At 41.1% G+C, this 60812-nt stretch overlaps 1 protein-coding gene and 1 pseudogene across 2 annotated transcripts; one reads left to right on the forward strand and one right to left on the reverse strand.

Moving 5' to 3' along the window:
• Positions 1-250: 250 nt before the first annotated feature.
• On the reverse strand, positions 251-36751 carry FZD6 (frizzled class receptor 6). 2 transcript variants are annotated; one of them, XM_027561395.1, is made up of 7 exons: positions 36596-36751; positions 35160-35466; positions 11348-11544; positions 7532-8549; positions 4639-4787; positions 2789-3223; positions 251-1779 (listed from the first exon to the last, which is right to left on the reverse strand). In XM_027561395.1, exons 2-7 carry the CDS (start codon positions 35334-35336, stop codon positions 1611-1613), a joined length of 2145 nt encoding a protein of 714 aa, XP_027417196.1. In that variant the 5' UTR covers positions 35337-35466; positions 36596-36751; the 3' UTR covers positions 251-1610. The 2 variants fall into 2 exon arrangements, with proteins under 2 accessions (XP_027417196.1, XP_027417195.1); XM_027561394.1 differs by having other exon boundaries at positions 35160-35491.
• Positions 36752-54193: 17442 nt separating this feature from the next.
• LOC113903967 lies at positions 54194-54685 on the forward strand (annotated as a pseudogene).
• Positions 54686-60812: the final 6127 nt, after the last annotated feature.

Below are 60812 nucleotides of genomic sequence, written 5' to 3' on the forward strand. Positions count from 1 at the left end.
AGGGAGGCCTGGCATGCTGTAGTCCATGGGGTTGCAAAGAGTGGGATGTGACTCAGTGACTGAACAGGAAATATACTTTGAGAAGAAACTGTGGCAAAGAAGAAATAACACAAGCCTTGACTGCCTTTTGATTCTCCAGGTAAAAAAGAGTCTATTCTGGCTTATTAGTCATGGAGCCACCAATCTGAAAAACTATACCACTTCTTGGGCCAGAACACTGTGCATAACCATAGATTACTCTATAATCTCAAATACAGAGAACATTTTATTACTGAAAAGATCACAAAATTTTTGTATACAAAGTTAAAAAACGTGGAAAAGTTAATATTTACATTTTTCATACAGTACATGATGATTTTCTTTTTATGCTTTAACAGAATGTTAAATAAGAGAAAAAACCCAAAAGTATAAGAAAGTTTCGTTCAGGGAAAGATATTCATTGAAAACAAAATTAAGAAAATTCTTTAATATTTCAAAGTATGTTACATGAAATACATTTTATTCTGTTTATCAGGACTATATATATACTTTTTCCATTTGGCACTAATACTGCTAGCACATGTTTGAATATTCAGCAAAATCTTATTTAGCTGCACAGATGAATTCTACATTATGTCTGAGAAAGACACTGCAAAAATGCAAAGTCTGTAGTATTCGAAATGTTTAAAAAACAAAAGTTAAATGTATAAGCAATTGTAAATGGTCATACAAACACAATCTTGGGTAGTCATGATATATTAAAAAAGGAAATCAATTGCACTTGGCTTAATTTATAAAACAGTAACAATTCATCTTGCACTTGGCTTAATTTATAAAACAGTAACAATTCATCCACTAATCCTTCAGAACATTTCATTTTAAAAAATCAGAAGGATCAGTCAGCAGCATAATATTATCAACATTGGACACTCAGTAAGCACCTTATTTCAGTTGCATAATAGATCTGTGAAATTCCTAAAACAACTAGACTTCATAAAATTCACACATTGAAGATGATAAGGTAAATAGATTTTTAAAGTTGAATTTCCATTATAAATGAATTTCAGTGTATCAACTACTTTTCATACTACAAAAGATACTTATTTTCTTAGAAATTCAATGTAAAAGCTACCAAAATAGTGCTAAAATCAGCTATTGGAATAACATAATAAAAATATCTGAATAGACTTCAGGATTTCTAAAAAAAGTTCAAAACATAAAAATTCATTTTCAAATATATAAAAATGATATAAAGATAAGTTTTAAATACTTCAGCAAAGAAAAATCTTGACTTTATACTAGAAAAGTGAAACAGCATAGTACAATTTAAAACACTTTTGACACAGAAGAATCTTCATAAATAGAAAAGGAAGATTCCTCTAACAGTCTCTCCCCCCACACAACTTGAAAAATATTATTAACCTGCACATTCCCATTTGGGGGGGTATATTGCTGCCACTAACCTCTGTGTGAAATGAATCATATCCTCAGAATCTACTGGTTTCAGTGTAACAAGAGGCGATGTAGCTTTAAGTGCAAAAGAAGACTGTAACAGTGATTCTTGTCAGACAGTGTGCTGTCACCTCCAGTGTAGCAGGAATCCACTTCTCAGTAACACGATGACCTGGTTTTCAAGTATCTGAACGACCGCCAGCGCCCTGCTCTTTTCCAACTCCTGAAGCCGAGTGAACAAGCAGTGATGTTGAGCCTTTGAGGCTGCTTGGCTCTGGAGAACTGGACGCCTGCATGCTGTTGCTCTGCACTGGGCCACTTTCGGGGACATCACTCTTCGGGGTTACCCTAGGTAAAACAACAAAAGCTGATGTACATACACACCAAAGCACAGACGTGATGCTGGATGTCCTTACAAATGCTATTTCTCTTTCCATGAGTTTTAACTGCTAATCGGTAACCACTTTTATCAGAAAATAATTAACTCTTAACACCTCAAAGTACAAATAATTTATTTTCAAAAACAATTTTTGCTAACTTCAGAAACGTCATCAAGCATCACCCCTGTACGGGCTAGGCATGGTATCTTATGGGGAATAAGACAGGATTCCTGCCCTTAGTTTAGCAAACCTTTTGTTGATTCTCCCCCATGGATTAGACCCCGTGTAAGAGGCTGGGAGCACAAAGATGAGAATGACCTCAGCTTCACCTCTGAGGAGTTTACAAATCTAGGGGACAATAAAGGCATTTATCTAATAATACATAATCTAGTATGCAAAAGCTGTTGGAGGTACATTTGGTCTAGTTTGGGAGGATGAGGTAAGACAGCCTTGAGACCTTAAAGTAGTCAGCTGTCAATATTTTGGCTAATTCAGTACTTACCTGTGTTTGGATCACTTATGATCATTTGGAAAAATTCATTAAAGGTAATGTCAATATCCTTTCACGTTCAGAAAATAAAAACATTTTATAATCAAACTCATATAAAATGACAAATACCTTTTAGACAGTATTATAATGTGGGGCTAACTGAAACTTAATAGCCTGTATTTTACATGAATCAAACATTTCCCTAAATTTGTAAGCAACTCTTAACAATTACCATAGAACTGAACATTACTTTTCTATTTGAACAATATACGTAAAAGGCTCTTCCCAATACTAAGAATTAAACTATAAAAGAGCATTTATAGGCAGAATCCAGACTTCTTAATCCCAAACTGACTTGGACTAAAAATGTATAGACCTGTCATCTCAAAGAATGCATGTTTTGCTTTAATGTTATGCTTTAATGAAAAATGTGTAAGGCAGTATTTGAAACAGTCCTATGATTTAAGAGAATCAAGTCCAAGCTCACCTTCCTTCACTCCGCGCACTTTCAGACACACTGCTCTTGTCATTCACCTTGCCTGCCCGGCCGTGGCCTTTCTTGTCCATCTGCTCCCCGCAGAGTTTGGAGCTGGGTGCTGCTGAGGAGGCAGGCTCCTCACAGTCCCGTTCTCTTAATCTGGGGGTACTCGCTCCATCCCCTCTCACCTCTCTCACTGATGTTTCTGGTGCAGTTTGTATTTCTGTCAGAGCTTCTTGTCCTAAGTAATCGTGGTTAGTGATTGCTACTGCAGAAGTTCCATGATTTGCCGTCGCTCCTGTGCTGGTTCCCATGGATTTGGAAATGACCTTCAGTTTATGTGAACTTGGCTTGTAGTGCTTCTTTTTGTGTTTAACTTTAGAGTTGTGCTTTAAGAAAAACTCACATGACTCCTGTAACACTCTTCGACTTTCACTGATTGGACTGGAAGAAAATTCAAGAAGAGAGTTTATTGGATAAAGGTTAAGTGTTATAATAGAAACCGTAAAGCATATCACACATCTTGTGCCAAAAACCCTTATTCATTCAAGTTAGATTCTATATGATTTACACTATTTATAAAAATCTAGGATTATAAACACTATGAGATATCAGTAGATTGCCATGAAGGGAAATCTTTTGTGCATACACTGTCAGTGGCTTTTGTCAGCATAAATAGTAGAAGGAAATTAAATATGCAAAATCAAAAGATAAGGGCAAAAAAACTCAAACTGGCATAAAGTAGGGGATTATCTGTATGTGTATCATAAACAAAGATATAAAATATGAAAGTAAACCAGAGAGAGAGAGAATATAGAATAGAATTAATGGTCTTTGTTTAAATATAATTGCTTTCTTTCTAATATTCAAGTTATAGCAAGTTATTCTGAAGTTAGTGTGGGCATATAAATATGGGATGTGCTTAGTCACTCAGTTGTGTCTGACTCCATGTACTGTAGCCTGCCAGGCTCCTCTGTTCATGGAATTTTCCAGGCAAGAATACTGGAGTGGCTTGCCATGCCCTCCTCCAGGGGATCTTCCTGACCCAGGGATCCAATCCAGGTCTCCCGCATTGCAGGTGGAGTTTTTATCCACCTGCAATGCGTCTGAGCCACCAGGGATAGAGATATAATAATAGTTCAAAGAAATTAAAGTCCCGTTAAATGAATTCTTCAGACTTCAAAAATTAATTTGTAAAAAGGTTCTAAAATTTTTACCACAAAAATGTTCACTAATCAAACCAATTTGAAACAGTTAAAAAACTTTGTATTACATTGATAGCACACAATTTATAACATATATAAATAATAAAGTTAACTATTTACTCATAAATGTAACTCTACTATGTTGTTAAAGAATATTCCATAAGTTGAAATTTTTACCATCTTAAGGCAAATAAGTGACATGTTAAGTCAGTACTATGTGTAATAAAATTTAAAGGTAATGATCATATACCACATTTGAATCATATTCTATGTTGCTTAATATATATTGATATTTGACCCATTTCATCTTTTATCACTGATTAAAAAGGATAAAATTATTTACAATGCTGAACCCAAAACAATGAATTCAATGATAGCAGTAATAATACTGGATATATTATAAGCCATGAAAAGAAAATGTACATTTTACAAACTTTGTATTTATATTTCAATAGAATAGTATATGTCAAAGACTACTGTAACAAATACTAAAATAAAGCATCTCTCTCCATGAAAAAAAACTTCAAGACTTTCAAAAGACTTTGAAAAAACAGGTAATATAATGAAACTCTGGTACAGTGATGATTTGAATAGTTCCTTGGTATTTGATCTATTTATTTTAAAACAATGTCAGATAATTCAATAGATGCTTACTCTTTCTTGCGATTTCGTTTAAAAAATCCAGCCCATTCTGTGCATGTCTTTTTGCTTCCAACCCAGAAGACAGCAGAGATGCCAACAATTAATGTCATCAGATATTTTATCATAAATAAAGCCAATTCTGGTCGAGTTTCTGTATTTGCCTACAAAAAAATAAGAAGAATTTCAGTGATAAATTTAAAGTAAAGAGAAATCTATACAGTTAATGCAAAACTTGAACAAAAGTATAAATCAGTTGGTCTTATGAAATGTTTGATACGGCATAATCAATAGTGATATAAGTGTAATACATTCCTCACGGAAGTTCTGAACAAAGAACTTTTATCAAAATATATAAATAGAAAGGGAATAACACATCAAATGTATTTAGGAAGGATGTCTTTACATCTGGGCTTGATATCTGGTATTTTTTTTTCCTGTAAGTATAGCAGCCTCTTATAATTCCCAAAATATGTGCCTCTCAATATTTACCTATTTTCCTTAACTATGATCTATTAAAAAATACATTTAAACTCATTTTTAAGAGCATACATTTCAGAGTCTTTATGCACTATTGATGTTTATGTTATAAAAACTAGGTTGGTGAGAACAAAGTAAGCATCAGTAAAATGAAAAAAATGTGGAAATTTTGTAAAAATTAAATTATACTTTTCTTTCAAGCATAAACTTTCAAATATTTTTAGAATGTTATACAATATCAAAATACTATACATTATGCATTATATCTTTCTTTTTACACTTACTAATATTTCTTGGAGACCATTCTATATCAATGTAAATAGAACACTTCATTCTTTTTAAACGCTGCTTCATTGTGTGAATAAACTATAATTTATCATGAGAAACACTGGACTGGAAGAAGCACAAACTGGAATCAAGATTGCCGGGAGAAACATCAATAACCTCAGATATGCAGATGACACCACCCTTATGGCAGAAAGTGAAGAGGAACTCAAAAGCCTCTTGATGAAAGTGAAAGTGGAGAGTGAAAAAGTTGGCTTAAAGCTCAGCATTCGGAAAACAAAGATCATGGCATCTGGTCCCATCACTTCATGGGAAATAGATGGGGAAACAGTGGAAACAGTGTCAGACTTTTATTTTTTTGGGTTCCAAAATCACTGCAGATGCTGACTGCAGCCATGAAATTAAAAGACACTTACTCCTTGGAAGGAAAGTTATGACCAACCTAGACAGCATATTCAAAAGCAGAGACATTACTTTGCCAACAAAGGTTCATCTAGTCAAGGCTATGGTTTTTCCAGTGGTCATGTATGGATATGAGAGTTGCACTGTGAAGAAGGCTGAGCACCGAAGAATTGATGCTTTTGAACTGTGGTGTTGGAGAAGACTCTTGAGAGTCCCTTGGACTGCAAGGAGATTCAACAAGTCCATTCTGAAGGAGATTAGCCCTGGGATTTCTTTGGAAGGAATGATGCTAAAGCTGAAACTCCAGTACTTTGGCCACCTCATGCGAAGAGTTGACTCATTGGAAAAGACTCTGATGCTGGGAGGGATTGGGGGCAGGAGGAGAAGGGGACGACAGAGGATGAGATGGCTGGATGGCATCACCGACTCGATGGACATGAGTCTGAGTGAACTCCGGGAGTTGGTGATAGACAGGGAGGCCTGGCGTGCTGTCATTCATGGGGTCACAAAGAGCTGGACACGACTGAGCGACTGAACTGAACTGAACTGAACAGTTGCCTTCCCCCCTAGTTTGCCAAAAATATGAGCAATCTAGGACAAAATATGGCAGGATCACTTTAAGAGTACTTCCTTATTGATTATATAGTAAGTACAGATGATGGATAACAGACTATGAACAGGCTGTAAGGCAGGTGAAACCATTATCCCCATGTATCAGTATGTAAAATAGGTCTCACTGTTACAGTGCAGTAACTTTCTAGAATATAAATTACTACGTAAAATAATTCAGTCCATACATTGCTTGATCTGATACACTGTGATGATATAGCACTCACAAGTAACAGGAGTCAGTACCATATATAGATATTCAAGAAAAATTTATAAAATCTATTAAAAACAAAGCACAAAACTTCTATTTTAAAAACTCAACTAAAATGCTCTAAGAGATTTTCTATTTTCAGATACTTTTAAATCTTAAAATCACAATTTTAATCAGAAGTATCAGAAACACATAAATCATGTTTTAATTGTGCTTTTTTCATAAGAAATGACAGGATAGTTTAGGCAAAAATTCTGTTTTTAAAAGTATATACGAGTAAAATATAAAATGATACATTACATATCATGTTATTATAAACACAAAGATTTTCTCAACTAACTAAAGAATTAAAATGAAAGTGAAGTAAAGTAGCTCAGTTGTGTCCGACTCTTTTCGACCCCCGTGGACTGTAGCCTACCAGGTTCCTCCGTCCATGGGATTCTCCAGGCAAGTATACTGGAGTGGGTTGCCATTTCCTTCTTCAGGAATCTTCCCGACCCAGGGATCGAACCCGGGTCTCCCGCATTGCAGGCAGATGCTTTACCATCTGAGCCACCAGGGAAGTTGCAAGAATTAAAAGCTACTCCCAATTCAGCAAAAGTTACTCTTCTTCTCCATATGAGAAGAACCTGTTCTTCTGACTCTATTCTTCAGTATCATTCATCTGCCTTTGCAATCTAACTTAATTTTTAAAAGATCAGCTAAAGGAGGCACTTTACTATCAGTGTAACTGAAGCTAAAACTTGAGGAAACAACTCTTAGGACACTCATCCCAGTTTCAGCTGATGCCTAGGGAACATTTCCCTCTATTGGATTTTCTCACCTGAAATCTAATTTTAGCTTCATGATGAATTCAAAGATATTTCCAGGGAATGCCATGTTAAAATTAAATAGTGAAATAATACAAATGATAGCTTTTACCTGATAAGGACATGGGATGTGGTACTGACGACAGTGGTCAGAGACCCAAGTTATCTCCCAGGTAATCCTGTTTACTTGCTCGTAGACGTAGCATCCCAGAAGAGTTACTAATGGCACGAGATACAGGCCACTGAAGACTCCAATTCGAATCATAAACTTCTTCAGCTTCTCTTGGTTCCGGCCATCGTGTTGTATAACTTGTCGAACGTGATTTAAGGAAATAATGCCAGCTAAGAGAAGAGACAGCCCGACAAACACACAGAGGCAGAGTGGCAAGAGGACGAAGTAGCGCGAAGCATCCAGGTCATAGAGGCCGACAAAGCAGACGCCGCTAATGTTGTCTCCTTCAACTTTGCTCATGGCAAGAAGCATAATGGTGAGAAAACCTGGTATTCCCCACGCAACAGCATGAAACCACACTGCATTTTGTTCAATGGCCTCACAACTCCATTTTCTGCCAGCAGCTAAGAACCAAGTAATGGTGAGCATCACCCACCACACAGTGCCAGCCATGGTGAAAAAATACAAAAACATGAACAGAATGGTGCAAGCCTTATTTTGAGAGCCTAGAACAACTGTGTCACCAAGTTCCAGTTTCTCATCTGCCTTATTGCACGCTGTGCTGTTGCCTAGCAAGAATCCAATAAAGTACATAAGAGATACAATGCTGTAACAGACAGAGTAATATATAATAGGTCGCTCTGGGTATCTGAATCTTCTAACATCAATTAAAAAAGTAAGGAATGTGAAAAGCGTTGCACAGAGGCAAAATATTGAAACTATTCCAATAAAACTTTTTGCAAACTCTAGCTCATCGCTTTTAAAATACATGTTGGGGCATGGAGGTGCACATTGGTCAATTCCCAGAAACTTATAGCCTTGTCCCCCAGAAGTCTTAAGATGCCTTGGACACCAAAATCCAATGTCTCTTCGGATTTGTTCTGATTTCTTGTGAGGACCAAGAAGCTCTGTGTGTGGGTTAAAAGTTGCAGGAACAGACTCATCACAGTACTGTAATCTGTAAAGATTTAACAAAAAATAAAAGAAGCCAACATTTTTGAGTTACTAGTTTAATGCTATACTTCACAACTATAAAATATTCCTTATGCATTCATTTTAAAATTATTTTACTATTATTATCATTTTAAAATCTTTTGGCCCAGCCACATGGCATGTGGAATCTTAGTTCTCTGACCAGGGATTGAACCCACACCCCCTTTACTGGCAGCATGGACTCTTAACCACTGGGCTGCCAGGGAAGTCCCTTCTTATGCATTCATAACTGATGGGGAGACATACAACCTTAAGCAGATACAGGTTTACAGTTGGGGAGGAAGTTTTGAAATTGACTAAAAACTTGTAGTTGTTAATGGGGCCCCAATACACTAACATATATATTAAGTATCAAGCACGTGAACATGAAAATGCCCTTAATTGGAAAACGATCAATTAATAACTGTTAAATAAATTCTGATTTCAAGGCTAAGTGTTTAAGAAAGAATTTATCTTGATTGGTAGTCTCTAGACAAAAAGATGCTGGCTTATCTGTTTGAAATATTTTGAAATATAAGTCTTGGGGAAATGAATTTTTATTTTCTAATATCCATAAGCAAAGTAGATCAGCCACATAGTAAGGTGATGATAATTAAAATGAATGAAATGAGAACATTCCCTAGATGGAGAAGACCAAGTTCAAGCGATCTCTAAGTTTATGAAGAAGGGCAAGGAGATCACCAAGAGGAAGGCTGGGCCCAGCTGAACTCACGTCACCATTTCGTTGCGGTATGGTTGTTTGCCTCCCTGTTCAGGGCAGTCAAAAATGATACAAATGATGTTTCTGTTTTGTGCAGAACTTTATCACTGAGTTTCTACACACCAGAATTATTTTGGGGGAGCTACAAGGTTTAGAAATTAGTGGAGGACCTCCCTGGTGGGTCCAGTGGTTAAGATTCATGCTTCCAACACAGGAGGCATGGGTTTGATCCCTGGTTGGGGAACTAAGATTCCACATACCACATGGCCAAAAAGTTTAAAAATTAAAAAAAAAAAGAAATTAGTGGAGATTTTAAAGGAGAATGCATTTTAAATATGCCTTAGAAAGATTAGAAAATAATAAAATATATGCCCATATAAAAACATGGATGTATCTACTAGTTTTTTCAAAAGGTAGTATATCAGTTTCACTTTATTACAGATACCGTTGGGACCCCTTCTCCTATTCTCTTTTCTCTCTCTCTTCCAAAGTATTCATTACTATGAGTTCAGTTTTTATTTCTCCTCCCTTACTATGCTTTTTCCAACTATAATGTTACACAGTATTGTTTTACAGGTTTTGAACTTTTTTGACACGGTGCTATATACATCATACTTTTTTTTACTTATAACTTTTAGATTTATCTATATTGACAGATGTAGGTCAACCACACTCATAACTGTATGGCAGTATTCTAGTATGTAAGTACATCACGACTTATTTATTCTTACAATGGACTTTCAGACTTTTTCTCATTTAAAAAAACCTTTTATTTTTTTGGCTGTGATGGTTCTTCATTGCTCGAGAGGGCTTTTCCTAGTTTCAGAGAGTGAGGGTTACTCTTTGTTGGTGTGGGGGCTTCTCATTGCGTGGCTTCTCTTGCTGCGGAGCACAGGCTCTGGGCACATGGGCTTCAGTAGTTGCAGCTCATGGGCTCTAGGGTGTGGGGTCAGTAATTGTGGTGCATGGACTTAGCTGCTCTGTGCCATGTAGTATCTTCCCAGACCAGTGTTCCTTGCAGTGCAAGGCAAATTCTTAACTAGTGGACCACCAGGGAAGCCCCCAGACTTTTTCTCATTTAAAAAAATCATGAGTAATGCTACAATAAGTATTCTTGCATATGATTCCTTGTTTGGGGAAAAGTTTCCATATAAGGGGATTTCCTAAAATGTACAGTAAGAACACCTTCACTTTACTATGTATTATCAGTTGTTCTAGAAAATGATTATACATCTAGCAGAAGTGGATGAGTTCCACAAAGGCTCTAGAGATTCTTTAGTCTATGGATAAAGAAACAAAAAGAGATCTGTCACCATCGTTCCCAGATTATATGAGGTCTCATTATGTGAGTAGAATATTTCAAATTACAAGCGTCCAATGTCTAAAGATTAGCAGATGAAAGTAATTAATCAAGACATAAGCAGAAAGGTCCATGAGTTGATAATAATGCCAGTTCCCCCCAGTTTAGAGCAAAGGCATCTTCATTCATTCTCAAAGAACTTTGCACCCTCACTCACTGTATTAGCACAGGCGTAATTGTGCATTTAATTTTATGCTTATTTGATTACTCTCTATTCCTCCCACCCCACTGTAAGTTCTCTAAAAACAAGAACCAAGTCTGGTTTTGCTCACCATGGTGTACAGTGCTGATATACAAGTGCCTAACACATATTACAATGGCAACTCATTCCAGTACTCTTGCCTGGAAAATCCCATGGGTGGAGGAGCCTGGTGGGCTGCAGTCCATGAGGTCCCTGGGAGTCAGACAGTCCCTGAGCGACTTCACTTTCACTTTTCACTTTCATGCATTGGAGAAGGAAATGGCAACCCACTCCAGTGTTCTTGCCTGGAGAATCCCAGGGACAGGGGAGCCTGGTGGGCTGCCGTCCATGGGGTCGCACAGAGTCGGACACGACTGGAGCGACTTAGCAGCAGCAGCAACATATATTAAGTGTGCAATAAACAGTTGTTGACAAATAATGAAAGCTTGTCACTAACATTCTTGAAAATTAATACCAATATGAAAATACCATTAGTAGCTTTCAGCTGAAAACATAATTTACCTATCACATTCAAGTTCCTCAGGCCATCGGATCCCAAAAGTGTCCATTAATTTCTTGCAATCAGAATACACTTTCTCACAAAATTTCCGACAGGGTGGAACCACATGAATTTGCTCAGTGCAGGTTGGTACAAAAGCTTTGCAAAGGAAAGTTTCAACATTTGGTGAACATTCCAGATTTGCAAGAGGAAGAAAAATCTATTAAAAAAATAATAAGAGGTTAGAAAACATTTTAATACAACAAATGAATTTTTTAGCATATACTTTTTCACTTAGACTCCAAAAGAATTTTAAATCTCACTCTCAATACAATCAAATCTGAGGAGATAAGTGTTTAATTGGACATAAGAACCCTTTATACACAGTGCAATATTAATTTATACAATTATGCATTTTTGAAGCAGACATTAGGGTTAAATCAAAAGTATGAGTTGATTGGTAGATGAAATAAATTATACAAATATTCAATTTATAAGTATATGCTCCCTGGAGGAGGAAATGGCAACCCACTCCAGTAGTCGTGAATGGAAAATTGCATGCACAGAGAAGCCTGGTGGGTGATAGTCCATGGGGCTGCAGAGAGTCAGACATGACTGGGCATGCATGCAAGTATATCTTAAAATATCCTATCACTATACTGAGCATACTGGAGAATAAAGGAATGTTTGGGGTGGAGGGAACAGCATGAAAAATGGCATGAGGATCATAAGAATATGGTGGATTCAGGGAAAGAAGTTCAGTATTACTAGAATACAAGGTCAAATACTTGAAGTCAAGGATGTAGTAGACAGAGATGAGACTGAAGAAGAGGTTCCTTGACCTGATCACAGAGAGCACAGATGACATGCTAAATTGCTTGGATTATAAAAGAAGGAGTGGGATACTAGGAGAATTTTAGGCAAGAGATGTCTACAGTCTGACAGCTGTGTTTGAATGCTAGTTCCACATTTACTAGTTTTATAACTCTGGCAGGTAACTTAAATTCACTGTGCCTTAGTTTCTTAATCTGTAAAATGGCAATAATAATAGTACTTGTCTCACAAGATTGTTATGAATACAAGGTTAATAAATGTAAAGCGCTTAGAACAGTGTCAAGCATATAGTTACGTACTCAATATTCAACCTAGTGGCTCAGATGGTAAAGCATCTGCCTGCAATGCAGAAGACCTGGGTTTAATTCCTGGGTTGGGAAGATCCCCTGGAAAAGGGAATGGCAACCTACTCCAGTATTCTTGCCTGGAGAATTCCACAGACAGAGGAACCTGGTGGGCTACAGTCTGTGGGATGGCAGAGGTGGGCACGACTGAGTGACTCACACACACACAAGATTGTTATGAATACAAAGTTAATAAATGTAAGGTGCTTAGAACAGAGTCTGGCATAAGGTACTCAAGAAATGTTAGTTGTTGTGACTATTACCCTTTAGGGAGTGTGGATAGGTTCTGGAAAAACACGGTAGACTGAGCACACATGTTTATCTCCTTTCCCCCCTCCCTGCTTCCTTATTAACAGGACAGATCCATTAGTAAGCGAACAAGAGAAACTACTTTAGCATATCAGAGTTCTCCAAAGAACAAACATGAAACAAAACAACAAAAAAGAAAGCCCCAAACGTTGAGCGACAGAAAGCTACTAGAGGAGTGGTAAGTGACTTAATGGGACAAAGCTGGAGTGGAGGGATTCACATGAGAATGAGCTGATTCGTTTGCCCTAAAAAATCTGAGAGTCTCAGTTCTTTGAAGCACAGAGTAGCATAAAAGGCTACAACTGGAGGAACGTTTACATATTAGTTCCTCATTATGTCACCCCCCGCCCCTACCCAGGCAGCCAGATGACCACTGCATTCTACCAAGGTTGTTTCCAGAAGAGATGGAACTTGGATGGAACGTTTGGCACTTGGGTATCAGGCACAGAGCAGGGCAAAAGCACGATCCACAGTGAAGGGAGGGACTGAGGAACAGGCTGCCTGTGGAAACGGGAAGCCCTCGCCTTCTTCTGCTCTGTTTCCCAAAGGCCGGCAAACGGGCAGATACCTACCATCCCCAAAGTTTGGGAAAAACCCAAACGCTTTGGAGAAAAGACTTCTACACACTGACAATGAAAAAGCTAGTTGCCCACCAGTAACAAGGCCCATTCACTCACACAGAGCTTTTCAGTGCCCCACACAAACATACCGGGCAGCCAAGCATCATCAGGCATCTGAAGAAAACACCACAAAAGACAGAAACTAAAATAAGCGAGCGGATAAAATGAAATGTGGAGGAAACAGAGATTATCCAGGGAATAGAAGAAAACAAATCACAAAACAAACAAAAGCCTTAATAAGTTAAATGAGAAGCTATTGCTTCCATTAAAAAGAATAAGATGGTAAGAAAAATTAAAAAACAAGATAGCTGAAATTAAAAACTCTATAGAAGCACTAGAAGATAAAGCTGAAAGAAGAGACAGGCCATAGGAGTACCAGTCCACGCGTTCAACTCCTGACTAAAGGACTTACAGAAATAAACAAGGAAGATGGGAGTGGGAGTGACAATCAAATAAAGAAATTAAGAATATTTTTCAGAACGGAAGGATGCCAGTTTCCACATTGGAAATGTTGGCAGCACATTGCAATCCTGCCACTAAAACATGTCTGGGCTAAAATGTCAGTCAACAAACTCGTTTACATTCTCTTCTCAGGTGATGACTTTATTCCTAGTTCACTGAAAAGTCAGAAATAATCAGAAGATAATTTCTACTAACCTACTTTATCTATATTCCCTTTCTTCTACTATTTCAATGGTTGAATGGCTTGAACTCATAACCAAGTCTTGCACTTGTACACTGGATCCCTTCCCACTTTTCTAATCAAGGACTTTCCTCTGGTAATGGTCTCCTATTCTTGCAATAATTTCCCCCCTCTGTTACAGTGATTCCATCATACAAACTTACTCTATTATCTCTAACCATAAAAAAAAAAAAATTTTTCCTTGACTCCATATACCCACTCCAACTCAGGTATCATTTCTTTTTTTCTTCCTCTTTATTAAAAAAAAAACACACCTGAAAATAGTTACCTTTACCCACTTTCTTCAATTCTGCTTTTCCATTTCCTTTTGAGCCCACTCTCCAATCTGGTTTTGTCTGCATACTTCAGTGAAACTGCTTGTCAGAGTTACCAATAAGCTTCAAATTGTCAAATCCAATGGTCAATTCTGAGTCCTCATTCTACTCAACTCTTAACATTTGACACAGTAGATCCTGCCCTCCTCCTGAGATACTTTTTTCAACTGACTTCTAGAATACGAATTTTCCTGAATTTCTATGGATCTCATTCTTCTGATTTCTTCCATTCCTCTTCTGATTTCTTCCATTTCCCAACTGGAAATATTGAAGTACTCCAGGGCTCACTCCTCAGACCTCTGTCTACTCTCTGTATACTCAACTCCTCAGGAGAAACAAATCCAGAATCACGGTATTAAACACCATCTCTCCATGAAGGATTCACAATTTCTGGCCTCTATCTTGCCTGTGAATCCTAGACTTGAATGACCATTTGCCTTGTGGACAGCTCCACTTGGATGTCAACATGCATCTCAAACCTAACACATTGAAAACACAACTCAAACCCACTGAGCCCTATCCGCCAAACACTGCCTTAGTCTCCCCATCTCAGTGAGCTGGTGCCACCATTCGCCAAGTTACTCAGGCCAAGAATCTAAAGATTCATCCTCCAATTAAAATAAATAAATTTATATTTAAAAAAAATAATAAAGATTCATCCTCTAGTCCTCTCCTTTTCTCACTCCATAGCCAATCCATCAGCAAATCCATTGGCTCTCCCTTCAAAATATATCTCACATGTGACCATTTGTTGTTGCTGTTGTTTAATCGCTCAGTCGTGTCTGACTATTTGCAACCCCCATGGACTGCAGCATGCTAGGCCTCCCTGTCCTTCACCATCTCCCGGAGCTTGCTCAAACTCATGTCCATTGAATCAGTGATGCCATCCAACCATCTCATCCTCTTCTGTCCCCTTCTCCTTCTGCCTTCAATCTTTCCCAGCATCAGGGTCTCTTCCAATGAGTCGGCTCTTTGCATCAGGTGGCCAAAGTATTGGAGTTTCGGTTTCAGCATTCAGTTCAGTTCAGTTCAGTTGAGTCGCTCAGTCGTGTCCAACTCTTTGCGACCCCAAGAATCGCAGCACACCAGGCCTCCCTGTCCATCACCAACTCCCGGAGTTCACTCACACTCACGTCCATCGAGTCGGTGATGCCATCCAACCATCTCATCCTCTGTCGTCCCCTTCTCCTCCTGCCCCCAATCCCTCCCAGCATCAGAGTCTTTTCCAATGAGTCAACTCTTCGCATGAGGTGGCCAAAGTATTGGAGTTTCAGCTTCAGCATCATTCCCTCCAAAGAAATCCCAGGGCTGATCTCCTTCAGAATGGACTGGTTGGATCTCCTTGCAGTCCAAGGGACTCTCAAGAGTCTTCTCCAACACCACAGTTCAAAAGCATCAATTCTTTCAGCATTAGTCCTTCCAAAGAATAGTTAGGACTGATTTCCTTTAGGATTGACTGGTTTCATCTCCTTGCAGTCCAAGGGACTCTCAGGAGTCTTCTCCAGCATCACAGTTTGAAGGCATCAATTCTTCGGCGCTCAGCCTTCTTTATGGTCCAACTCTTACATTACTACTGTAAAAACCATAGCTTTGACTATATGGACTCCCTGTTATTAAGTTACTACATCTAAGCCAGTATATATTTCACCTAGACTACTGAAATAGTCCTAACAGATCTCATTGGACTTCCCTGGTGGCTCAGTAGTAAAGAACCAGCTTCTAAAGAAGGAGTCTCGGAGAGAAGGGTTCGATCACTGCATCATGAAGATCCCCGGAGAAGGAAGGGAATGGCTACCCACTCCAGTATTCTTGCCTGGTAAATATGAGGGACAGAGGAGCCTGGCGTGCTAATCCATGGGGTTGCAAAAGAGTTGAGCAACCAAACAACAGGTCTCACTACTTACCACTCTTGCTAATCTTACAGTCGATTTCTCTGATTCTTTAAAATGCAAATTTATCCTTGTCCAAAAGACCCCAAAGGAAAAAAATTTCAAAGTCCTTATTAAGTCCTATAAGGCCTTAAGTTCCCTGACCTTTGGCTATGTCTCCAGTCTCATTTTCTAACTCTTTCTCTTACTCCACTGCCACCAGACTGGCTCTCTGCCTCTCGGCATCCCATGTATATGTCAGGATCCTGCATTTGCTTTTCCCTTCATCTGGAACACTTCTCCTCCAGGTAGTCACACAGCTTGTGTCTTGGCTCAACTGTTACCTCAGAGAGGCATACCCTGCCAGCCCTACATAAAAATTATACTGTCTTTCTCCGGTTCGTTACTATGTTTTATATTTCTTTATAGTCCTTATCATTATTAGACATCTCATTATATTACCAGTTTTATATATTCTCTAGTTTATTTTTGGGCTCCAAAATCACTGCAGATGGTGACTGCAGCCATGAAATTAAAAGACACTTGCTCCCTGGAAGAAAAGCTATGACCAACTTAGACAGCGTATTAAAAAGCAGAGACATTATTTTGCTGACAAAGGTCTGTCTAGTCAAAGCTATGGCTTTTCCAGTAGTCATGTATGGACGTGAGGGTTGGACTATAAAGAAGGCTGAGAGCCAAAGAATTGATGCTTTTGAACTGTGGTGCTGGAGAAGACTCTTGAGAGTCCCTTGGACTGCAAGGAGATGAAACCAGTCAATCCTAAAGGAAATCAGTCCTGAATATTCATTGGAAGGACTGATGCTAAAGCTGAAACGCCAATACTTTGGCCACCTGATGCGAAGAGCCAACTCATTGGAAAAGATTCCGATGCTGGGAAAGATTGAAGGCAGGAGGAGAAGGGGACGACAGAAGATGAGATGGTTGGATGGCATTACCAACTCGATGGACATGAGTCTGAGCAAGCTCCAAGAGCTGGTGATGGACAGGGAGGCCTAGCATACTGCAGTCCATGGCACTGGAAAGAGTTGGACATGACTGAGCAACTGAACTGATATATTCTCTAGTTTATTTCTTCCTTCACTGTCAGAAGATAAATTTCACAAAGGGAAGGGATTTCGTCTGTTTTTTTACTGCTGTATCCACAGTGCCTAGAACCATTTGGTGAGTGTAGAACAATGACAACCCACTCCAGTACTCTTGCCTGGAAAATCCCATGTATGGAGGAGCCTGGTGGGCTGCAATCCATAGGGCTGCAAAGTGTCAGACACGACTGAGCGACTTCACTTTCACTTTTCACTTGCATGCACTGGAGAAGGAAATGGCAACCCACTCCAGTGTTCTTGCCTGGAGAATCCCAGGGACGTGGGAGCCTGGTGGGCTGCCGTCTATGGGGGTCACACAGAGTCGGACACGACTGAAGTGACTTAGCAGCAGCAGCAGAGTGATTTATCTATAAATATTTACTGAATAAATGATAACTATCCAGAGCAATGAATGAACAATGACAAGGCATGTCAAAAAATTTCAAACCACCAAAATGAAGAAAAGATCATAAATATTTCCAAAATACCAAATATTCTGAATATTTGATAATATCAGATGTCAGAAGACAATGCCAAAATAATTCATAAAATTCTGAAGGAGCATTACTTTCAATCTAGAATTCTACACCCAACCAAACATTTAGGTGACAGTAAAATAATGACCTTTTGGGCCCTGTGAGGAAGCAAATTTTTAACTTTCAAATATGCCTTTTAAGGAAGCAACTAGAGGATATAGTATTCCTAAAACCAACTGAAGGAGTATATGAGTAAATCAGGAAGGAAAATGACATGGGACTCGGGAATTAGTTGACCCAACACTAAGAATGGCAAGAGGAAGCCACAGAACAACAGCTGAGAATCTAAATCAAGCAGCCAGAGTGTACTGATAAGAGGACAGGCAGACAGCAAAGGAGGAAGATCTCCAAGGGGCTGGAAGTGGGGGACTGGAACTGACAGATTATATGATATTCTGAGCATCTGGGATAATTACTGCTATATGTCTAACAGGCCTGCTGGAACATCTGAAAAAAATCAGCCATAGGTACACAGGAAACAAAGCAAATGGGGAAAGATGCAAATGCTGCATTAACTGCGGGGCGGGGGTGGTGGCAGAGGAATTACAGAAGTAAATGTAATCAAAGTATACTGCTTGATTCAGCAGTGCAACATACTGTATTAGGTTGAGAGACATAAAAGTGGAAGAATAAGATAAATAAATTATCAACTACCATAATGGAGGAAAGACTGAACAGATACTGCCTGAAGTTGTAAACTCATTAATCAATAAATAACAAACTAAGCATATTAGGTAGAATATGGCCTACGTAGCAGGGGAATACCCAAAAGAGCTCAAAGTACCTGCCATGAGGGAGGAGGTTTGGGTGGTGATAGAGAATAGTGGGCAAGGGTTGTTGTTTTCCTGTTAAAAGTCCTTAATTCTGAGAGTTTTTTCCCAGCTTTATTCAGGTATAACTGATGTATGATAAACTGAACATGCATAAAGTGCATTCCTTGATAGGTTTTAAAATCATTGCCATAATCAAGGTACCAATTATCCATCACTACCACAAGTTTCCTCTTGCCTATTGGTAATCCCTCCCTCCTATCCCCTCTCTCATCAACACCCTCTCTCCCACCCATAACCTTCCCTGGCAATCACTAATCTATATTCTATTGCTATATAGTGGTATTTTTCTAGAATTTTACATAGAGGGAATCATACAGTATGTATTCTTTTTTGTCTGGCTTCTCTCACTTAGCATCATTTTGAGGTTCATCCATGTTGTTCTGTACATCAACACTTCATTCTTTACAACTGCCGAGTAGTTCTCTACTGTACTGGGCTTCCTGATGGTAAAGAATCCCTGCAATGCAGGAGAACTGAGTTTGATCCCTGAGTCTGAAAGTTCTCCTGGAAAAGGGAATGGCAACTCATTCCACTATTCTTGTCTGGAAAGTTCCATGGACAGAGGAGCCTGGCAGGCTACAGTTCAAAGGATTGCAAAGAATTGGACACGACTGAGAGACTAACACAAACACTCTATTGTATGGCTATATCAAAATTTGCTTACCCATACTCCTGTTGATGGACAGTAAGAACTGCCCATGGGACATGTGAATGTCTATATCTACTAACAGGAAGTTAAATAAAAGGAGCTCTTCAGGTAAGAGATTAGGTTAAGGTTACAGATTTGCAAGTCATCATTATAAAAATGGTAACTAAAACTATTGAATGAAATTATCCAAAGAGAACATGTAGAGTAAGATGAAAAATCTGAATCAAGGGGGAATGCACTGATCTTATAGAATATATTCTTTCTTTCCAAATGCCACTGAAATGTGAGAAAATGTTTGAAGATAAAAAAGAAAATCTATAGAAAATCTATAGCTACACAAAAAATAGGGAAAGGGTCTCATCAGTGAACTATGAACATTGAACTATGAACACTGAGACATCTCTGAAAAATAAAAAGGAGAATGAAGACTTCTACTTTCAGCACTGTGACCAATTAGACATCTCTGGCTACAAAACATTCAGATTCCAGACAAACTGCAACAGATAAACTTTAAAATACACTGCTGAGCACTGCATTAACCTAATAAAATGGCACAAAATATATAAGATGCAAAGCAACAAATCTACAAGGAGAAGTGGATAATTCCATGATCACAATGGGAAATTTCAATGCATAATTCTTAGTAAATGAAAGACCAAGTAGACAAAAAAATTAGTAAGTAAATATGAGATGTGATTCAGTTCAGTTCAGTTCATTTGCTCAGTCATGTCCGACTCTTTGCAACCTCATGAACTGCAGCACGCCAGGCCTCTCTGTCCATCACCAACTCCCGGAGTCCACCCAAACCCATGTGCATTGAGTCAGTGATAACTCCAGCCATCTCATCCTCTGTCGTCCCCTTCTCCTCCTGCCCCCAATCCCTCCCAGCATCAGGGTATTTTCCAATGAGTCAGCTCTTCGCATTAGGTGGCCAAAGTATTGGAGTTTCAGCTTCAGCATCAGTCCCTCCAATGAACACCCAGGATTGATCTCCTTTAGGATGGACTGGTTAGTCCTTTAGGATGGACTGGTTAGACCTCCTTGCAGTCCAAGGGACTCTCAAGAGTCTTCTCCCACACCACAGTTCAAAAGCATCAATTCTTCAGTGCTCAGCTTTCTTCACAGTCCAACTCGCACATCCATACGTGACCACTGGAAAAACCATAGCCTTGACTAGACGGACCTTTGTTGGCAAAGTAATGTCTCTGCTTTTGAATATGCTATCTAGGTTGGTCATAACTTTCCTTCCAAGGAGTACACTGCAGTGAACAAGTCTGGTTTAAAGGCATGCCCAACTATTAGAGGACAAGAGCTGTGGAGGACTTTGGACCAGTACAGAGTTCATCTTGCCCTGATGGGGCAAGTGACTGAGCAAAGAGAGGGCTGCCATGATTATACACTGAAAGTCAAAGTTGCTCAGTTGTGTACGACCCTTTGCGACCCCATGGACAGTATAGTTCATGGAATTCTCCAGGCCAGAATACTGGAGTGGGTAGCCTTTCTCTTCTCCAGGGGATTTTCCCAACCCAGGGATCGAACCGAGGTCTCCCGCATTGCAGGCGGATTCTTTACCAGCTGAGCCAAAAGGGAAGCCCAAGAATACTGGAGTGGGTAGCCTATCCCTTCTCCAGCAGATCTTCCCAACCCAGGAATCAAACTGGGGTCTTCTGCATTGCAGGCAGATTATTTACCAACTGAGCTATGAGGGAAATAAGGGAGATACACTGCATCTCCCTTATTTGAATGATCCTGAAGCCTAAACCACTAACAGGAGCTAGCTGGAGAGCAAACAGTAGAGTACTTTTTCCATTTTCTCTGTCCCGAGGGGGAGAATGCCCAGCCTGTGTGGGTATCCTCCTCTGGGACTGAGGTGGAACAGGGGAGGCGTGAGCAACTTGTAGCGTTTACCTCTTTGTTTGCTGTCCCAAGAGAGCCTGCTGCTGCTGCTGCTGCTAAGTCGCTTCAGTCGTGTCCGACTCTGTGCGACCCCATAGATGGCAGCCCACCAGGCTTCCCAACCCCTGGGATTCTCAAGGCAAGAACACTGGAGTGGGTTGCCATTGCTTTCTCTGCAAGACAGCCTAGTTCCTACAAATTCTGAGTCTCTGGAAATTGAATCTTATGATGGAAAGAATTAAAACACACTGTGTTTAAGTCTTCTAACCCAACAGCTATAAATAAATTGAGGGTCAGCACTTTAGAACTATTATTGTCCTGGGTGGACAAAATGAAACTAACACATGTACCTTTTGCTGCTGCTGCTGCTAAGTTGCTTCAGTCATGTCTGACTCTGTGCGACCCCATAGATGGCAGCCCACCAGGCTCCCCCGTCCCTGGGATTCTCCAGGCAAGAACACTGGAGTGGGTTGCCATTTCCTTCTCCAATGCATGCAAGTGAAAAGTGAAAGTGAAGTTGCTCAGTCATGTCCGACTCTTCACGACCCCATGGACTGCAGCCTACCAGGCTCCTCCATCCATGGGATTTTCCAGGCAAGAATACTGGAGTGGGGTGCCATTGCCTTCTCTGGTACCTTTTGCTACATTAAAACAATTTTCTTATGGGGCAAATACAGCAAGTCACATCCTCTGTCTAATCCTTCTATAGTGTCAACACTGGTTAATCCAATAACGTTGTTTATGCAGTCCACAGGGATAAATCAGATGTTGACAACTCAAGACACCTTTAGTGGCCAGGCAGATAAATTCAAAAGGGTAGGAGTAGTTGGGTAGCAGCTGCTACTCACTTCTAGTAGACTGTTATCAGGGAGTGGGAACACAGAACTCTCCAGTATTTCAAGTTTTCATAAGAAAACAGAATCTGGATTTGTATGAGAAGTCTCCAAATAAAAAGAAAACTTAATGTGAACATGTAAAATAATGTACAGGACAAACAAAGCATGTCTTCAGGTCTGATCCAGTGTGGAGTACTAATGTTCACGCTCCGTTACAAGCTAATAGCTGTTTAGAATTTTAGACTTGGGAGGGACTTTGTTTTTAAAACGTGTGTGTGTATGTGTGCATTCTGCCAAGGAATAGTTTCTTTAAGTAAGAGGTACAAAGAGGCGTAAAACATTCAGTAAATAAAAGCACAGCTGCACTGGCTGAACAGGAAGCCCTCCCTCTGAGACACCTCTCACTGTTCCCCTTTCCCTCCAGTAACCTCAGAGCACCTCCAGAGACCACGTCTGAAAAGTACCAACCTAATCCAAACCCTCAGACTACAAGTGAAAACATGGAATCCAATTCTTATGGAAATTGTTATTGCAATCCCCACAACCAGTCTGAATTAGACTTTAAGGGCCTTATCCCCGAGCTAATGTTACTGATAGTAAATGAGAGCTTTGATTTATTCAGCACCTACCATAAACCAGCACCTACCGTAAACTGTGCTTTTTCATATACCAGGTCTTTTCACAGCAAGTCTGTGAAGGGACATTCTTATTTCCACCTCATAGACGGGGACACAGACACTCCAAGAGCACCTTTTATAGAGTCAGTAAGTAGTAAGCGGCAACCAGGACAGGAACCTGGGTCCATACGACTCCAGATTTGTCCTCTGCAACCCTGATGCTAAGCTGCCACCCAGCTCTCCCTGAAAACTACTCTTCCCCAAAGCACAACACAGGCAGGAATGCCAACGTGAGTGGAGGCGAAGAAGGATATCAAAAGAGGGCCGAGTCGTCTAACATAAAACAAAACCAAGGTTCACAGGACACATTACTCAAAGACAATAAAACCTTAAACTATGTTTATCATATTCTGGATGATACATGCACCTCCTGAAGCTGGTAATTCTGGAACAGGTAATTTTATAACACATAATAGCACTTTAAATAATGGGTAGTCAGCCCGTTAATGAACTCATCCCAAATGGTTGTTAAAACAGAAGCATATTTCCCTCTTCTTTTAAATAAAATTCTTGATAGAAATCATCTATGTTCTTCCATAAAATGTCCTGGGTTTCATTATCAGAAACCAAACCTTGACTGAGGCAGAAAGACTACTAACATGACTCACTGTGACATTTCCTGTGTCCTTAACCTTGTACTCAGGATATCATCATGTTATTTAACTAGTATTTAGCACGGCAGGATTTTATCTAATTCTTTGCTGGAAATAACGCCAGCGCTGTAGTTATGGTCCCAGCTCTGCCGTTAACTATTGGTGTCACCTCTGGCAGGAAACTTTCTGTCTTTGAGTCTCAGAACATTCATCAGGAAAATAAATGTGACGAACTCCAGGATGGCCTCTGAGGACACTTTGTGTCTCAAAAAGTTTATGAAGAAGCTGACAAAGACGTGAATAGCAGAGGTAGACATACATTTCAAAGCAACTGTTGGTACTACGATGAACATTTCTCCTTGTCAGTTAACTAACTCTGTCTACTGAGCTCTAGGGTGAACATTTTCATTTCCATCTGCCCAGAAGTACAATTCTGGGGAATCCCAAAGTAGGTGGAACGCTGCACAAACTCAAGGATGGATGCAACCTGACAACAAAAATACAGACACAAAATCTAAGCTAGGCCATTCTTCCAGGTGTTGAGATTCTTGTACAAAAGAACAGTCAGATTCCTTGATGCATCTGCAGTGGGATCAGTAATATGCACGGGGCCAAAATAAGTGTCCAGAGACAATGGTTCAGGAAGTGCCCACTGGCGCTGGTGATGGGCTGATCTTGTGGCATGATCTTAACTGTGTGTTGTTCCTCTTTGCTTCTCTCTGGTTCTCCAGCCTCTCCAATGATCCGACAAGCCACCCAACATCCATCCATTTTCTGCTTCAGTTAGTCAAAGTGGGGTTCTATTGTTTGCAACCAAGAAGACCAGCCAGCATGGCAATAATATAAAGAATGAGTTGTAAACGACCTCAGTGAAATGAGAAGAATTCTAGAACTAGTTTTCCGGCCTAACTGGGGCCAAAAGCGAGTGAACGTTCTATTAGTGTTTAAAGATGGAAATCTGGAAGCCCGTGGTATGTAGCAGAAAAGCAATTAACTGCGTTATCTTATAATCACTCAGATTCAAAGAACTTCTTAGAATGATGTGCCCAGTGGAGACAAGGCTGAGTGGTTGCTACCACAGAAGCCGAGAAAGGTATAAAGAGTGTCATGTACTCAAGGCCCGTGGGCTGAAGTGAGTGCTTCTAAGGGCACTGTTCGGCTTAGGAAGACAGTGACAAACTGGCACCCCTGAATTCTCGGTTCAAGGTGTGGGGTGCAACACAAGGATTAAAGGCCACTCCAGACTGGTAGGTGCCACCTTTAGTAAGCAAGAAAACACACACGTGAGGCCTGTCTCGGGCAGTTACAAGATGACCTCCGCACCTGCCCGCCAGAATCTTAACTGGGCTCAGTCACACAGACCATCCACTGGCCTCAGTACCGCTTTACTGTCTCAAGGCTGAAGGTGAAAACCAAAGGTACGGACTGATCCTGCAGGTTGCCAAATTACATCAGTTAAATTTGCTTCCCTTTCGTAGAAGAGATCTAATGATATAGTGATAAGGAGGGATACTGTGATGAGTGGGACCTCAAGATGTGACATGGGGATACACGACAAGGTTCAGAGTACCCAGGCAGGATTCTAAACCCACAGCCCTCAAGGCAGACCCTCATCCCTTGTCTGCTGGGGCACTCCTCTGAAAGATATACTTTGTAACAAGAAAATAAATAGCCTCATACCCCATTCCCACCATTCTTCAATGTCTTCATCTGTAGGTAGAGTTCTACCCACTGTGCTCTGGAAAGGTCAAGTCAAACTTAAATCTGGAAAAAGGATTATATATTGTTTATAAGACACTATACATTTACATTGGTTTGAGGGTGCTAGATTATGGAGGAAAGGACGAAATTTTAGATGGGGCTAAGATATACTGACACAAATGTATTGATTCTGGATTCAATGTTGTAGCTTCAGAGCTGGTCTTTTGGGGGTTAGATGATCAGTGGGTTTTTGACAGGGGCTTGGTGGGATCTTGTTGGAGGAGATAATGGGGAGGACGTGACCCATGAGCTAGACCCTGGCAACTGGAGGTCTCTCATCCCCTCTCCTGTCCTTGGAAGTTATGTTCACTGGCTTTCCCAGCCCTAGAAGCTGCCTAAGACTCATAGTCTGCCCAAGTACCATACTGGCTTCCCGGATAAACATTTTTATGGTTGAAGTAGCCAAATTAAAAATATTAGAGATCTCCCTCTACCATGGCAGGAAATCAAAAGCAATACTGCAGATGGGGCTTTCAGAGATAAGTAATGCCCATCTTCATGGGTAGCAATTCTTGGCATTTGTCCATTTTAACTGGATATGTTATTAATATATTGTCTTGAGCAACCTTAATCAAATGTATAAGGTAGTTTTACAGATGTGGTCTTTTTAATGCAAGAAATCAGTACACCCTTGGCAACACATATGCAGCTTGAATTTGGCCAATGCTTTTTCCTCCAAAAGGAATTTCCTTTCACCCTAGAAAGGAGAGCAACACGTCCTCACCAACTTGCCTCAGAGTGTTCTCCGAGTGCTCCCTGAAGCAGCAGCAGCAGCAGCAGCCCCTGGAAACTTGTTAGAAAGGCAAATTCTCCATCCCGCATCAGACCTACTGATTCGGGAGGTGGGGTCAGTGATCTGTGTTTTAACAAGCCCTACAGATGATTCTGATGCACACTAGAGGGTGAGGAACACCGCCCTGGAGTAACATCAGCTCTTCAGCTCTGTGCCTTAATTTCATTTGACCAGAGACTAGAGACTCTAAGCATATTACTGTTTCATAGGCCATCACACTAGCCCATCTTATTTAGGACAGAAAGCTGGTGAGGTCATAGATACATCCCAATGAGGATATGAACCCTACATAAATAAAAGGGGTCTTCCACCTTGATTCTACTAACAGTTCCTGGCAGACACGGGGCACATCTATGGAACACCTGTAGATAATCAGCCCAAGACCGCTCATGAACTGGGTGTTATCTGGTGACCTACTTATGACATCAGGTGTAGCCAATAGCATTCCTTCTTCAAGTGGCCGGAGTAGAACTTAAAAGACAAGGGAAAGCTACTGCTCATACCCTCAGAATGCCTACTTCTGCCATACGACACCGACACCTTTTCCTTAAAACACACTGGCTAGCTCCCCATGCTATAATGACATGATAATGGAAAGAACCATAGCATGGACCTGGGCTTGCTGTTGCTGTAAGATTCTGAAGAGAAACTCTGGGTTAGAAGGCTAAGAGAGAGGAATCTAAAGAGGAAAAATATTTTTATTTTAAAAAATATATAAAATATATAGAGCTAAGCCTCTGCAGAGTGCTCTTGTGGTAGCGTCTTGTCTATACCTTGCCTCCCTTTGTACTAAAGCTGCAGATTATATAAACATTTGTCACTTTTCTGAAGCCCCTGGTATGTGGAAGAAGCCACTTTACTAGTGACCAAGGCCAAGTGACTGTCAAGCATCTGATTCTGAGCTTAGGATTTGTGCTTTCTACTTCTGGTGACACACACAGTAACTCAAGAAGTGGTAAGAGCTTTATTTCCTACCTTAATATGTCACCAAAAAGAAATCCAATTTCCAGTGACAGTAATGAAAACAGAGAAAGTGAAGAAGTTTAAAAAATGGTTGAAACAAAAGTGGTGCGCCGTAGCTAGGAAACAGACTCACTAAAGAGCTAAAGGGGTCCTCAGCCGTTTACACTTCACAGAGCAAATACTTTCAAAGTGGCTACAAGAGTCTAGAGTAAATTCTTTGAGATTGTTAATTGACTAGTATATAATCAAGTGGTGCAAACTTTGCCACTTATTATCATGAATGTGACCAATCTCAGGCAAGTCAACTTCTTTTTTAAAAATGCAAAGCAGGGCATGGGACATAAGAAAAGAATAATAAGCAGAAATGTGCATTATTTCCACAACAGAAAACTTATTACTTTTAAAGTACTTAGGTAGCTCAGTGGTAAAGAATCCAGGGGAGACATGGGTTTGATCCCTGGGTCAGGAAAATCCCCTGGAGTAGGAAATGGCTGCCTCCTCCATTATTCTTGCCTGGAGAATCCCATGGACAGAGGAGCCTGGCAGGCTACAGTCCATTGGGTCGTAAAGAGTTGGACATGACTGAGTACAGCATAACCACAACAACAAAGCAGTGAGCACTATAAATTTTAAACTATTTCTCCAAATGAGCTTTCCTTTGGAAATTAGACAAAATAATCTTGGCACTGCAAAATAATCCATCCACTAAAGAGTCAATTTTTAAATTTAAAAATTGTTACTTAAGGGGATTTAAGTAACAAATTTAAGCAAAATTAAGTAACAAATTTAAGTAAAATGTGTTACTTAAGTCCCCCCTACTTAGAGGAACTTCCCTGGTGGTCCAGCGGCTAACACTTGGTGCTCCCAGCGCAGGGGGTCCAAGTTTGATCCCTGGTCAGGAAACTAGATTCCACATGCCAAAACTAAGATCTGACACAGCCAAACAAACAAATAAAAAGAAATATTAAAAAGAAATAAACTTATAACTTAGAGAGTGTGGCCAAGATGATGGAGCAGGAAGACTTTGAGCTCACCTCCTCCCACAGGCACACCAAAATTACAGCTATGTACACAGAATCTACTGATGAACATGACCTGAAGACTAGCAGAAAAGATTTTCCACAACTAAAGACATAAAGAAGGAACCACAATGAGACAGGTAGGGGAGGTAGTGATACAGTACAGTCAAGATCGACTCCCCAGGCTAGGCAACCCACAAACGGAAGGATAATCACAACTGCAGAGGTTTTCCCCAAGGAGTGAGAGTCCTAGCCCTACATCAGCTCCCTAACCTGGGGGGTCTCACACTGGAGAGATGAGTGCCCAGTATGCCTAGCCTTAAAGGCTAGCCGCACTGCACACAGGAGAGCTAGAGAGATGCAAGAAAGAGACATTCCACGCTCAAAGGGCACATACAAAACTTCACAAGTGCCAGTGCAGAGGCAGTAATGTGACCGGGTAAGACCACCTTGCTGATCTTAGAGAGCCTCGCAGAGAGGCAGAAGGCAAGGGACGCCTCCTGGGGAAACAGACACTGGCGGCTCCCATTTGGGAAGCTCATTCTACCATGAGGACAATGGTGCTGGCAAGTGCCATTTTTGAGTCTTCCCTCTAGCCTCTTAGTGGTGGGAGGGTCCACTACCACTGGTGGCCACCAAACAAGGCAGGGATGTGGCAGCCAGTAGGGCCAGGGACCAGACCCGCCTACCAGGGTGCCCACAGCAGTCAGCCCTGTCCCATCAGGAGGACCCACACAGTGGACACCCTCAGAGCATATGGCCCTGGTGACCAGAGAGGAGTGTTCTGCCAGGCCCCATGCGATGTCTCTTACATAAGACCAGTTCTCCAAGACTGGGAAACATAACTGACCTACTTAATACATAGAAATAAACACAAGGAATTTGGCAAAATGAAGAGACAGAGGAATATGATCCAAATGAAGAAATAAGACAAAACCTCATAAGAACTAAGTACAGTGGAAATACGCGATCTACCAGATAAAGAGTTCAAGATAATGACCACAAGATGCTCAAATGAATTCAGAAGAATGGATAAATACAGTGAGGAATTTAATAGAGCTTAAACAAACTACCACACAATTGCACTCATTTCACATGCTAGTAAAGTAATGCTCAAAATTCTCCAAGCCAGGCTTCAGTAATATGTGAACCGTGAACTTCCAGATGTTCAAGATGGATTTAGAAAAGGCAGAGGAACCAGAGATCAAATTGCCAACATCCACTGGATCATCGAAAAAGCAAAAGAGTTCCAGAAAAACATCTATTTCTGCTTTATTGACTATGCCAAAGCCTTTGACTGTGTGGATCACAATAAACTGTGGAAAATTCTGAAAGAGATGGGAATACCAGACCACCTGACCTGCCTTCTGAGAAATCTGTATGCAGGTCAGGAAGCAACAGTTAGAACTGGACATGGAAGAACAGACTGGTTCCAAATAGGAAAAGGAATCCGTCAAGGCTGTATATTATCACCCTGCTTATTTAACTTCTATGCAGAGTATATCATGAGAAACACTGGGCTGGAAGAAGCACAAGCTGGAATCAAGATTGCCAGGAGAAATATCAATAACCTCAGATATGCAGATGACACCACCCTTATGGCAGAAAGTGAAGAGGAACTCAAAAGCCTCTTGATGAAAGTGAGAGAGTGAAAAAGTTGGCTTAAAGCTCAACATTCAGAAAACGAAGATCATGGCATCTAGTCCCATCACTTCATGGGAAATAGATGGGGAAACAGTGGAAACAGTGTCAGACTTTATTTTTCTGGGCTCCAAAATCACTGCAGATGGTGACTGCAGCCATGAAATTAAAAGACGCTTACTCCTTGGAAGGAAAGTTATGACCAACCTAGACAGCATATTCAAAAGCAGAGATATTACTTTGCCAACAAAGGTCCATCTAGTCAAGGCTATGGTTTTTCCAGTAGTCATGTATGGATGGGAGAGTTGGACTGTGAAGAAAGCTGAGCACTGAAGAATTGATGCTTTTGAACTGTGGTGTTGGACAAGACCCTTGAGAGTCCCTTGGACTTGCAAGGAGATCCAACCAGTCCATTCTAGAGGAGATCAGCCCTGGGTGTTCTTTGGAAGAAATGATGCTGAAGCTGAAACTCCAATACTTTTGCCACCTCATGCGAAGAGTTGACTTATTGGAAAAAACTCTGATGCTGGGAGGGATTGGGGGCAGAAGGAGAAGGGGACGACAGGATGAGATGGCTGGATGGCATCACCAACTCGATGGATGCGAGTTTGAGTGAACTCTGGGAGTTGGTGATGGACAGGGAGGCCTGGCGTGCTGCGATTCATGGGGTCCCAAAGACTTGGACAGGACTGAGCGACTGAACTGAACTGAAAATTATAAAGAAGAATTAAACAGAACTGAAGAATATAAGAACTGAGAGAAAAAAATATACTCCAAGGAATAAACAGTAGATCAGATAATACAGAGGGCCAGATCAGTGAACTGGAATACAGAGTAGTAAAAATCTCCCAAGCTGAATTGAAAAAAAGGAAAAAGAATTTTTAAAAATGAGGATAGTTTAAGAGACCTCTGGGATAGCATCAAGTGTACTAACATTTGCGTTATAAGGGTACCAGAAGAAGGAAAGACATAAAGGGGCAGAGACTTTACTGGAAGAAAACTTATAACTTGAAAGACTATAATTCACATTCAGGTACACCTTGAACAAACATCAATGAATGAATACATAACAAATATACAAACTAGAGTAATAAAAATATAATATCTACAAGCTGCATTCTCAAGGAAAGGTGATAATCACAACTCAACAGTCTTCCCATGGTCTAAAAGAACCACATCCCTTTGTGGAAGGCTCTCCTGAAATCATAACTAATATCCTAGACTGTGGAATGTCAAGGAATGGCCCTAGGAACCTTGTGCCTATCAGCAGAGACTCCTAGGAGAAATATTGTCCCTTGTTTCCATACAGGTCTAACTTGATTCTGCAGACTCAGAAGTGGTCAAGGCGCTCTTTCTTTTAATGCAGAACAATGTCAGGAAGGAAGGTAAGTTTATATCTTTGTTTAAAATGCAACAGTGGCCATTATACACACAACTGATCTGGAATACTTTTCCATATCTATTTCACTTTAAATGACTCAATACATGACTTTCAGAATAGTTACACTTATTTTCAGAAAGTCTTCCCTAAAAAAATACAGAGGTTAGTCATATTAAACATTTTCTTTTGCATGGGATAGAAGCGGGGTCCATTAGACTCATTAAAAAGCAGATGAGTATGTTTAAAAACCAGTGCCCAATAGAAGCTGACTCTTTTCTTAAAAGTTTGTTTATACAGTTTTTCTCCATCCCCTTATTTCTAATTGAATAGAGACATTTGAATAGTGCGTATTAACAGGTGAAAGGAAAGGGTTTTTTGGGCTCACTTCCCTTTAGACCTTTCAAACGTGGAACCACCACGTGCTGTTCCAAACACAATACTTGACTTAGCTTTTGCCTAGGCCTTAACGTAGGCAATTCAAAAGAAAAACACAATATTCCGGTTTCCATTTTCCCTACATCAGTCTCAGCTCTTTTTGGATGAAATTAGTCTCTCAAGGGACATCAACCTCACAATTTGAGAAACAATGCTCTAGATATGAAACAAAAAGCAACACAATGGAAAACCAGCAACCATTTGTTTTTACACTTGGAGAGTTACACTGTACAACATCCTTTTCATGATAAAGCCAAGTAACTACTCAGAATTGTAAATTAACTCTTTGTAATACAAATCACTTCAGCCTCAGACAATAAAATAAGGGGAAAAAAATCAAAGTCCTTTATTTCAGGTAATCTCTGAAACAGAACTAAAGGACCAGGATATTTTGGTCAGATCCTTTGGTTTGTGATAAATTTGACTTAAAAAATTTTATCTGGAAAGTAAATAACATATAGCACATATGCTGCTGCTGCTAAGTCGCTTCAGTCGTGTCCGACTCTGTGCGACCCCATAGATGGCAGCCCACCAGGCTCCCCCGTCCCTGGGATTCTCCAGGCAAGAACATAGAGTACTTTAACTGAGACCTGAAAAGACTGAGCAGATGAAGAAGGGTAGGTATTGAGGCAGTGGATACAATATATGCAAAGGTATAGAAGTGAGAGGGGATAATATGAATCTGAGTTCTACAAACAGGTCAGTTTGACTGAAGCAGAGTGTATAATGTGGCAAGGGGCAAGACGGGAAGCTGGACAGGAAGGCAGGGTCACATACAAAGAACGTTGGGTGCCATGCTGGTCAGGTCTGTATTTTTCTGGCTTTAGGGAAATAAAGAATTTTAACCCCAGAGAGGACTGCACATATTTGCATATCAGTAAAATCGCTCTGGCACCACCACAGGGGACAGACTGAAGCCATAAGATTTTATTTTCGATCTAAAAATTCTGACAAGACTTTGTACCCAAGACATGGATGAGAAAGAGAAAGGTAACACTGATTAGAGGTTAAAAAAAAATCTCCCAGCTTAATTTTTATTGAAGTTTATAAAGAAGCAGCAAAGACTGAAATTAACACATGACATTCTAATCTTAGGAAGTATTTTGTTGTTGTTGTTATCTAATAAGGTCAAGGGTAAAAAAAAAATACATAAAATAGTTTAAAAATGACACTATGGTCCATGGTGACAGAGAAGACTGCATCAGACCATAGTGCTCAAATCACAAGCAAGTCACAACTTCTTGGGGCTTCAGTTTTTCACCTATATAATGACAGGTTCAAAGTTTCCTAACCTGGGCTATAAACAAAAGTATATTTCAATATAATTGGTTTCCTTTGTAATCCTACTCATTTTATTTAGAATTCTGAGAATGCATCAATGGCACAAAAGAGGATAAGAAACTCTGCGTGATATTTAAGTCACTTGCGTGCATGCTAAGTTGCTTCAGTTGTGTCCAACTCTGTGACCCTACGGTGGCTACGTAGCCCGCCAGGCTCCTCTGTCTATGCGGATTCTCCAGGCAAGAATACTGGAGTGGGTAGCCATTCCCTCCTCCAGCGAAGCTAGAGCTGAAGCTCCAACACTTTGGCCGCCTGATGTGAAGAGCCGACTCATTGGAAAAGACCGTGATGCTGGGAAAGACTGAAGGTGGGAGGAGAAGGGGATGACAGAGGATGAGGTGATCGGATGAATTCACGGACTCAATGGACATGAGTTTGAGCAAGCTCCAGGAGATAGCAGACTACAGGGAAGTCTGGCATGCTGCAGTCTATGGGGTTGCAAAGAGTCGGACAGAACTTAGCGACTGAACAAGAACAACAAAGACTGACTTAGGTTGATATTATTTTGCCTTTCCATTTCCCTTTCTTCTTTTGTAGACTTAGGTTAATGCTGATATTAAATGACTGCTTGGTATCTTTCTTTTACATCCTTAAACCAACTGAAAAGTGACTTATGGAATAAAACTCAATAGTAAGGGGTAGGAGAAAGTTTAGTGCATGAGGAAGATTATATAATGAAGAAATTAGTAGTGTCAGCAATCAAGTAAAGGAGGACATTTCTTGGGTATGTCCACACACAAAACTACCTGGGAAAGAAGCTAGGTAAATAAAAAAATAACTCTTTCAGGGGGTCAAAAACAATTGGTTTTAAAAAGACATGCATGAAACAAAACCTCATTCTTATCATCTTAAAACTACAGTATCTAATAGCAGGGAGGCATCTCTCTCTCTATTCATAATGGTACTTCTCTATGATAAGGAACTCTAAAGAATCTGAATTTTAAGGTCAATGTCAGCATTCTAACTCCAAATGTATTAGCTATTACACAAAAAAGGAAACCAGATTAAAAAAAATTTTTAAGAACGCTATAAGAAATGAGTTATAAAACACATATTAGAGAAAATGTGAATGAATGTTATAATTATTCCTTGAAGTTACTCACACTACTTGATTTGATCAGATTAAACAATCAAAATGGTTCTGATTAGCCAATGGAAATCTCACCACATCATCTGTTCAGTGCTCAAAATGACAACTTTGCACTGGCTTGGAAATCTACTGAAAGATTACAGTAATACACTGATAATTTGCCATATCTTTTAAAAGTACTTCTACTCAGTAATCAAAAGCCCTCCTATTTCAGACACGAGTCTACAATGAGGTAGCTGGACAACTATTCCACTAAACAACAAGGGAAGACTGCAAAATCAAGCCTAGTCCGTTTTTAAAGCTGTGTCTATATTAAAATTGCCGGGGTTTCAACTCTTAGAAACAATCTGAGGAAATAAGTCTTTACCTTTCTCAGCCTTTCTGGAGAAAATCTACAAAAAAATTTGTCATCTTACCTTCACAAAATTTATCATCCTAATAGATCTGTAGGAGAGGACAGGCTCCTGTCTCTACAGGTAACTCTTTCTTCCCACACCTCCCTAGCCATCTGCATATCTCTAAAGCAGACGCAGGCAACTGAGGCACCTGGGGCAATCTTTACTGTCACTCTGCTCCTCCCCTGCTGTGAGGTTTCTTTTAAGGTCGGGCAGATCTCAGGGAGAAGGAAAAGGCAACCCACCCAGTACTCTTGCCTAGGAAATTCCATGGATGGAGGAGCCTGGTGGGCTACAGTCCATGGGGTTGCAAAGAATCGGACACGACTGAGAGACTTCACTTTCTTTCTTTCTTTTTACAAAGACTACTTAAGCACTATACTTAAAAAAGACACTTCTTAGCAAAACACTATCTACAGCCCCCAAATCCCCAAAATCTTCTAGTCACTGATTTGCTTCAGACAAACAGGCCCAAGTGAACATAACAACTACTCATGAAAATATATGTAGTCCAAGCACTTTAGTCCAGGCAATAGAAGATTATATGTTCACGGAATTAGTAAAAATTCAGAATTCACATTTTTTACCATGAGGAATTACCAAATTGACTCAGGAGAGCAAAATATCTGCCAGGTGCACGATATTTCAAAATCATTCACAACTATAATTCATAGAGAATGAACCCTATCTTAGGCAAATCCACTAAACAAAGCCACAAATGTACACAAAATATAAGCCAGTAGGGAGATTTAATTTTCAAAGGCATTTATTCAAAGTAGGACTTATTTACAACTTGAAGAAATCCCTTACTGTTATCTTTTTCAAAAAAAGGTTGCATTTATAGCTTATTCCAGAACAGAGCATAAACTATTCTTCCATAAAGATATGAAGAACTACTCACCTCCATTTCTACAGCAGCAATACTCTGGTCATAATGACCCATCAGATTAGGGAAAAATGTCATGTTGTAGGCCATTTTCATACATCTGGGAACAGTAATTGGTTCACAGGTGAAAAGACTGTGCCCTCTTACCAGGGGTAGAAAAATACATGTCCACAAAAATGTAAATGTTTCCATTCTCTTCAAATTCCTAATTTCACAACATGGCTTGGATTAATCACTCTTCATTCTCAGATTTCCATCCAAAGATAAAAATGTTCAAATTCCTCATTTGATTATTTTACCATTTTGAAGGAAGCTCTTTTTCCTGAAAATGAGTTCTGGGTCAATTACTGTAAAAACAATCAAAAGGGTGTATCAGCAACATTTGTTATCGACTCAAATGCAAACGTCAAAGTGCAGAGTTTCATGCTAGGTAATTAACACTGGGAAAACGACGGAAAATTTCGTCCCATCAATTACTGTTCCACCTGCCTTGGCACAGAATCTGTGACTTGCGGAGGAAATCTCATCTCTAGGGACCGGATGACCGGAGGTTCGTGCTGTATGGAACACAGGGTAAAAGCGGGGCACTGGATGAGTGAGATGGAGAAAATGGTGGGGCTGGGAACAAGTTAATGAGGATTAACAGAACTGTAAAATCTAAAAGGCCCTGTCGGGTGTTTTATTACGCACAAGAAAACTGAGTTGCAGGGAAGATCTCACGAGTTCTTAAATTCTTTAAAGACTCTAAAAGGGCCAGCTTTTGTGGCACTCTTCTGGAGACTAACTTTTGTCTTTAAAAAGGCCAACCAGAGGGAGACTTCTAGGATTCCTACTGCGGAGGAGCGAAACGAGTGTTCAAAAGGCTGGGGAGGGGGAGGGGAGTAGCGATCTCACAGAAAAGAAAAATGAGCAAAGCTGTCCCGGGAGGCCGACGGAGTTTCGGTGGGAGGGAAGCTGTGGGCACTGAGCCACGAATCGTCGCACCCGTCACCCCATCCCCCCAACACACACACACACACACAAAAACATGTACGTCCCGGCTTCCAGCGCCGGGCAGGGCAACTCACCCCCTCACCCCATCCCCCCAAAACACACACACAGAGCCACGAATCGTCGCACCCCCTCACCCCATCCCCCAACACACACACACACACACATACAGCACCGGGCAGGGCAATGCGCCCCACCCCCGGGCACCTGCCCCAGGCCCAGCGCCGTGCTCCGCGTCCCTGGCCCCGCGGGGACCAGCATCGCAGAGCCCCAGCTTCCTGGGAACCTCGGGCCGGCGCGGACCGTCCGGCCGCAGCCTTTCGCGCACCTGCGGCTCGGAGCACGCGCCCCCTACCCACCCCGCACCCCTCCAGGCCCGCCCCGCTCACCCCGCTCGCCCTGGCGCCCGCAAGCCCGCCCGCCCGCGGCCACTCGCCCAGTTGGCGTCCGAGGAACCTCACCTCGGGCGGCGGTCGAAGGCACCCGTTCCTCCCCGTCCCGGTCCAGCCCACCGTCCCCCTGCGGCCAGCGACGGCTCCAGGGAGCGTCCGGGACTCCGGCCACCACGGGAGCCGGGAGTCGCACGGCCGGGCGAGAGCTGAGCAATCCCGCGAGACAGCGCCGCCAGGTCGGACGGGCAGGTCCCGGCTCGCGGCGGCGGCGGACCTGGCTCTCCGCCCGGGCCCCACCCGCGCCGCGCCGTCCGGGTCTGGCTCTGGGCTCGCCCCACCCGGCAGGGGCGAACAGTGTTGCGGGGGCGAGGTCCAGCTGCGGGGCCTGGGGGCCCCCTCCACCTCGCCGTCTCTTCTGTGCCGTCCGCAGGGGTTCAGCCTAGAGGGTTTTTGTTTTTTCTTTTGAAGTTCTTATTGAGTCCCAGATAAAACTTCTTTTAGAAAAACCCAATTTATTTCGAATTTCAGGAGCCAAGAATTTTTAAACGGGGCCAGTTTGCTCTGTAAAGTCCATTGCCCAAGTGACCTTAGAGGGTGGGTAATTTCCTGGGTATCTGTCCTAAAAACAAAAACAAAAACAAAAACACCTGTATAATTTATTAATTCAGGGTGTCTGGTCACTAACTGGAGACACAGGTGGCAATGATTTCAGGCCTGGCAGGTCCTGTGGTTTACTGATGCAGAACCGTATTAGAAAGTTGAACTGCTCTAGAAGTCAACCCAGTTTTTAGTACCAAAAAATGGCAACCCACTCCAGTGTTCTTGCCTGGAGAATCCCAGGGGCAGGAGAGCCTGGTGGGCTGACGTCTATGGGGTCACACAGAGTCGGACACGATTGAAGTGACTTAGCAGCGGTGCCACACATCATCTCACGGTGCTTCCCTGTTCATCCCTCCTTCCCTCTTAAAGTTGGAAAATCACCAGATCTTACTGTAACCAAGTTTGGTCTTTTGCAGAATGTCATACCCTTCTTTTTGTCCAGTGGAGTCAAACAGTATGTAGCCTTTTCAGACTGGCTTCTCAGGCTCTTTCACGGAGTAATATTCCTTCATGTCTTCTTGCGTCTTGATAGCTCATTTCTTTTTGGTGATAAATAATATTGTATTGTATGGATGGACCACAGGTTATTTATCCATTCACCTACTGAAAGACATCTTGGTTGATTCCAAGTATGAGCTCTTATGAATAAAGCTGTTATAAACATTTGTGCACAGGTTTTTGTGTGGAAGTAAGTTTTCAGTTCCTTTGAGTAAATACCAAGGAACCAGCTTGTGTGGTAAGAGTATATTTAGTTTTATGTGTTTTTAAAAAGTGCCAAACTGTCTTCCAAAGTGGCTCTACCACTTTACATTCACACCAGCAGTGCTTGAGAGTTCCTGCTTTTTCACGACTTGCCAACATTTGCTATTGTTAGTGTTCTGGATTTTGGCTGTTCTGATAGGTATTTAGTGATAGCTCTGTTTTAATCCCAGGGACGGCAGAGCCTGGTGGGCTGCCGTCTCTGGGGTCGCACAGAGTCGGACACGATTGAAGCGACTTAGCAGCAGCAGCAGCTGTTTTAATTTGCATTTCCCTGATGAAATTTGATGTGAGCATTTTTTCATGTGCTTTTTTGTCATTTGAATATCTTCTTTGATGAGGTGTTTATTAAGGTCTTTGGCCTATTTTTTAATTGGGTTGTTTGTTTTCTTATGGTTGAATTTAAAGAGTCCTGTGTATATTTTGGATATCAGTTCTTTATCAGTTATATCTTTTGCAAATATTTTCTCCATGTCTGTGATTTAACGTCTAATTCTCTAGACCTCATCTTTCATAGAGCAGAAGTTAATTGATTTTAATGAAGTACAGTTTATTAATTATTTCTTTCATGGATTGTGCCTTTGGTGTTGTATCTAAAAAGTTGTCACCAAACCCAAGGACGTCTAGATTTTCTCATATGTTATCTTCTAGGAGTTTTATAGTTTTGTGTTTAAATTTAGGTCTGTGATTCATTTTTAGTTAATTTTTGTGAGAGCTGTAAGATTTGTGACGTTGATTTCTTTTTTCTGCATGTGCACATCTAGTTGTTCCAGCACTGTTTGTTGAAAAGATGGTCTTTTCAACTTTGTCAGGGATGAGTTGATTTTCTTTATATGGGTCTGTTTCTGGGCCCTCTGTCCTGTTCCACTGATGCATTTGTCTATTCTTTCACCAATGCCGCACTACGTTGGTTACTGTAGCTTCGTAGTGAGTCCAAGTTGGTAGTACCTGCTTCCAACTTTGTTCTTCCTCAATATTGTGTTGGCTATTCCGGGTCTTTTTCTTCTCTGTATAAACTTTAGAATCATTTTGTCAATATCCACAAAATAATTTGTTGGGATTTTGATTGGGATTTCATTGAATCTCAATAGATTTGGGAACGAAGATCATGGCATCTGGTCCCATCACTTCATGGCAAATAGATGGGCAAACAGTGGAAACAATGGCTGACTTTATTTTGGGGGGCTCCAAAATCACTTCAGATGGTGACTGCAGCCATGAAATGACCAACCTAGACAGCATATTAAAAAACAGAGACATTACTTTGCCAACAAAGGTCCATCTAGTCAAGGCTATGGTTTTTCCAGTAGTCATGTATGGATGTGAGAGTTGGACTATAAAGAAAGCTGAGTGCCGAAGATTTGATGCTTTTGAACTGTGGTGTTGGAGAGAGCTCTTGAGAGTCCCTTGGACTGCAAGGACATCCAACCAGTCCATCCTAAAGGAGACAGTTCTGAATATTCATTGGAAGGACTGATACTGAAGCTGAAACTCCAATATTTTGGCCACCTGATGCAAAGAGCTGACTCATTGGAAAAGACCCTGATGCTGGGAAAAATTGAAGGCGGGCGGAGAAGGGGACGACAGAAGATGAGATGGTTGGATGGCATCACTGACTCAATGGGCATGAGTTTGAGTAAACTCTGGGAGTTGGTGATGGACAGGGAGGCCTGGCGTGCTGCAGTCCATGGGGTTGTAAAGAGTCAGACACGACTGAGCAACTGAACTGAACAGAACTGAGATTTGGGAAGCACTAGTTGGAGAGTGCTAACATCTTTGCAATATTGAGTCTTCCTATCCTTGATCATCAGGTATCTTTATTTCTTTTTTGATTTCTTTCATCACAGCGTTGTGGTTTTCCTCGTTACAATCTTATTTACACTTTGTTAGGTTTATGCTCAAACATTTCATTTTTAGATATGCTATTGTAAATGGTATTGGAATTGTTTGCTTTTAATTGGTATTGTACTTTTTATTTCAAATTCACTTGTTCATTGCTGGTACATAGGAAGGGAATGGGATCTATGTTAACCTTGTATCCTGCAACCTTACCTGTAACCTTAGTTACAGGTGTTTTTAATAGATCTTTCCAGATTTTCTACATAGACAATCATGGCATGTGTAAACAGAAACAGTTTCATTTCTTCCCATCCAATCTGTATACCTTTTACTTTTTTTTTTTTTTGTCTCATTGCCTTAGCTGGGACTTCCACTACAATGTTGATAAGGAATAGTGAGAAGGAACATTCTTCCCTGGTCCCTGATGGTAGCAGGAAAGCTTCTAGCATTTAATATTATGTTAGCTATAGGTTCTTTAGTAGAACTTTTATCTTAAATGGGTGGTAGATTTCATCAAGTGCTTTTTCTGCATATATTGATAGGATTACATGATTTTTCTTCTTTACCATGTTGATGTGATGGATTGCATGAATTTTCAAATGTTGAATTAGTCTTGCATACCTGAGATAAATCTGAAGTCTGCTCTGCTGAAATGAATATAGCTACTGTAGCTTTCCTTTTTGGAGAAGGCAATGGCACCCACTCCAGTACTCTTGCCTGGAAAATCCCATGGATGGAGGAGCCTGGTAGGCTGCAGTCCATGGGGTCGTGAAGAGTCGCACACGACTGAGCGACTTCACTTTCAGTTTTCACTTTCATGCATTGGAGAAGGAAATGGCAACCCACTCCAGTGTTCTTGCCTGGAGAATCCCAGGGACGGGGTAGCCTGGTGGGCTGCCGTCTATGGGGTCGCACAGAGTCGGACACGACTGAAGCAACTTAGCAGCAGCAGCAGCTTTCTTTTTATTTATTTACTTCTTTTTGGCTGTGCTGGGTCTTTGTAGCTGCAAGGGCTTTTCTCGTTGCGGCGAGCGGGGGCTACTCTCTACTTGTGGTGCGTGGGCTTCTCATTGTGGGGGCTTCTCTCGTTGCAGAGCATGGGCTCTAGAGCAGGTGGGCTTCAGTAGGCTCAGTAGTTGCGGCTCCCGGGTTCTAGAGCACAGGCTCAACAGCTGTGGTGCACCAGCTTAGTTGCTCCTCGGCCTGTGGGATCTTCCCAGACCAGGGATCAAAACTATGTCTCCTGCATTGGCAGGTGGATTCTTTACCACTGAGACACAGGGGAGCCCTAGCTTTCTTTTGATTGGTATTAGTATGGCATATCTTTCTCCATTCCTTTACTTTTAACCTATATGTGTCTTTATTTTTCAACTGGATTTCTTATGGACAACACATTGCTGAGGCTTGTGTTTTGATCCATTCTCATAACCTCTGCCTTTTAATTAGTATATTTCTACCATTGATGTTTAAAGTGATTATTGGTATGGTTGGATTAATATCTGACATTTGATGCTGTCTTCTATTCATTGACCTTGGTCTTGTTGTTATTTCTGCCTTTCACTTTTTTCCTGCCTTCTGTAGTTTTAATTGAGCATTTTGTATAATTCCATTTTCTCTTCTTAGCATATAAATTATTACTTCTTTTCCTACTATTTTTTTAATGGTTGCCCTGGAGTTTGCAATATATATTTACAACTCATTCAAGTCCACTTTCAAATAACACTGTACTGCTTCAGGAGTTGTACAAGTGCCTTATAATAACAAAGTATTCTTAATTCCTTTCTCCCACCCTTTATATCATTGCTATCACTCATTTCACTTACACATAAGCTATAATCATTGAATGAGTAGTTGCTATTACTGTTTTGAACAAACTATTATCTCTTAGATCAACTAAGAATAAGAAAAATAAAGGTTTTAGTTTGCCTTCACTTATTCTTTCTCTGGAGAAGGCAATGGCACCCCACTCCAGTACTCTTGCCTGGAAAATCCCATGGACGGAGGAGCCTGGTAGGCTGCAGTCCATGGGGTCGCCAAGAGTCAGACATGACTGAGCAACTTCACTTTCACTTTTCACTTTCATGCATTGGAGAAGGAAATGGCAACCCACTCCAGTGTTCTTGCCTGGAGAATCCCAGGGATTGGGGAGCCTGGTGGGCTGCCGTCTATGGGGTCGCACAGAGTCGGGCACGACTGAAGGGACTTAGCAGCATTCTTTCTCTAATGCTTTTCCTTCCTTTGTTAGATCTGGTTTCTGACCGATATAATTTTCCTTTTATCTGAAGAACTTATTTTAACATTTCTTACAAGGCAACAAATTCCCTCAGTGTTTGGCTGAAAAAGTCTTTATTTTTCCTTAGCTTTTGAAGGATGATTTTGCAGGATACAGAATTCTAGGTTGGTGGGTTTTCTTTTTTCTCTTAACACTAAATATTTCATTTCAGTCTTTTTTTGCTGGCATGAATTCTGAGAAGTAAAATTTAATTCTTATTTTTGCTCCTCCATAAGTATGATTTTCCCCCCACTCTGGCTTCAAGATTTTTTCTTTATTTTTAATTTTCTGCAATTTGCATTTTCCATGCCTAGGTGTAATGTTTTGTTTTCTGCATTTATCCTGCTTGGTATTCTCTGAGCTTCCTGTCTCTGTGGTTTGGTGTCTGACATTAAAATGGGAGGAGTTTCTCAGTCATTATTTCTTCAAATATTTCTTCTGTTCCTTTTTCTCTTTCTTCTCCTCTGGTATTTCAAAATATACTTTTGTAGCTGTTCCAGAGTCCCTAGACATTCTATTCAATTTTTTTCTCAATCTTTTGTCTGTCTTTGCTTTTCAGTTTTAGAAGTTTGTATTGATATATCCTCAAGCTCAGAGGTTCTTTCCTCAACTGTGTCCAGCCTACTAAAGAGCCCATTTCTGTTACACTGTTATGTCTATTTTTTTAATCTCTAGCATGTTTTTGTGATTCTTTCTTAGGGTTTCCATTTATCTGCTTACATCATCCATCTGTTCTTGCATGTTGTCTATTTTTTTCATTTAGAGCCCTTAGCATATTAATCATAGTTATTTTAAATTTCTAGTCTGATAATTCCAACATTCCTGCCATATCTAAGTCTGATTCTGTTGCTTGCTCTGTTTCTTCGTATTGTGGGTTTTGTTTTGTTTTTTTTGTTTTTTTTTTTGCTTTATGGTATGCCATAAAACTTTTTGTTAAAAGCCAGACATTATGTACTGGGTGAAAGGAACTTAGGTAAGCAAAGCTTTAGTGCTGTGATGTTAAGGTGGTGGTGGTAGGGGAAGCATCCTATAGATGTATGATTAGGTCTCAGCCTTTAGTGTGCCTGTGATCTTGATCTATGAATTTCTCAGTTAATACTCCCATTAGGTGGGATAGTATGGCTAGAGTGGGCTGCCATGGAGTGTTTCTCTCTTCCCAGATCAGTTACAACCTTCACGGAGATCCAGTGTTTGCAGCATACCACACTTCTGGGAGTTTTATATTCTGAAGCTCTGCCAGATTCTCACAGTGAATATTAGAGAAAAAAAAAAAACGCTCACATTTCTGGCAGGGTGGAAAGAAAAGGTAAGATTTTGAAACATGCTAGAGAATTCTGTTCTTAACAGTTGAAAACTTAAGTTAGGCTCTGATGAAGCCATGAAATTAAAAGATGCTTGCTCCTTGGAAGAAAAGCTATGACCAACCTAGACAGCATATTAAAAACCAGAGATATGACTTTACCAACAAAGGTCCTTCTAGTCAAAGCTATGGTTTTTCCAGTAGTTATGTATGGATGTGAGAGTTGGACTCTAAAGAAAGCTGAGGACCAAAGAATTGATGCTTTTGAACTGTGGTGTTGGAGAAGACTCTTTAGAGGCCCTTGGACTGCAAGGTAATCCAACCAGTTCCTCCTAAAGGAAATCCATCCTGAATATTCATTGGAAGGACTGATGCTGAAGCTGAAACTCCAATACTTTGGTCACCTAATGCAAAGAACCGATTCATTGGAAAAGACCCTGATGCTGGGCAGGATGGAAGGCGGGAGGAGAAGGGGATGACAGAAGATGAGATGGTTGGGTGGCATCACTGATGCAGTGGACATGAGTTTGAGTAGGCTCCTGGAGTTGGTGATGGACAGGGAAACCTGGCTTGCTGCAGTCCATGGAGTCGCAAAGAGTTGGACACGACTGAGTGACTGAACTGAACTGAAAACCCCAAAGGTTAGTTTCTGGTAAGATAATTTCTCTAGAGGGCAGGACTTGTTAAGAACAGAATTCTGTAGCATGTTTCAAAATTCTACCTTTTCTTTCCACCCTGCCAGAAATGTGAGGGTTTTTTTTTTTTTCCTAATATTCATTGTGAGAATCTGGTAGAGCTTCAGAAGATAAAACTCCCGAAAGTGTGGGTATCCTGCGAACACTGGATCTCCATGAAGTTTTTAACTCTCAGAGTCATTGGCACTGAGTCTCCAGAAATTCATCTATGACAGTTCAGGTTTTTCATACCCCTTACTGGTTCCCCTGGAGGTTTCTGCCCATGGGTTTCTGCTCCAGTAAGTTGTGATTCTCTGTTTCTACCCATTTGTCTCTCCAATTTTAGGAGCAGCAGTTTGCTTTGTGATTTCAGTTCCCTGAAAGATCTAAGAAGAGTTGTTGATTTTCAGTTTGTTCAGCTTTCTACTTGTTAGGATGAAGTGATGGCTTCTATACTCTTTATGTCCCAGAACAGGAACCCCAATTCTTCATTTTCTAAAATAAGTATTTTTTTTAAGAATCTTTTTGGCAATTTCAACTGCTACTGAGCAGAAAAAAGTTTCTCCGAAAGTTGAACTTAAATTTAAAAATTCCAAAGCTACCATATTATGTTGTTTGGCATTATTGTTAATAGAACACTAGTTATATGAAAAGTATAGTTAAAACAACTTCCTTAAGTTATTTTGCTGAAATGAAGGGGAGAAAATAAATTCATAGAGTAAGTTGTATGCATTTTTATTTTGTTAATATTACTTATCCAAACATCTACAGCCCATCATCAGGCTATGCAGGAACTCACAATAATTAAATCTTGTCATCACTGCCCATACTCATTAAAATGCCCATGAATCTGCCCATATTCATTAAAATATAGCTTTATACATAATAAAAAATTTTATCTTAGGATAAAGGTAGAAGGACTGAACATATTTTATTTAACAGTTTGTTAGCTTGATTTATAACTTTTAACTGTGTAAACATAGAGGTGCAACCACTACAGAAAACAGTACTCAGGTTTCCAAAAAACTAGTTACCATATGCTCCAGCAATCACACTCCTGGATGTATAGTGAGACAAAACTATAATTTGGAAAGATACATGCACTTCAGTTTTCATAGCATCACTGCTTACAATTGCCAAGACATGGAAACCATCTAAATGTCCGTCCATGGATGAGCGGATAAAGAAGATGAAGTACATATATACATGAGGGAATACTACTCAGCCATAAAAAAGAAGGAAATAATGCCATTTGCAGCACCATGGGTGAGCCTAGAGATTGTTATGCTAAGTCAGTCAGTCAGAGGACATATACTGTATGATGTCACATATATGTGGGATCTGAAATATGCTACAAATGAACTTAATGAAATAGAAACATCCTCACAGACATAGAAAGCAAACTTCCACGGTCACCAGCAGGGAAAAGGGGTCGGGGATCGACAAACTAGGAGTTTGAAATTGGTAGATACAAACCACTGTATATAAAAGATAAACAACAAAGTCTGTATAGCACAGGCAACTATATTAGTAACCTGTAATAAACAGTAGTGGAGAAGGATATGAAAAAGAGTATGTATAGATATCAGTATGACTGAGTCACTTTGCTGTACACCAGAAACTAACACAACAGTGTACACCAACTGTATTTCAATAAAAAGTAAATAGAGTACGTGCCCTCCTTTGTACTCTTGCCTGGGGCCTGCAGACATGTGGATAGGCCTGCTTGTGACCGCCCCTCAGGTGTTAAGGGACTGGGGAGCAAACAGCATTAGGGGGATTCCTGCTAGAAGAGTCTGGCTGAGCAGAGGCATAGAAGAGAACAGAGGGAAAGAGAGGAACTTGGGCTGCACCGGACCTTCCCTCCTGAAGTTTCTGCCTAAACTCTTCTTGGTGTAACCCTTGGAAGAGCTCCCCATGGCTCCAATCCCTACAGGTGATATGTGCGAATTTGATGACTTATTGACTTAATTTAGAGGAGTCTACAAGCACAACATCCTGGAGGAGGGCATAGCAATCCATTCCAGTATTCTTGCCTGGAGAATCCCCATGGACAGAGGAGCCTGGCGGGCTACGGTCCATGGGGTCACAAAGAGCTGGACACGACTGAGCGACTAAGCACAGTACATGATCACAACATTAAGCATAACCTTTATTTAAAAACTTTCACTTGAAGTATGTTGCCTGTCGAGCCCCGCTTTAAAAGCTACTTACTGCAGTGTTTGTAGCAAAACAATTAACCTTTTCTGTGGTTGTATCCATTATGGTTGGCCAGAAATAATATACCTTCTAATTACTACCTCCTGTATTACTGGAAAATAAAAATTTCGGTAGTAACATGACACTGCAGGAGAGAGCCACATATTTTCCTGACAGTTTGATGTATAAGATTGCCTCGTTGGAGCTCTGGAATTGTCATTTGCAAAGAAAGAGATTCATAATGCTAAAGAAAAATAGCTTCAGCTTTGCTACTTCTTTAAGTTACGTTTTGTGCGTATGATTTTACCCTGCTTGGTTTTGTTCTTAGTGGCTTCACTATCTACCATCTGGTCATCTTTAAAATTTAGTATTTTACCACTTTTTATAGCAAAGCAGTATGTTAAGTCAAATATTAGAAATTATATTTTCCCTAAAGCTTTTTGCACCTAGAAAAGGACTTCTGCCTCAAACTTAATGATTTAGATAATAACTAATGTCCTTTGATATGAAAAGCCAACTTTATTCCTAATTGTGCTTCATGGGCTGCTCATGACTATATGTCATTTTCTAAAATTGCCTCAAACCAAGTGGGATAAGTATGTTGTTACAGGGTGATAAGTGAAGGAAAATACAGAATTAAATTTTAGAGAAAACGGAATGAAAGAAATATTAGTTTTTGCTGTTCAATAGGAAAGATTTTATAGAGGATGTCAGCTTTTGGAAACAACTTGAATATAAATTATTGAGAGATTTGTTGTTCCAGACATGGTATGTGGATTGGGAGACCGGATAATTTCAAACAATAGACCTTGTGTGTTTTCACTGGAAGGCAGAGGCAGATTTACCATGAAGCTAATGAAGCTTAAGTCTTATAGTTCCATTTAATTTTTTATTTGAAATCCAACTTTCTCTTAAAAAGAGTCCCTAAAATTTGTAAGCTTCAAGAAACTCAGAGTTCACTCCTCTTGGAAGGAGAAAAAGAATAGTTTGGAGACCAGGGAAATGGAGCAATTCAGGTGGATTTTGAGGTTTCAGTCATGTTCGACTTTTTGTGACCCTATGGACAGAAATGGAGCAATTCAGGTGGATTTTGAGGTTTCAGTTATGTTCGACTTTTTGTGACCCTATGGACAGTAGCCTGCCAATTTCCTCTGTCCATGGGACTCTCCAGGCAAGAATACTGGAGTGGGTTGCCATGGCCTTCTCCGGGGAATCCCAGGGATCAAACCTAGCATCTCTTAATGTCTTCTAGCATTGGCAGGCAGGTTCTTTACCACTAGCACCACCTGGGAAACCTGATTTTCAGGCAGTTAATAACAATTAAGAGTCTAACTTATTTCCTCTAGGTAAGGGGAAATGATGGGAGGTGAGGTTGTACCTACCTATGTTCTGATTAGTACTAAACCTGGGTTTCCCTTGTGGCTCAGTGGTAAAGAATCTGCCTGCAATGCAGGAGGCCATGAGACTCAGTGTTCGATCCCTGGGTCAGGAATGGAGTAGGAAATGGCAATCCCTAGTATTCTCGTCTGGAAAATTCCATGGACAGAGCAGGCTATAGGACTGTGGCGGGCTATAGTGCAAATTTAGTGACTAAACCATCACCACTTGTAGAACTAGTTAAGTTTTGTTTGTATAACTTTGGCAAAACTCAAAACTTTATTTTATTTGAGAAGAAATGGAGCACTGAGCAGTACACGTCTGTTCTTGTTGCAGAAATCTTCGAACCAAGGAAAGCCCTGGCCGTCTTTAGCCCTCCACCCCTTCTTCTAATCTAGGAGTCCTTGCTGCCAAAGGCAGCGTTCATGGGAAAAGGAAATTATTCTCCCACATTGCTTGGCCTGGCCCTTCACCTACTCCATTAGTGATGAGAATTTCTTCCCACAGCGGTGGACTGGGGTCGGGGGGTGGTCTTTGTTACCCTCTTCCATTGGTTGGATTTTCTTTCTCACATTGCCTTATCTGAGGGTAGAATCCACACTCAAGGTGGATTCAGCCTCCAAAAAAACCTACTAATGAACAACCAAAACCATAATAAAAACTTGACTTGATTTCAGTCTCTTTTTAAGTATAATTTCAGATGACCTCTTTCACTTTTAATTTAAACATACTTTTTACTTAAATAACTATGTTTTTGCTCAAATTGAATGGATTATCTTAAAAAGAGAAAGCTTTAAACAGGAATTTTGTGAATAAAATATTTCCATTTTAGTAAAAATTCTGGATAAAATATTGTATTTTAATTGATAAATAAATCCATTGTTGCAAAAATGATAGAATCACATGGGCAGTTCAACAACCAGAGACATCAGAGATTGTAAAAGCAATTCTCTGGGCTTACTATAATTAGAAGATAAATACAGAATGTTTTCCTACATAAAATTATTTAAACACAAAAACACTGACAGGTCTAGGCTTGAGTGGGGTGAGATCAAGACATGGTGGAAGGGGGCTTTCTTGGTGGCTCAGTGGTGAAGAATCTGCCTGCTAATGCAGGAGATATAGGTTAAATCCCTGATCCAGGAAGATCCCACATGCCATGGGGCAATCAAACCTGTGTGTCACAGCTGTTGAGCCTGTGTTCTAGAGCCCAAACTGCAGCTACTGAGCCCGAGCACCCTAGAGCCCGTGCTCCACAAGAGCAGCTACAGCAATGAGAAGCCCACATACTGCAACTAGAGAGAAGCCCCCAATTGCCACAACTAGAAAAAAGCCCGCACAGCAACAAAGACCTAGCACAGTCAAAAATAAATAATAGATAAAATTATTTAAAAAAAAAAGATACGGCAGAAGGAATAGAGATTCAGAAGAGAGGTAAAAAGATATATTTCTAGGAGGTATAGGAAATTGTTGATGTTGGGTCCCTTGTGGCTAGCTAATAGTCAAGTCTAAGGCAGAGGCTGGTGTGCAAAGGGGATTTCTGTAGAGCATATATTACTTTTATAAAAACATTTTGAAGGAAAATAGGAAAATCTTACTGTGTAGTGCATATACAATAGAAAAACAAAAACAAAAAATACAATACAAAAACCAACAATTAGAATCCACTATTCATGGGAAATAGATGGGGAAACAGTGGAAACAGTGTCAGACTTTATTTTTCTGGGCTCCAAAATCACTACAGATAGTGACTGCAGCCATGAAATTAAAAGACGCTTGCTCCTTGGAAGGAAAGTTATGACCAACCTAGATAGCATATTCAAAAGCAGAGACATTACTTTGCCAACGAAGGTTCGTCTAGTCAAGGCTATGGTTTTTCCTGTGGTCATGTATGGGTGTGAGAGTTGAACTGTGAAGAAAGCTGAGCGCTGAAGAATTGATGCTTTTGAACTGTGGTGTTGGAGAAGACTCTTGAGAGTCCCTTGGACTGCAAGGAGATCCAACCAGTCCATTCTGAAGGAGATCAGCCCTGGGATTTCTTTGGACGGAATGATGCTAAAGCTGAAACTCCAGTACTTTGGCCACCTCATGTGAAGAGTTGACTCATTGGAAAAGACTCTGATGCTGGGAGGGATTGGGGTCAGGAGGAAAAGGGGACGCCAGAGGATGAGATGGCTGGATGGCATCACTGACTCGATGGATGTGAGTCTGAGTGAACTCTGGGAGTTGGTGATGGACAGGGAGGCCTGGCGTGCTTCAATTCATGGGGTCGCAAAGAGTTGGACATGACTGAGCGACTGATCTGATCTGATCTGATCTGATACTTCTATTAAAATGGCCAAAATCCAGAACACTGATGATACCAAATGCTTCCAAGGCTGTGGAACAACAGGAACTCTCTTCAGCTGCCAGTGGCTATGTAAAATGGTTCAGCTACCTTGGAAGACAGTGTGACAGTTTCTTACAAAACTACACAAACTCTTAAGTGAAATAGGATAGGGCCTGTACCTGGGATGTACCTGGGATGTAGCCTTTACTGGATGGAGTGCTTGCACCTGGACAAAGGTCTTCTTGAGCAACAGAATACAAAGACACTACAAGGGACTAAAAATACCTCATGAATTTGCAGTTGGGGCAAATCATGAGCAAGATACAAAGCGGCCAAACCCAACTGCCACTTCTGAGAGGACTTTACATGATTGATCTCTGCACCCAGCACCAGCAAGGGGGTGGGCAGACCACCTAAAGCCACTCCTCCCAGCTGACCCACCAATCTGTCCCTTACCCTCATCCCTTCAGGGACCAGCTTGCCCCTCTCAGGGTGCAAGCAAGGGCAGCTGTTACTTGTTTTCATCCCCTCATGCTGCAGTGTGAGTCAAGCCTTCCCCGAATTCCTTGTCTGACCTCTTACCAATTTCTACTAACTTAAGAATCCAGGGATCCTGATCGGTAACTTTACCATACTACCATATGGTCCAGCAATCATACCCCATAGTATTTACCCAGATAAGCTGAAGAATTATTTCCACACAAAAATGTGCAGTCAGATGTTTATAGCAGTTTTATTTGTAACAGCCAAAGCTTGGAATCAACCAAAATGTCCTTCAGTGTGTTATGGGCTTAATGTTCGTGTTGCCCCTCTCCCCCCCGGCAAAAGAGTTGAAAACGACTCAGTGACTCAATGACAACAACATTCCAAATTCATATGTTGAAGCCCTACCCTCTATAGTGATCTTACAGGAGTGGGGTCTTTGGGGGCTATTAGATTTAGATGAGGCATGAGGGTAGAGCCCCCATGATAGGATTCGCTTCTTGTGAGAGAAGGAGAGAACCAGAGCTTTCTTTTTTCTACCATGTAAGGTGACTTCCCCAGAGAAGGCAATGGCACCCCACTGCAGTACTCTTGCCTGGAAAACCCCATGGATGGAGGGGCCTGGTGGGCTGCAATCCATGGGGTCACTAAGAGTCAAACACGACTGAGCGACTTCACTTTCACTTCTCACTTTCATGCATTGGAGAAGGAAATGGCAACCCACTCCGATGTTCTTGCCTGGAGAATCCCAGGGACGGGGGCACCTGGTGGGCTTCCGTCTATGGGGTCACACAGAGTCGGACACGACTGAAGTGACTTAGCAGCAGCAGCAGTAGCAGGGTGATTTCCCAGGTGGTGCTAGTGTAAAAGAACCCGCTTGCCAGGAGGAAACATAAGACACCTGGGTTCAATCCCTGTGTTAGGAAGATTCCCCTGGAGGAGGGCATGGCAACCCACTGCAGTATTCCCACCTAGAGAATCCCATGGACAGAGGAGCCTGGTGGGCTACAGTCCATGGGGTTGCAAAGAGTAGTACGTGACTGAAGTGACCTAACACACACTCACACACAAGGAGACAGCCAGAAGGAGGCCATCTGCAAGCCAGAAGAAAACTGAATCTAGGTGCCTTTATCTTGCACTTCTCAGCCTCTAGAACTGTGAGAAAGAAATTGTTGTTTAAGCCACCAAGTTCATGCTGTTCTGTTATAGCAGCCCAAGGTGACAGAGATAGCAGGTAAATGGATAAACTATGATACATCCAGATGATGGAATAGTATTCGACACTAAACAGAAACAAGCTATCAATCCATGATGAAACATGGAGAAAACTTAAATACGTATTACTGATAGAAGCCAATCTGAAAAAGCTATACACTATATGATTTGGGGCTTCCCAGGGTAAAGAATCCTCATGCCAATGCAGGAGACATAAGAGATGCAGGTTCAATCCCTGGGTTAGCAAGATCCTCTGAAGAAGGAAATGGCAACCCATTCCTCATTCTTGCCTGGAAGATCCCATGGACAGAGGAGCCTGGTGGGCTATGGCCCATAGGGTTGCAAAGAGCTGGACATGACTAAAGCAACTTACCACACATGGTATGATTCCAACTATACGACATTGTGAAAAAGGCAGAACTGTGGAGACAGTAAAAGATTGGCAGTTGCCAGGGGTTAGTGGAGAAGGAGGAATGAATAGGTGGAGCACAGAGGATTTTTAGGCAGTGAAACTTTCTGTTGTTGTTGTTGTTCAGCCACCAAGTCGTGTCCAACTCTTTGTGGCCCCACGGACTACAGCACGCCAAGCTTCTCTGTCCCTCACCATCTCCCAAAGTTTGCCCAAGTTCATGTCCATTGTATCTGTGATGCCATCCAGCCATCTCATCTTCTGATGCCCTCTTTTCCTTCTGCCCTCAATCTTTCCCAGCATCAGGGACTTTTCCAATGAGTCAGCTGTTTGCCTCAGATGACCACAATACTGAAGTTTCAACTTCAGCATCAGTCCTTCCAATGAGTATTCAGGGTTGATTTCCCTTAAGATTGACTGGTTTGATCTCCTTGCTGTCTAAGGGACTCTCAGGAGTCTTCTCCAGCACCACAGTTTGAAGGCATCAATTCTTTGGTGCTCCGCCTTCTTCACCGTCCAGCTCTCACAAACTATTCTACGTGCTACTATATCAGTGGATAAGCACCATCAGACATCTGTCAAAACTCATAAAATGTAAAATGCCAACAGTGATCCCTAATGTAAAGTGTGTCTCTGAGTGATGATGATGTCACTGTAGGTTCACCAACTGCAACCAACTGTACCGCTTTGCTAGGGGATGCTGATATGTGGGGGAAGCTTATGTGTGTGTGAGAGCAGGGAGTGTATGGGTCCTCTGTGTACTTGTCCCTCTATTTTGCTGTGAATCTAAAGAAAGCCTGAAACATAAAGCCTATTAAAAGAATAAAAAAGGAAAGAAAAAAAAAAAAAAGATTCCAGGAAAACTTCCCAGAAGACTGCAGTCTTGCTTTTGAGAGCCCACTGGTTAGTCTAAAGGGGTAGGTGAAGTTAGGAGTTCCCATTGAGACCTTAAGAAGCCACAAGCAAGAAGGAGTTGAGAATACAGAATAATATAATCAGGCAAATGGGTAAAATAAAAGGACGGTCTGCATATAGACACACAGGCATTCACACTACTCTGCCAGGGTCAAGTTCCTAGCAGTGGGATGGAAGTGGGAGGTGGTAGAGGATACTCACTTTCCTGCAAGAGATATCTAAACACACACACAATGGGAGGGAAGTGAGTGATACCTCCGGTTCTAATGGAGAAACCAGATAAGGCAAGAAATTGCTAGAAAAGTGTGTATGTCTTGCATGTTTCATCCAGTTTGGCATTGCAGTTCTCTCAAAGAGCTACACACTACCAGACTGTAAAAAAATGTTAGTTAGAATGGATACATTCCTTGGCTTTTTTCCTGTTGGACTGGTTTTACTATGTTTGAAGTGTTTGTTGGCAGTCCATTTTACTCAACAAGAAGAAAGGTGATTTGAGACATTTTGTAATTATCATGAGCTGCAGGGAAACTGTATCTTGGAGGGAAAACCCTGACATATCTTGGACATCAAGCATGACTATTAGATCTGCTTTTATCATTTTATTTAGTATTTGATTCCCAGGTTAAACCTTTTTGCATAAGCCATCTCATGTATTTTTCTAAACCTAATTTATGCACATTTTCATTTCTTGGTAGAATGGAAACTCTCATAGTGGAAAATTGATTCTCTTTTGGAAAAGGAGTTTTCTTTTTTTTCCCTCTAATTGCTCCCATGCTTTGAATAATGAGTCTTCTTAAATATTTCTCCCGATCATGGTTCTAAACTTTAAGTCTAACAGTGAAATTTCTTAGAAACAGGGGAAAAAGAAAAACAACTTTGAGACGGAAGAAGTGTGGAAAGTGAATGAGGTATTTGGTGACATCCCAGGCTCTGTAAAGAGAGCCTGGTAAAAGGCACTGGGGGAATATTTACTACTACCAGGTTTTGTGAAGATATTTTTAGTTCCTGCAGACAACCATCTACTTTACATCCAATAGCAAGAAGCAGAGGAGTGTGGCTAAGAGCTAGGGCTGTAGCTTTGTGCTTCCTGAGTTCAAAACCTAGGCTGGACATTTACTCACTCTGTACCTTAGGTAGGTGTCAGTTCTCTGGCCTCATTTTCTATATCTGTCAAATCAGTTCAATAATAGAACATTTCTGCTTTTCCACCCATTCCCCGCTTCCCCCACCTGCTTGAGCTACACCAGGCTCACTCGGAGCTCGGGCTCCTGCTAAGCTAGCGGGGCAGTGGCCATCATGGTCACCTACCGGGACCTCGTCAGGCATGATGGGATGTTCTCCATCTACGAGATCTAGAAGGTCGCTGATGGGCTGTGTCTGGAAGTGGAGGGGAAGCTGGTCGTAACACAGAGGGTAACACTGATGGCTCGGCTCATTGATGGAAATGGCTCCACTGAAGGGGGCGAAGGCACCTAAAGCACAGTAATCACTGGTGTCCATATTGTCGTGAACCATCACTTGCAGGAAACAAGCTTCACAAAAGGAGCTTACGAGAAGTACATTAAAAATGACGGAAACCTGAAGTATAGAGACCAGAAGAGTAAAGCCTTTCATGGCAGGGGCTACAGAACAAATCAAGCCCCTCCTCACTAATTTCAAAAACCGTCAGTTCTTTGCTGGTGAAAACACGAATCCAGCTGCATGGTTGTGCTGCTGGACTTGTGTGAGGATGTTGTGACCCCATATATGATTTTCTTTAAGGAAGGTTCCGAAATGGAAACATGTTAACAAGTGTGGCTGTGACTTTGGATCTAGCACCTATCTTCATAACTGGCTGGCAGCTGCTTTTCATCTACCAGGACTGAGACAAATGGGACTCAGGTCAACTTGAGCTCTTTATTTTGACATTGATTTATCTGGAGTAGAAGCATTATTTTTGAGGGGGGGGGTGGGAAACATACAACACATCATGTAGGTTGTCTAAAAATAAAGTTCATATAAATTCAAAAAATAATACATTTCTCACTAGGTCTTTTGAGGCTTAAGAATTAATTTATATAAAGCATTAAAGCCATTGTCTAGCAAATAGTAAGATGCCCAATTAACACTGACCACTAAGTCCATTGAAAAAAGTCTCTGGAGGCCTTTTGGACACTGGTAGATGACGGTGGCATAGCCTGTTCTAATCGGGACATCGGGCATTCCCTATCTCTTCCCTTCATCTAAGACGGTGCTTTTGAGAATCACACAGCAGCCATTAACTGTGTGAGTCATTGCCTATGAATTTACAGATTAAGCTCACTTATGTGTCTGTGGAGAGTTTATATGTCAGCTAAGTGGCTCTGCTTCCAGAGTTTGGATGGCTACTAGCTAAGTCTGGTATTCTCTCAAAAAACTAGTCTAGCTAGGGTTTATTCATATGGGTCTCTGAAATTTCTAGGAGAATGAAACTATGCAAGGCCTTTTGAGACCTAGACTCAGAACTGGCATGGTATTGCTTCTGCTGCATTTTGTTAGGTGAAGCAGTTCATAAGGCCAGATTCAAGGGGTAGGGAAATGCCATCTCTCACTGGGAACTATTTCAACGTCATCGTGCAAAAGGATATGTAAAAAAGGAAGAGAATAAGTGCAGCCGTTTTTGCCGTCTTCTACGGTACCCAATTTGTAGCATTTCTTCTACAGCATTTCTGGCAGGTGGTCATGTAGCTGAAACACCTTCAAAAACAGGGAGGTCACTGTTTTACCAGGCAACTCAGTATTGTTGAAGTGCTTTTATTATGCCTCTGTAGAGACACTGACTTCACAGAATTTTTTAATCATAGAATTGAAGGTCATCCAGGCAATGACATTTTTGAAGCCAGGTTTCTGTACAGGAAGCCACAGGAAGCCTGCAATTTCCACTGATTTGTCCCCGTTCTACCTCTTGGAGCAAAACAATATATTATGTATTTATTACTTCTTTGTTTTCAAGAGAGTCTAACTAAGGCCAGCTTGAGTATTACATACCAGGTGCATGTTCCCATTCATTCATTGTTTTCATTCACTTGTTCTTGCATTTAATATTTATTAAACAGATTCCATGGGCCAGGCACTCATTTTAAGATGAATAAAGGTACGGTGTCTCAAAGCAGTCATATTTAATACAAAGTTTCATTTTACCACTTGCCAAGTGTGTGACTTGGGAAATTTTAATTTTCTAATTTTCAGTTTCTTCATGTGAAAATTGGGTATATATTTCCTCATACTTTCAATTTTTAAAATATTTATTCACTTATTTTTGGATTGCCTGCCCTAGTCTTAGCTGTGATACACATGGTCTTCGTTGTGGCAGGCAAGATCTAGTTCCCTGACTGGGGATGGAACCTGGCTCCTGTGCACTCGGAGTATAGAGTCTTGACCACTGGACAACCAGGGAAGTCCCTATGAAAAAATTGGATATATAATATCTCTACTTCACAAGGTGGTTGCAATAATTAAATAAAATAAAATGTCTGGTCTTTAATAGGCCCTCAGTCAATGATAGCTGTCAGCTATGATTAAGGTTATTAAGGGATAATTCCTGTCCTGGATATGTTTCCTGGCATTTCTCCACATCTTGGTAATGCTTCTTTCTTTAGAATAAGTTACATTCTACACAGATAATATCGTATGGTATAGCACTTTGAATAAGTGGCCTTTGCATTCAGACATAACTAGGTGTGAATCCTCACTTAGCCATATACTAGTCTGTGACTTAAGTTCTCAAAGCCTCAGTTTATAAACCTGCAGACTAAGGGTGATAATAATCTTAGACTTGGTATGAGGAATATATGAGAGAACGTACATACAACCTTTAACATGGTGCCTGACACTTAGTGAGTCCCTCCACTACCCACTCTCCACCAGATGGAAGCTGTGAACTTTATTTGATACATTTTCATGATTTGTAGCATGGTGTCATGAAAAGAATCAGGAGAAAACTTGGCCCTGGATTTCCCTGGTGGTACAGTGGATAAGAGTCCACCTGCCAGTGCAGGGGACACAGGTTCAAGCCCTGGTCCGGGAAGATTCCACATGTCTTGGGCAACTAAGCCCATGTGCCACAACCACCAAGCCTGCACTCTAGAGCCTACGAGCTGGAACTAGTGAGCTCCTGCATTGCCGGAGGCCACAACTGTTGAGGCCTGTGCATCTAGAGCCTGTGCTCTGCAACAAGAGAAGCCACCGAAATGAGAAGCCCAGGCACCAATAAAGAGTAGCACTGGTTCACCACACTAGAGAAAACCTGCGTGCAACAGCAAAGACCCAGCATAACCAAGATAAAATAAATAAATTAAAAAAACACCTCAGTCAGGCCACTGTAGCTCTTGGGGGTCTTTGCCTCAAAGTATAAGGGAGGGGATGGATTCTGTGGTCCCCAGGATAGCTCACAGCTCCAGTAGCTTATTCCTCCAGGTTCTCTTCCTCCTTTGATCAGAAATAGAGTTATGTTCGGAGAAGGCAATGGCACCCCACTCCAGTACTTTTGCCTAGAAAATCCCATGGGCGGAGGAGCCTAGTAGGCTGCAGTCCATGGGGTCGCAAAGAGTCAGACACGACTGAGCAACTTCACTTTCACTTTTCACTTTCATGCATTGGAGAAGGAAATGGCAACCCACTCCAGTGTTCTTGCCTGGAGAATCCCAGGGACGGGGGAGCCTGATGGGCTGCCGTCTATGGGTGGCACAAAGTCGGACACCACTGAAGCGACTTAGCAGCAGTAGCAGCAGCAGAGTTATGTTGGGATGAGTGTAAGAGTGCAAGAAAATGGAGACTCAAAGCCTTTCCAAGATTAAAAATCTCATATTGTGAGTCTCAGCTCCCCACAAATGTGCCAGGCCACCCTGTTGTTTATAATCAAGTATTGTGGTCCAGAGAGCCAAAGTCAGAGAGAAACTGCCCTCCTTCATCCAGGCCTCGTGCCAGAAGTTTCACACCGTGCTGTTCTGAATACTGGGCATCACAGCAGCTGTGACTGAGGGGACGGCCACAAGATAGAGTCTGTTTGCAAAGTTGTAACAGCACTGTCAGATGTTACAGGTAAATGCTTAACAAACTTTCTTACATTTTCCTTTCTGTGTCCTCCAAAGGTAGGAAAACAACTGTTTGCCTCTCCATCTGCATTTGCTCATGTGCTTTCTTCTGATTTTCTTCAAGCGACAGCCTCATATACATAACCACTGTGAAAATAACTTAAAACCGAAAGACAACACCAACTGATGACCTGCAGCTAATCTCCCATCACTGGCTCAAATATTGTTCAGAGTTAGAAAGAAGGTAGTGAATTATTGACTTCTATGTTCTAGCGCCTCAGAATACTTAAAAACAAAAACTGATTTTAGTCTTGGCAAATGATAGCTGCCATTAAGGACCATCCTCCCAGATATGAGGACTAGATCTAATATGAGAGGGAAAGAGTGGCAGAATCGCAGGCCTTGTGACCTTTTTTTTTTAACCTTAATGTAAAGAGCTCCCACTAGTGTTAATATCAGATCCACAGGAAAAATTCAGAGCAATACACGACTTTGACTGACTTAAGTGCCTGTCGTGGACCTGTCTGTCGTGAGGGAGTACTAACCATAGCCCACTTTGGCCGCATGCCGCTTCATCTGGTTATTGCTCTGCTGCTGCTGCTAAGTCACTTCAGTCGTGTCTGACTCTTCGAGACCCCATGGACTGCAGCCCACCAGGCTCCGCCATTCCTGGGATTCTCCAGGCAAGAACACTGGACTGGGTTGCCATTTCCTTCTCTAATGCGTGAAAATGAAAAGTGAAAGTGAAGTCTCTCAGTCGTGTCTGACTCTTCATGACCCCATGGACTGCAGCCTACCAGGCTCCTCCGTCCATGGGATTTTCCAGGCAAGAGTACTGAAGTGGGGTGCCATCGCCTTCTCCGTATTGCTCTGTTAGGTTCCATTTAAGGCTCAACGTTCCTTTTATGTTTACCGTTTCTTCAGAAGCCTCTCTTGTAAGTCATCTAAGAAATGCACCATATTTCACAATGTAGTTAACAATAAAAAATATATTTATGTATATTTTTCTCTGATAAGAGAAATATTTCACTCCCAGATGTGTCTCATTAACATTGTTTCTGACTTGAACCAAGATAAGATGCTCCTTCAACACTCTTGGCAAGATGGTTATGTCTTGTGAAATTCTGGTCATTTTCAATTGAAATGTCTCTAAGCAGCTGACAATATATAAGCCATATCAAACTTACTTGTGTAAAAAAAGAGAAAAGTATCTAGATGCTAGTCTGCTTGTCCAAACCACCAAAAGAGCAGAAGAGATTGTGGGAGAGAGAGCTAGTTCTGGCCCCAAATAATATATTTTATAATAAATTAGGCATTGCATTAGAACTATCATAAAACATTTATAAATATTTACAAGTCTTTCCTGTCTTTAAGAATATGATAAGGAAAAAGTTAAACATGCAGTATAATAATGTTATGATTAAAGCCTCACAGCGTGTCATAGTGATGTCAGAGAAATCACTCTGGGAACAAAAAAATAAAAAGTGAGAAAACTTCTATCACTGTGTCAAATCCAACAAACATTATTTTGGCATAATTGCAAACTTTCATAGAGTACAATGAGCTTCCCTGGTAGTTCAGCTGGTAAACAATCTACCTGCAATGAGGGAGACCTGGGTTCAATCCCTGGGTTTGAAAGATCTCCTGGAGAGGGAAAGGCTATGCTCTCCAGTATTCTGGCCTAGAAAATTCTATGGACTGTATAGGCCGTGGGGCCACAAAGAGTCAGACACGACTGAGTGACTTTCACGGTGTATGATAATTAAGTCAGTTTGCCATAACAGTATGATCATTGTCAATCAAATTAAAAAACAAACCAAAAAACCCAGCAGTCTATATATACTAGAAGAAGGATGTGAAAGTGAAAGTTACTCAGTCGTGTTTGACTCTTTGCGACCCAATGGACTATACAATCCATGAAATTCTCCAGGCCAGAATACTGGAGTGGGTAGCCTTTCCCTTCTCTAGGGGATCTTTCCGACCCAGGAATCGAACTGGGGTCTCCTGTATTACAGGCAGATTCTTTACCAACTGAGCTATAAGGGAAGCCCAGAAGAAGGATAGAAAGACTAAAATCTCTTGCTGGACAAAAAGATCAATAGAAAAGAAGGGAAAATGTTCAGCAAGCATATTAATAGAATTATAGCTCTAAGAAACATTGGGAGATGAATTAGACTACCATTCCTCTAAAGGCTTCCTGTATCTTACCCTCTCCCTCCCAATAAAAATTTTATAATATTTATTTTAGACGGGATAAGTATAACAAACATTTATTTGATAATTTCCATGAGTCAGGCTAGAGAAGGAAATGGCAACCCACTCCAGTATTCTTGCCTGGAAAATTTCACGGACAGAGGAGCCTGGCAGCTTACAGTCCATGGGGTAGCAAAGAGTCAGACACGACTAAGCCACTTACACACTTCCATGAGTCAGGCATTGGTTGAATGGTTGCATTGTCTTGTTTGGTTCTGCTCATAACTCTATAATCCGAGGAGGTAGGTACTGTTACCATTGCCATTTTTATAGATGGTTTCTAGAGATCAGTTAACCTGACCAGCGTTACCCACTCATAAGTAGATACCAGATGGAATCCAGGTCTCTCGACCTTTGACCCTCTACCAGTCATTCCCCTGTTTGCTCTCAGCTCCAATCTAGCCCTTCCGTGATCTGCTCTGCAATGCAGGATGCCAAATCTGCACTGTGCAATACAGAAACCATGAGCCACATGTGACTCTCCAAGTTATGCTAATTTAAAGTGAAACAAAATTTGGAATTCCATTCCTTGGTCATAGCAGCCAGTATAAAATGAAATACTACTCAGTCATAAAGAATGTCACAAAAGACTGAATACTACTCAGCCACAA

Source organism: Bos indicus x Bos taurus, chromosome 14 (assembly GCF_003369695.1).
Source record: "Bos indicus x Bos taurus breed Angus x Brahman F1 hybrid chromosome 14, Bos_hybrid_MaternalHap_v2.0, whole genome shotgun sequence".
NCBI lineage: Eukaryota > Metazoa > Chordata > Mammalia > Artiodactyla > Bovidae > Bos > Bos indicus x Bos taurus.

Coding starts and splice junctions, on each gene's coding strand:
- FZD6 (XM_027561395.1), bottom strand. CDS start 35,336: ATGGAAACATTTACATTTTTGTGGACATGTATTTTTCTACCCCTGGTA. Junction 8,550..11,347: donor GAGGAACTTGAATGTGATAG/GTAAATTATGTT, acceptor AAATCTTTACAG/ATTACAGTACTGTGATGAGT. Junction 3,224..4,638: donor AAACGAAATCGCAAGAAAGA/GTAAGCATCTAT, acceptor ATTTTCTTCCAG/TCCAATCAGTGAAAGTCGAA.